Source organism: Pinus tabuliformis, chromosome 2_2, assembly GCF_031772625.1.
Source record: "Pinus tabuliformis cultivar Carrire ecotype Pingquan chromosome 2_2, CPIR1, whole genome shotgun sequence".
NCBI lineage: Eukaryota > Viridiplantae > Streptophyta > Pinopsida > Pinales > Pinaceae > Pinus > Pinus tabuliformis.
The window spans coordinates 292,473,497-292,545,585 of record NC_142300.1 but is presented as its reverse complement, the minus strand read 5'-3'; the positions used below and the strand labels follow the sequence as shown (position 1 = coordinate 292,545,585).

Sequence of the window (72,089 nt, the reverse complement as noted above, 5' to 3'; positions counted from 1 at the left end):
TATTGTCATGCTTGCAAGAACCTATCCTGTAATTTTGTCCCATAAGAGCTCATAGCTTCTATATGATTCACCTGTACCTTCCTGCTAAGGGCATCTATAACCCAGTTCTCTTTTCCCTTAATGTATCTGATCTTGAAGTCAAACTTACTAAGGGTAGCCAACCATCTATCTTGCCTGGAATTTAGATTTAGCTGGTCAAACAAGTACCTCAACCCACTATGATCACTCATCAATAAAATCTCCTGCCCAAAAGATAATGCCTCCACATCTTCAAGGCGTTAATAATAGCTTCCAACTCAATATCATGAGTCATTTAGTTTTTCTCGTGCTGATTCAACTTCTTGGACTCATAACACAACACATGTCCCTCCTTCATAAGGACTCCACCAAGTCCTCTTTTACATGCCTTTGTACACACTACAAATTCTTTATCTAGATTTGCAACCTTAAGGATTGGAGCATTGGTCAGCAACTACTTCATCTACTCAAAACTAGCTACACACTCGTATGTCCATTCGAACTTCTTACCTTTCCTCTACAAGGATGTCATAGGATATGCAATGCATGAGAAGTTCCTAATGAACCTCCTGTAGTAACTTGTCAATCCCATGAATGATCTCACCTCATACATATTCTTAGGAGCTTCCCACTCCATGATGGCCTTTATCTTTTCTGGATCTACTGTTATGCCTTCCTTGGAAACGACATGTCCCAAGTAATGCACCTCTGTCTGAAATAAGATTCACTTGATAAGCTTATCATACAACGGATGCTCTCTTATCAATCTCAACACTGCTGCTAAATGCTCGACATGCTCTTCCTCATTCTTGGAGTATATCAAGATGTCATCAATGAATACAATAACAAACTTGTCCAGATAAGGACGCAACACACTATTCATAAAACACATAAATGTAGTTGGGGCATTAGTCAAACTGAATGGAACTACAACAAACTCATAATGCCCATACCTAGTCCTGAAGGCAATCTTGTAGATCCTCTTCCTTGATGCGTACCTAAGATCTCAAGACAATATTTGAGAACAATGTTGCTCCCTTCAACTGATCAAACAAATTATAAATCCTTAGTAATGGGTACTTGTTCTTGATTGTTACCTTGTTCAGTTGTCTATAATCAGTGCACAATCTTATAGTACCATATTTCTTCTTTACGAATAGTATTGGCGCACCCCAAGGTGATACACTTGGCCTAATGTATCCCTTGTCAAGCATCTCCTTTGACTGCGATTTTAACTCTACTATCTCTGGAGTACTCATCTTGTAAGGTGCCTTTCATGTTGGTGCTACTCCTGGCACCAACTCAATAGAGAAATCTACTTCCATGTTAGGAGGTAACTCAGGAATCATTGCTAGAAACACATCCTGATACTGCTGCATTACAGGGTACCTCTTGAATATTTCTGCATCATCAACATCTTTACCCTTTTCACTAGATATATCCATTGCAAACATCACACAACCTTTTTTGCAACTATGCTTAGCCTACATAGCGGTAGCCATCCTCGGTGATGTAGGCTTCTTCTTTCCCTGCAAAATTTTATTTTCCCTATTATCATTCACACACTTAATGGCCTTGTTAAAGAAACCCACTTTGGTCCTATGAAGGTACAACCAATTCATACCCAAAATCATGTTATGCAATCCCAATGGTAGTACATTCAAATGTGTTACTGTAGGGATACCATTTAACTCAAATGCACGAGATCTTACCCAATGGTGAACTCTCTTCTTTGTACATGTATCCAACTATACCAATCAAGATTTTGCATGCACTTCTTTTCTCAAACCACACTTAACCAGTAGGTCAGGATTAATATAACTATAATTAGATCCAAGATCAATCAAAATAGAAACAACTTGATCACAAAGCTTACCTTCCATCTCAATTATAGATGCTTAATGACCCACCTTCCTGTTGTCCATAGCTGCATAAATCCGAGGAATGCTATGACCAATATCCCGAACTATATGTGCCTCTTGAGCACTATATATCTAGGGTCTACCACCCTAGCACTGCGAACAATCCCTCTTACGATGATCTTTACCTCATATCCAACATTGCAACGATGCTCTATCGTTGCCTCTAGTTTGTTGCTCTCCACATTAGGGGAATTTTGAGGTCTAAAATGGATCTCCTAAGGAAATTATAAAATAATAGTGGAAATAATCAAATAATATTATATTACATCATCAAATTTTAGAGAGAAAAAAGAAAAACTATTTTTTCAACTCATATTTTCAACTTATCTCCTTATGGGTTTACTCAAATTTCATGCAGAAACACTTATTGGATGCAAAATTTGATTCCTCATCCAAGGAGTACCCATGTTTCATACTTTTGATGGAACCTGCTACACAGAAAATGAAAAATACATGAAAAACGTCATTGCTATTACATTTTTCATATATTTCTCATTTTTCGTGTAGTAGGGTCCATCAAAAGTATGTGACATGGGTATTCCTTTGATGAGGAATTAAATTTTTCATCCAACGAGTAATCCCGCTCGAAATTTGAGTAAAACCATAGGAAGATAAGTTGAAAATGTAGGTTTATTATTTTATTTTATTTTTATATTTTTACTTTTTTACTTCAAAAATGGTGAATCGTCCCCCATGGTTGACATCATCATCTTGAATCATATTGGTTATTATAAAGTTTATTTTGGTTGTACATTTTTCTTAGGAGGCCCATTTTAGACCTCAAAATTCCCCTAATGTGTCCCTTCTCAATTGTATTGAACTTTTTGTAAGGGACTACATTTTTTTCTCACTTTCATCTTGAGGTCTTCCTCGCTTTAGTGGCCATTTTACTTTAACTTTCTCATTTCCTTTCAAGTTGTTATGCCCCTATACCAATAGGTGTCATATATCATGATTGACTTGGTTTAGCTTTGAAATATGTTCATACCTTTACTTGTTGCAAAGGTTTTCCATATTTGTGAAAAACTAAAAAAATTAAAAAATGTAAAGAGGGTATACCCTAGGAAAGAATAAAAGGGTAAAAAGAATAAAGAAAATGTCAAAAAAGGAAAGAAAATGAACCCCAACAAAAAGAAAAGACCATGAAAGTGTGCAAGTCTAAATGCCACTACTTTTTTACTTTTGTATAATAAAAAATTGTGTGCAGCTTGTCACCTATGCCACAATTCATGAATAGTCAAATAGTTTAAGCTTGACTAGTTCATATTTTCAATTTCATGTTTTAGAAGTAGAGAATAAAGATCTGACCAAATAGTGTAATCTTGGCAGATAAGTAGATAGGTAGAGTAAATAAAAGGAGCTCAACAGTGTAATCTGAGCCCTTGGATGTAATAAGGTTAGATTTAGATAGGTATCACTATGTAAAAGAAAAGAAAGTTTGAAAAGGGTTTGCCAGTTCAAGTGCACCCTAATAAAGAAGTAAAAATGCTAGGCTAAGTAGGTAGGGTAAGTAGATGATGGTTGCAGAATAAATGTGTGGTGAATGGTTAAGTTAAAAGCTTAAATATTTTTTCTTTCATCACTTGGACAAAGCATGAATAACAATGAAGACAACATATCAAGAAACAAAGTCAAATGAATTAACTCCCCCATTCATTTTCCCTAAAAAATTTACTAATTTCCCCTAAGTGTTAAAGGTATCTACAAACAAGTTAGAGGGGCTCAGAGCATTTCTCTGACTTTTGGAGGGACCGGACCCTCAGCCCAATAATTTGAAATACCTAAAGCACTTAAATCCCCTTCATCAATATTCACCCCTTCATAAAGTCACTCATTCCCTTTATAAATCTTTTCCTAAGTAAAATCCTATTTTACTTAGGAAAATTAAAAACATTCTATCTACATGAAACCCTCATATATCATTAGCCTAAGGTATAAGTGTTGTATGATGAAATACATTTTCAGAGACATTTAACTTAGCGCACTTCATATTTCAAAGTCATATTAACTTTTAACTTGTATTATTATTTAATTCCCAAAAAGAATTACCCCTTACCCATATTATTGTTAATAAATCCCAATAAACTATATATCCTGCCCCCGGTTACGAAATAACCTTAATAACACTCATAAACAGGATTAATTAGTCAATCTGTGATTAATTAAGAACCCCGACCCCCACCATACTAATAAAAGAATTAATTAATCCTCGCAATTAATTAATAACTTCAACCAATCACATCGCCCTTGATGTAATTAAAAGCTTTTAATTACCGTCGGGCCCCCGCCATTAAACACCAGTCACTTCCCAATCCCTGATCACCGTTCGATCCAGATCTCCCAGATCCAATGGCTATCACACATATCGCGTGGGCCTTTTGGTTGGACGATAATGTGCGATATGAGCGGTTTCCAAAATAGTGCTGATGCTATGTGTCAAATGACTAGTGGAATCGCACGGCCCTCCCTCAATACCACTCACCTCCCAAAAGCGGTGTGATAGAGTCCACTTACGGTCCCCGCTTCCCACTCTCCGCATATGACAAATTGTCCACTATTCATTCAAATCTTACCCGCCAATATCAACCGTTTACCCGTTTAAACACAAAAACACCAGTTTTGCCCATTTTCACCTGATTGTGCAGGCAAACCCTATGTAACCCATATGTTCCACCTGAAGCCTCTGTTAACCGATTCAAACATGGTTTACCTCCCAAAAAGCATTCTGGACTCACTCTACAGACCTTTCAAGCTCAAATGAAACCTTTTCAACCTCCCCTGCAAGCCAATGCTTTCTTAACAATTTGTTTTGTTGTACAGGTGATCAGAAGACCACAACCTTGGATAAACAGTCTTAATACTAGTCATAAGACCTATTTACTCCAATATTTTTATCAAATCTATTCAAACAAAGATGGAAGATAAAACATACAGTAAAAAGACAAGCAAAGGAAACAGGAAATTAAACAATTTACTGTTGAAACAGAGAGTAAAAACCTAAACTACACATTGAAGGTAAAAGGACATAGTAAAGAACAATCAAAGTGTATCAGGATTAAAGAGTATCATATTGAAGACCAATTCAATTAAATCAGCTAGCATGAAGATAAATAGCAGGGAAGACAGTTACAAAACAGAGTATACAAATTCATGTCAAAGTGAAGACAGATGAAAAAACAGAGCGGTAAAAGTAAAAAGTAAACAGTAAACAGTAAAAGTAAACATGAAGACATTAAGGGTTAAACAAATATGAAAACACTTTCACCAGCTACAATGAATTTTATCCAAAGTAAAAGTGAAAAACAGTTGAAAGGAATTTAAGGTTAAAAGATGAAATCAGAGCAGAAATGGTACATTCTTCAAAAATTTCTTGTTTAAGTCATAGTTTTGCAGAAACTATTGTGGCCAATCCAAGAAGTATTTCGAGAAACTGGAGGAGGTTTTTGTTCCTAACAGACTAATCTACAAAAACCTATCTCATGTTTTACACAGGTATTACCAAGAGGGAGATAAGTGCATGTCTTCATAGCCTATTTTTCAGTTTGTGCAAAGTCCTGTTTTTGACATCATTTTGCAGAGAATATTGTGAACAACTGGAGCTGAATTTTGGGAAACTGAGAGAGGTTTATCTCAAAAACATTCCTATCTACAAAAACCTCTTTCACTTTTTACATATCTATTACGGATTGAGATATACAAGCGTATCATTGGACCCTAAGTTTGCAGAATTTCTGGGGCAGAATGCACAAAGGAAGGATGCAGTTAGTGACTGGGATGCCTCATCATCAACTAAGAGTTGCTATCAAATTCGACTTTCTCTTCTTTTTCACCATAAATCCATAGAAATAGTGCCAAATAGATTCATTAGTTTTGAATGTCCTTTATTTAAGTTCTATTAATGTAAACAGTTGGAGATATTTGTGAAACTAATCTTGATATTTTTTCAAGATATTTCAGTTTACAATTAGTATAAATACTTCTTCATTTGAAGTATTTTGTGTGGATTCTTAGAAATTTATATAGACACTTTATTTTGGAATAGAAGTGTCATTGAACAACTATTGTATGGCTGGCTGGACAAAGTAATAAAACAAAGGACTTTTACAGGATTCCTCTGTCAAACGAGAAACAAATAAGTATTCTATATCTTATGTTTTTACAGTTTTCTTGTTTAAATATTCATATGTGTTTCATATCTGAATGATTAACGAAAAATTATATTTCAGAAAGATATTTACTGCATTCTGTCTTTAAAATCGTTTATATTCTTAATGTTTTCTTCCAAGCTATCATAGGTAGGGAATTCTTAATTGCTCCCTGTTTTTTAGTTTGCCATTGTGATCATTTAAAAAAGAATTCTTAATTGCTTTTTGTTAATGAGCACCCACTTTCCCTCATCTTGAAATTTGCTCAAGGATTCTTAATTTCCCTTCCTCCTTTTCAAGCCCATTTCACCCTTTTAAGCTATTATTTGTCTTTTGTTTAGCTATCTTGCCCTATGAAACCCTCCTTTGTTAAATCAACCTGATCTAGTTAAGCCATCCTCAGTTGACTCCATAGCCCAATGGCCTAAAATACCTTGTTCTATCCATCTGCTCTCGAATTCCACCACCAAACAAAATCAAAACTCCCAAGCCTTCATAACTAGCCTAATATCCTATAAACAAAGCTAAATCATAAAGAGAGAGCCCTCTCTAAGTACAGACTGGCTAGATTCTGTACTTAAAAGGTTGGTTTGTGGTTACCTCGGACCCCTTTCCTTCTTCTAACAACTTCAAGGAAAATCTGAGTGATAACACAAGTTACGTTTATGCTCAACTTTGCACTTCGACGGTTTATAACAATGTTTCAGCTTTCGGATGGCCTTCTCCAACGATCTAGGCTCATTAAACTCAATATGATCATTGTATGCTACTGGGAGTCCACTGATGAATCTCTGAAACTTGGCCTTCTCCTCCTTGAGGTAAGGCACACATCTCAACAACTCCAAGAACCTGCTAGTATACTCATCATTTGTCATAGAACTCGTCTACAACTCATAAAAGTCCTTAGATTTGTCATCATAGTACCTTTTCGACAAGTACTTTTTCTTGAAGAGCCTCTCAAACTCATTCCAAGTCAATTAATCTTCCCTAATACCTTTAACATTCTTAACATCCTCCCACCAGATATCTACTTTCCCTTTAAGACTGAAAGTGGCTATCTTTACTTTCATGTTCTCTAAATAATCATGCAATCTGAAGAACTTCCTCATACCAAGCAACCATGCATCTCCATCCTGTGATTTCTTCATCTCTCCAATAAATGTAGGTGGCTTTTCTTTCTTAAACCCATATGGAAATTACCCTTTCTTACTCCTCCTAGAAGGATGATAACGATGACGATCACAATGCCTATATGAACTAGAACTAGAACAGTACATGTGTCTATCACCCCTCCTATCGGGAGTATCCAAGTACCTTCCATCTCTAATTGTGTCCTCTCCATCCAACCTATACTCACTCTGAGACCTATTGCCATACACCCCATTAGTTATGTCCTCCTACTCATGGCTGATCTGAAGTGGTCCTTGTCGTTGCAACCCTGACAAACTCTAAAGTATCACTGCATTTACCTTTGCTTTTTTCTCCTGTGCATGTATGATTTTGTGATTATCTGCCTTGCAACTCCTTATTTCTACCTTTAAGCTTCTCAGTGTGTTTGCCAAATCAAAAGAGTGCCCAATACCACATTGCTCATCTGATCCATAGGGAGATTCTTGAGAACTATAGTCTACCATCTTCTTATTCATCTTTGATATTCTTCCTGCAAGGTATATCATGTCAGCTAAACGAAATCACAATAAACCAACATACCTTAGCACAACTTGGGGAGGATACCTTGTCTGCAAGATCAACAAATCAGCGTGATACATGTATAGCATAATCATAACAACATATAGAAATATAACACATAAGCACGTAACCATATATCTATCATTCTAACTAGAGTCCAATCATCAATGCATGCCCATATCAACTACATATACCATGACCTCATGTATGACAAGAACCACCACATCATTGTACACTCGACCACATGTGAACACTAACGTGCATAAACAACATGTAACTAATCATACACTCATGACGACACACTCCACAACAACAACAACCTTCTTCACATGGCGACATCACTACAACCATGACTGACACCATGCATATGCAATAAGCATATATACCACAAGCATGATTAACACATTTGCAACTCACATGAATGCATGACCAACACATAGCCATCCAGTCTAAGAGGTGAACTATTCTCTGATACCACTCTTTGGTATCAAATATGACCCAAAGAGATTGCAACCCACTCTAATACCACTTTGTAACGTCCTCCTCCCACATCTACCCAAGTAACTAGCCAACCAAGGTAATCATGTGATGAGAAGTTACTATGATATGATTTGACCTCGTAGCTCACCTTAAGGAAGTGGAACCAATGGAAACACACCATATGTACCTTCCATATTAGCAATGTGACTCTTAGGGAACCATCCCAACCACTCAAGTAACAAGTCCTTGGGTCCCACTAAGTTTTAAGACCATTAAAGCCTCAGACCCTCCCTTGATATGGAAAAGCATGCGTCCAGAAGGCTCCAGACGCTCCCACAGCATGGGTATGCATGCGTCCAAGGAATTTTATTCCTAGTGTTGTGCTGGCTTCTTTGAAATTTGAGAAACTTTTTCGGGCCCGGAGCCCAAGTCACTACCCAGAACTCAATAATACTTTTACAATCCATAAATTACATCATGACAAGACTTACAAATCAAAAACTAACTCCAAGATTAGGCTTGACCATCCCCAACCGGGACTGACATTCTTTCAAACACTTAGCATCAATGCAATCTACAGAAAATGAATACAAGATAGAGCATAAAATTTTGATAACTCATATGATACTTGACAAGAAGGTTCACCACCCTCTTCCCTTAACTTTTTTGACATCAATTAGGTTTTATATCAATTATCCTTTTAGTTACAACTAAATACATGAAATAACCATGACAATAACCAGTCATATAACCATGCTTATAACCAGCATTAAACCATGAAAATATAAATGAGATAAATTCCATTAAAGCCACATATTAACAAGTACAAACCCAAGAGAACTTAGCTTCTATTAAACATAGGCAAAGCAGACCAAGTTGGGGACATCCACATCCCACCTGACCATAGACATGGTTGAACCAAATCTTTCTTTCATCCAATCACCCCTGTGCCATATTCCAAACATGAATGTGAGATCTCATGGAAAACCAATCCAAAAGCAACCAAGGGAATCCAAAGGTTAAACCACCTCCACCCTCACCAAACCATGATCTCACCAAAACCGGCACCGAGATCACAAAACAAAACCAAGTTTGGAATGCCTCCAGACTCCATCATTATCCTTGAGTAATTTTCTGTCTCCTTGTCTCTTAGGATTTACCACAATTCACACCAGATCACTAAGCCCTACACTAAGACACTATTCTTTTGGGCTTTAACGCAATCCACACCAGATCACTAAGCCCTAAACCGAGACTCCACCCTCAGGCTTTACCATGTATCCCACCAAGACTGGTCAAGGGATTCCTAGGCCTTTGGGAATTTTCCTAAGACCACCTTTGTCCTAGATTCTGAAACCATCCACAATTACAAAGCTTAAAACCGAGAAAACAATCCCATCACACAATGGTTATCCAGAAAAGGAAAGGCTAGGCTGAAAACCATTGTCATGATCCAGCAAAACCATGCCACCAATAGCAAGAGAACCATATACGAACATGCAAAGCCATGCATGTCAAGACCAGCTAGGAAATCACACATGCAATATGTTACCTGCCAGTATTCCTGTTGAAGTTGCTTGATCATGCTCTTCCTTCCTTGATCTTTTCTTTCCTTCCTTTCCTTTGTTTTTGTTTTCCTTCCTTGCTCCAAAGCTAGAGTGCTCCAAGAAAACTCTAAACATCCAAGAGTGTGAGAGAGAGAGAGAATAATGAGATAGCTCCAAATCTGAACTGACCAGAAGCCATGAATTGATGCTCATAAGCCTTTAGGCCTCTATTTTCTTCATTTTCCATTATTTTCCTTCAATTTCCTCCTCACATGAAACATGTGACCTTTCACCTCCCTTTTCTCCTATTTTCGTTTATTTCATAAATAAATGTGCCAAAAATACCTTTTTGCCTTTTTAATTCCTTGGTCATTGCCTTCTCCAATTTCCTTAGCCATAAACACATCAAGTGGTTCCCACTAGGATATTTTTTCCCAACATTCAGCTTGGAATAAGTGTCCCTTAGCCTGATCTTATTTTTCCTTTATTAACCTTTATTACATGAACTTTTAACCAAGGGTTGTTATAAGAAATTTGATGCATTGAAACTACAGCATAGTAAGGAGACACAAATGAAAGATATTCATATTGAAGAAATGTAGAGGAAGATAGAGAAATCACATGTCAATACTCAGCTAACAGAGTTTAATAAAGAAGCTAAAGAGTTGAGTGCTCTTCTCAAACACTAGTAGAAGATATTTTGCAATAAACTCATATTGATTCAAGACCAATGTAAAATAGGAAGTTCTCTTGCAGATCAATTGTCTGATATGACATTATTGTGATGAAGTGAATGAGCAATTAACTGATTTTCTAAATTGGCAGGAAAGTGAAGAAGGTAGAAAAGAAAATCTACTTAAGACTAATGAATCTCATGAAATAATAATCTTCTGAGAGTGGGTGATCAGAATGAAACAAGTCGAATCTACTGTGAATGAGGTCTAAGCTCTTTCTAATTCTATCATTGAACCAGTCAATGATATGTTGTTACAATCAAATGTGATTTCTAACTTCCTAGAAGATTCACTTCCAGATGTTAAGGCATTCTCGAAAACTTGGTTGGAACATAGCATAACAATGGTTTAGAGAATTGAGAAAATGTCTAAAATTGATCTTGAGCATCATTGGCAATTTCTGGTCAAGCCTCATAGCCTATGGCTAGTAGTTTGTTGTCTATCCAATGTTACTATGAAAATATTACCACCATTGAAGACTATTATTTTTACCAGTCATATAAGGATCAAGCCTAAGCAGCCTCCAGAGCTCACCAGTCTCCTAGAAATACACAGATTACAACAACTCACTATTGGGAAGTCCTCGTCATGAGTTCAACGACTGTTGTAACAATTTCCTTGATTAATATTTTATTGTTTGTTTCTATTGAGAAATTATTGGAGGATTTTGTTTTATCATTTTTGTAATGAGACTATAAATTTACCTCTCCAAGATGAAGATGGGGGTTCTGTATTTTGAAAAGAAAAGACTTAAATTGCACTATTGTATTTGAGTTTTTCTTAATATAAATCTTAAACACTTATAGTTCCAGAATGAGTAGATTTACCGTTTCTCAGGTACTATTAGCCATTGTTTCTATTTATTTGATTTGAAAGGAATTGTTTATTAATATTGTTTACATATATGTATTTATTTCAGTCTTTCATGATCACTACTGACATGTTTGGTTGAAAATTAACTTATATTGTGAACAACGAGATTTTTATCATATGTGATGCTTTAATTAAATTAATTTAATTAACTATTTAATTAAATTAATTTCCTTTCGATTGAATTAATATCGTAATTTCATAATAATCTACATTATTATGTTTATTATGACATCTTTCTAGCACATATGTTTTCAGCTTACTTGGGTACCATAATAGATTATAGTAATGAGTAATCTAATGTTATATAGAATATATTAGTAGATCCATTGTCACCAACATCCATCCCACTTCACACATTTTAGAGAAACTGGTCTCATAATTACAGTCAGAGCCACTATCCCAAACAGAAAAGGGCCTAATTGGGGTCCTGACCAAGTAGTTTTCCCCCAATGTTGATAAGGTCAATCTAGACCATCCACAGGTGGTTAGCTCAGTGTGTTGTATGAGTTATCCCCCACCTAACACCTTCATAAACCAACAGTAGGCACGTTGGCCCACCCCTTGTAGTCATCACCTTTTTTATTTCATTTTTTTCACATGGATGATGGGAAAAGAAGACAATCCGAGTTAATTGTTGTGGGTGGTTGAGATTGTTGGACCATACTTAGCTTATAAAACCTCATCTCTCATGCATCAATAACAAATTTTTAACCATAATATGCTCAAGAGGAGAGGTGAAGAATAGTGCATACTTGTGCCTACTTGGAGGCTACTTACTAATGGTGTTGATCCTGTGGTGCTCGCATGGAATTTTGGACATAGATGAAATTATTCTTGAGCGTATTATGAGAGATTATTGCCTTTACATGTTTCTTTAGGAATAATGGTTGATATGTTGGCTCCTTGAGGTGTCATCTTCCCATGCTTGTTTCTCTCTGTATTGGCTATGTTTTGGATTTTTTTTTCTTTGACATGTACTTGACTGATAGAGGTTCATCAACACAGGTTTTGTTGATGGTGGATTAAATGATACTATGGGAGACGAACAGTGACCTTGTAGCACCTCCTCAAGAGTTATCTTCCTTCCCAAGATCACAAATATGATCCTTCAATGCTTCGGGATGGCTAAGTCTTCACTTTGGTGCTGTCAAGTGTCTCCAATTGTGGTTCTGTAGGGTTTGTGCAGGCTACTATAGATTGGATTCTTTCATGTAGCATTCACACAGACCCCTCCAAGATCACAATAATATTCAAGAAATGCATTCATCCTTATTCATCTCTCTATTAAAAATCTTGGCCAATGGATGCACGAATCTCGAGAAAAATAGAAAATCATTGTAGGTGATGGAAGCCAATTTCTCAAATAGTATGTATTGGAATTTGCTGAAATTTCTTGAAAATGTTACCATTATCTTTATGCATCTCCCCATGAAATAACTCAGAAAAAATGTGCATTTTTTTTTATATATGGTCAAAACATTTTTTTCCCTTTGTATTTTTTCAATCCTATAGCAACACAAAGCTTTCAAATAAGGTGAGAAGCCCAAGTTTGACATTTGTTGACTTTATGCTTGCCTCACTTCTCATTTGTTTCTTTTCCTCTTTTTGTGGTGTTGACCTGTTTCTTTTCCTTATGCAGGTGGAAGAGCACCTGCATGCAAACACGTAGATGCAATTGGAACCAAAAAAAACATTTTATTTTATTTTTTCCTTTTTTTATTTTCTTTAGGCCTACTAGCTGCCTCAATGAGGTTTTCAACTAGCAGGTCTGCCTAGGCGCCTCAAAGGAGGTTTTCATCTAAGATCTTTTTTCCTTTTTCTCTTTTTCTCTTTTTTTCAACCCATTGATTGCCTCATGGAGGTTTTCAATCATTGTTCCGATTTTTTTTTCCTCTTATTTTTTCTCTTTTTCCTTTTTTTTATTGCTCTGTCCTACTTTACTTAAAAAAATAAAATATATTTCAAGTATAGGAATACTTACAATGGAGCCATGTGCTTAACAATATGACAGATAAACTCATGTGTAGGCTCGAAATATATGCTTTGACATGTACCTGAATATGAGAGACCAATTGCTTTGACTTTGATGATATTAAGCATTGTTCGATAAGAGAGTGATGCTCCATTTGTTTATTTTCTGGAACCAAATCTCAATATAGCTTTGATGCCCCTAGTTCACTTGTTCATCTGGATCATTCTTCATGACTTCTTCTTCCATGTCATTCAAATCTTCTACTATTTTTTGGTTGGTCTCTTGAAGGCATAGTATAAATTCCTTGATCTCAGGTTCCAATGGATGCTCTCCGTCAAATTTAGTACATGATTCTTTATTCTCCTCTAGATATTCTTCTTCTTATTGTTGTTCTTTAATAGGATCAAGATATTCTCTTCTTAATATTCTTTTCGATCCAAGATGAATATCATTTGGATCAAGAGGATTTGTTTGCATATTTTGTATCTTAGCATTGTAAGTGGGCTTAGTTACTTTATTTCTTGGGTTTGGAAATGGTTTTGCATGTAGTTGAGTGGGAGTAGGTCTTTGAAATGGTTGTGGTTGAGGGTGTGTCACTGTGTTTATGGTGGAGGTGGATGGGATAGAAATAATTGAGTTTGGTATCGAGGATATTGAGGGAAATATGAGTCACCCCATTGAGGAGGTTGGTGTTGATATGGATGAAAAGGAGGAATGACATATTGAGGAGGATAAGACCATGAATATGGATCACCCCATTAGGAAGGATAAGACCATGGATACCAAGGTGAGGTGTTAGGTGGATACCAAGGTTGAAATTTTTCATTATAGCTTGTATTGAAAGAGGAGGGGTAGTTCATATCTTTCTAATATAAGTTGACAAAGTATGGTTGTTCCATGCCTGCTTCTAAATTCTCTGCCACATATTCTTCTTCTATCTGCACATGATCAAGTGGGGGGGTTTGTGATGTTGAAGAAATATTTTTTTGTTCTTATAAATATTTTTTTGAATGAGAATGCTAATGCAATGCAATGAAAGATGCCTGATGCAATTTTTTGTTTTTGCAAGAAAAAAAAGAGGAGGGAATCATTCCAAGAATAAGAGAGTGCTTGCTTTGATACCATCCCCATAAATGGTGCCAAAAAGTGATGAGCCCCAGTATTGCAACAAGAATGATGCAACCCCTGAGGCTACCAACTTAAATTATCAACCTGAGGTTCGTAAAAACTTAAGAGGGGTCAACATTGTATGTGCAATAGACACCTTCTTCTTTTATTCTGACTCACTTTGATGCAAGTGAAAGAAGGCAATGAAGAAACTTCAAAGGAGCAAAGATCTAGGTAAGCCGCCAATCCTAAGTTGTAAAAGGTAAATAACCATAAGAAAACCTATTCTACTTTTGCTCAAAAATAAATGGCAGAAAAGAAATCTATTATATTTGCAAAAATGTAAAGCATAATGACAAATACGTAAATCTAATCTATTTTGTTGGAAGGGAAATGATATTAAGGAATTCTATTCTATTTTGCAGGAAAGGAAAGTCCTAGATTACTCTTACAAGAAGGAAATCACAGTTTGCATAAAGTAAATTGCAGAAAGGAAATCTAAACTAATTGCAGAAGTCAACATTCAAGAAGCAAGCAATGTAAGATATAAATAGCGACCTAACTAAGCCTCATCTCAAAAAAATTGATCTCAAAGCATTCATAGGCTATAAATCTACTTCTACCATGAATTTGGAGTGAATTTGGGCAAAGGAAGATCTCGAAAACAAATTACTACAAGATGTTTATTGCTCTATCAGGCATCTCGACTCCAAAGGAATTTATTTCCTCAATCAGATAAAGAAACATGGTCACTCAACAATATGGGGCCAAGCGTGGCTTTCAGGAGAGGAGTTGGATCTTCTGCCCCAATGGTGGAATGATTGGAAGGCCTATACCCTAGAACTTTCCAGGTCAAATGTGAGATTGAGAGATAGACCGGATCAACTGGTGTGGGCCCATGCAGAATCTGGGTCCTATTCCCCAAAATTTGGGTATAAATTCCTTATGTCAAAGAAAGGATGGGGGAATCTAGAATGGTGGGCCAGCACTTGTGGAAGCTAAAATGCCCTGCTAAAGCCAGACTTTTCTTCTGGTGTATTCTCAAGCGAAAGGTTCCAACATGGGACATCCTTCAAGCCAAATATAATTCAGGACCGGGGAGATGCCCGCTTTGTAAAAATGATTCTGAAACAATTAGGCATCTATTTATAGATTGTCCTGTTGTTAAAAGAGTGTGGCAGGAGGTTGGGAAGCTCATCCAGAAGAATGTAGTCTGGGAAGGGGAAATATTTTCAGATGTTTGGCATAATTGGTGGCATCTATACCCGAAGGGGAACTTGCAGAATTTACCTCCCATCATCGCATGGGGCATCTGGATAGCCAGGAATAGGAGCATTTTTTTGGATAAGGACACCCCTTTTGAGGCTATTGCAATTCAATGTACTTCTATTTACACAAATATTCCCGAACCTGTTGCTGAGAAGATGCCCAGACAAGTTAGTGAGGAACAAATTAAGGACGGTATTCCATGGGCTTACTTCGATGGGGCATCCCAAAACAACAGAATAGGAGCAGGGCTGGTTATTCATATAAACCAAAACCAGTGCCTGAAAGCCTCTGTGGGTCTAGGCACTGGTACAAATAATTTTTCTGAGTTGTCTGCTCTAAAATTGCTTTTATGCTGGCTTATTCACAGGAACATCTTCATAGTTCAGATCTTTGGGGACTCTATGAATGTTATTAAATGGTTCAATGGGCAAAGCAGATGTCAAAACTATATCTTATTACCTTTATTAGAAGAGACACAACAGTTAAAGCATTCCTTTAATGTCTTTTCTCTCTGCCACATCTACAGGGAACGCAATGATACAGCAGACAGGCTTTCTAAAGAGGGTCTGCAACAAGATATGGGCTGTTGGAGAATAGTGGAGGAGGACCAAGGAGAGATCCATGTGTCGGATCAGCCTCCTTACTCATAGTCAGTTTTCACTTTGGACTCTTCAGGCTCTGCAAAGCCTAATTTTGTTTACAGCTGTTATCATGATGTTTATCTTTTTGTAGCTGTTTATTATATTAACTGTTCTCAGTTGTTGCTTGACTTATGTTTCTACTTCCTGTTTGGGTTGTTTTCCTCGATGAGGAGACCCGGAAGTAGATGCATTATTTTTACCTTTCCATGGAGACGCTCAAACTTTATGTTAAAACTATTATAAACTGTTTTGCTTGAGCTGGAGACGGGGGTTGTTTTCCTCGATACGAGGAGGTCCACGTTTTCAGAACAGTGGGCTATCTTTTTACTCATGGTTTTGGACAGGATGGGTAGTCACTTCCTATAGAGCTCTATGATTTTCAAATCATACAGCAAACTGAATGCTTCAGCATATACTATCTAACTTTTTATTTTGTTATAAAAAGTTCAATTTTTTCTTTGGAAAAAAAAAAAAGATGTTTATTGCTCGTGTTAACTTGCGAAATGACCAAGAAAATCAAATGAAAATTATATGGGGTGGTAAAATGTATTAATTATGATGTCCTAAGACTCCAATACAATTGGAATCATTCAAAAATACCCTTGTTAATATGTGCTAAAAAATAGTAGAAAATTACTACTCTAAAAATAGAAATTCTAGAACTAGTGGGCTAGTTAACCTACCAAATGCCTAACCTGATCAAGTGAAAATGCTATCGGGTAAAAAAAATTATTAAGTAGAATTTTTTTAGTAATCAATCCAAGTGGAATAAACTCAAAAAATATTCGTTAACACATGCTAAAAAATAGTAGAAATTTACTATTGTTTTGCTACGGGATACTTCCAGAAATTCCGAAATTGTGAACTAGTAAACCAATCCAAGTAGGTCAATCATGGATATGACTTTGAAATTTTGTTCTAAAGATGAATCATTCTTGAAACTTCATAAATAACCTTAAAAAAAACTCACTTCAACCATTTAACCAATATAACCTACATCAAATGAAGCATGGATACCAAGTGCAGGAAAATGTAAGAATAAGAAAGGCAAGTGAACAAGACATTCAAAGAAGATAAAGAGATTACACAACAGGGATTTGGGGCTCTTGCAATGGTAAAGCCCAAGGATAATAGATTCCTATGAAGGAAACCAAGCCTTAGAATCTGAAAATGACACTAAACTTCATTATATGATTCAATCCAAGTACATCCCTGCCAGAAATGAAAGTAAAGCTACTAAATAACAAGTTTTCTCCACAATAAGACTAAGTAATACATGCCACTAGAGAAAAAATTGAATTTGTACTTATACAAATAGATGGGGAAGCATCCTTCTTGAAAGGAGGCAGATTTCCCCTCCAACATCCCTGAAAAAGTGGATATGGTTCCTAGCACTAGGAATCTTCATTAAATGGCAAGGAGCACATTCCTAGATTTTCTCAATCACTGGAGCTCCATAATCTATTCAATAATTTCATAATATATTGTCCTTTTATTATCCAATCTTGGTCCATCTTGTAGCAGGGAGCAAGTCCCTAAATTATGTGATCCTCCGAATCTTCATAATTTGTCCAATATTCTCACAATATTTTACAAAAATAAATAATATTACGCACATAATATGAAATTAACTTTAAACCTTCCTAATGAACATATTAAAGCTAAAAATATGTCATTCAATGAAAAAAGATAAGTTTAATGTGCTTAAGGATGGTCATATGGGCCTTAATTTGTATCTAATTTGGAGGCCCATCACAAACATATGGTGAGAAAATTTGAAGAATGTCAAGGGCATAATTGAAGAGGGATTGTACTGGAATGAGCTTGAAAAACTCTTTTGAGAAAAATTTATCAAATAGTTATTGCGACAGTAAGGAAAATAATTCTACGAGCTCAAAATGGGATAAATGTCAGATGAAGAATATGTCACCAAGTTCCTAGAGTTGCCAAGATTTGTGTTGTATCTTAAAGATGAGAAGGCAAAAGTTCAGAGGTTTATCGGTAGCTTACCTCTATAATTCAAAGATCAAATCGAGATCCATGAGCCTCAAACAATGAATGACGCCATCAAAAAGATAAAACACTACTATACCCATTTGAACCGCAAGCCAAAATTTAAATTCAAATGGAAGTCAAAGAGTAGTGCTAAATTTAAACGAAAAAGGGAAAAATTGATTAAGGGGTCGCCTACAGTCGCTGCTACCCAAGAAGGTCAATGAAGACCCAATGTTGAAGGAAAAATTCATTCAGCTCAAGAAGGAGCCAAGAGTTACGAAAAGGTTCCATACAAGTGCTGGTCTTGTGGACAAAATCACTTAAGGAAGGACTACCCACAACACAAGCACGTTGGTCTAAAATTGTACAATGCAGAGGAAGCAGAGACTATGAGAGATGAAGCACATGGCATGCTTAGGATCTACAAGATATTGGACAATAAGAAGGAAGATTATCAAGCCTTCATAATAGAAATGGAAGGTAATATTTTCAATCAAACCATCTCTGTTTTGATTGACCCTAGTTCTAATTATAGCTATGTTAGCCATGAGCTTGTAAGATGATGTCAATTAAACCAAGAGCCACATGAGGAGTCCTAGCTAGTTCAATTAGCCATGGGAACAAAGAAGAAGTTTGAATACTAGGTGAAGGCTTTCCCAATTGAATTAAATGGAATTCCAATAGTGACAAATATCAACATGTTATCATTGGGTGCGTACAACATGTTGTTGGGCATGGATTGGTTGTATGCATACAAAACCAAGGTTGAATGCTTTGAGAAAGCCATTGAGTGCCAGTATGAACATGGAAAAACGATAATATTACAAGGGAAGCATAGGCCTACATCAGTAAGGCTGGTCACAACCATGCAAGCTAAGGGAAGTTGCAGGAAAGGATGCCATATGTTTGTTGTACACGTTTCCATCAATGAGAAAGCCACTAGCGGTGTTGAATATACGAAGAGTGAACTGCTGAAACAATATTTTTTGTTGTAGTAGTACATAGATGTATTTCTAGTGGAAGTTCTTGGATTAACTCCTCACAGACAGGTAGACTTCTCTATCAAATTGACGCGAGGAGTAGCTCTAGCATCCAAGGCACCATAGAGAATGAGTACATCAGATTTGCCTGAGTTGAAATTTCAACTTAAGAAAATGTTGGAAAAAGGCTACATAAGGCCAAGTGTGTCTCGTTGGGGAGCACCAATACTATTCGTGAATAAAAAGGATGGTACATTCAGATTATGCATAGACTACAAGCAAATAAATAAAGTGACTATCAAGAACAGATATCCATTTCCATGGATAAATGATTTATTTGACCAACTGAGAGGAGCAATAGTCTTCTCCAATATTTCCTTAAGATACGAGTATCATCAAGTTTGTATAATAGAAGAGGACATCCATAAACAACCTTTAGGATGAGGTATGGACATTATGAATTTGTGGTAGTGCCCTTTGGGCTTACCAATGCACGTACAACCTTTATGTGCCTTATGAACTACATATTGCGTCCTTATTTGGATAAGTTTGTCATAGTCTTTGTGGGTGACATTTTCGTTTATTCAAGGACCAAGGAGGATCACGAAGAGCATTTGGTACTAGTATTGCAATTTCTAAGAGAGCGTAAGATTATGCAAATCTTAGTAAATGAAATTTCTTCCAATCATAAATTTACTACTTGGGACACGTTGTCTCAAGGGAAGGAGTAGCATTTGACCTAGAAAATATTAAAGGTATCATGGAATGGCCAACACCAAAGAACGTGGTTGATGTTAGATGATTCATGGGTTTGGAAGTATATTCCAATAGATTCATCAAAAACTTCTCTAGAATAGGCCACCCAATCACTTCCTTGTAGAGGAAGAGAAATAAATTTGCATGGACAATTGATTATGTAGCAAGCTTTGATCAATTAAAGCAGTTGTTGACCAAATCTCTAGTGTTAAGGAAAACAGATCCTAAAAGGGGTTTTATTGTGTGCATGGATGCTTGCAAGGAAGGACTCAGCGGAGTGTTGATACAAGAATCCCAAGTGGTATGTTATGGGTCCCGCAAGCTAAATGAACATAACAAGAATTATGTGACTCAAGATCTAGAAGTAGTTGACATCATCCATGAGCTGAAACTGTGGAGACACTACCTTATTAGTAGAAAATTCACCCTAATGATTTATCACAGAGGGATGAAGTATTTATTTTTAAAACCCAAGTTAAATGCAAGGGGAGCACGATGGCTAGCCACACTCAGTGAGATTTTGAAATTAGATATATAAAGGGGAATGAGAACAGAGTAGAAGATGCACTCAGCAGGAGGGTGCAATTGAATCATTTAGCAAACATAACTTCTTATGGGACCAGACTTGTAGAGAAAATCAAAAGCGCTAGACAACTTGATGAGAAATATCAACAAAAAAAATGAAGGCTATGACAAGATAGCGAGGGTGATAAGGATGAAGAATATCACCTCACAAATGACGATGTGATTAGATTCAAAAATAGCACCTATGTGACAACTAAGACTTAAAGAGGCTTATCATGAGAGAGTGCCATGCTAAACCATATATCTGCTACCCAAGATACTAAAAGACTCTCACTGCCATAAAAAAGTTTTATTATTGGCCTAATTTGAAGAAGGAAGTGATTGATTTTATCACCAGATGCATAGAATGCTAGCAAGTGAAAGTTGAATGCAAACATCCAACTGGCTTGTTGCAACCCATTCCCATTTCAAAATGGAAGTGGGAAGTGATCTTAATGGAATTCACTACTAAATTTCCAAGAAATTCCAAACAAAATGAAGCCATTATGGTGGTGATTGAAAAGTTAAGCAAGGTGGATCATTTTGTAGTAGTCAAATCCACATATTAAACCAGTGAAGTGGCACAAATATTCATAAAGGAAATCATAAGATTGCATGGAGTTCCCAAGAATATTATCTCAAGTAGGGATGCCAAGTTCACTTCAAAGTTTTGTGATGCAGCAAAGCTGCATCACGAAATCAAAGCATGAACCTATGGGTTATGGGCCCACACTTACATTGGAAGCCTTTACATTGGTGGATTTTAACAAAAACCCGACCAATCACCAAACAACGGAATAACACATAACTCGCCAATGAACGTCGATTCCACTTCGAATGCACAAGACCAGACCCTAAATAAAATAAACCCACGTCCATAAACTTCTCAGGTCCGCTCAGGCCATTAACCATCATGCACTTCTCCACGTGATCACTTTCTGATCACGAACCAATGAACGGTCCCGATCGCTGGAATTCAACGAGGGTTTAAGCCCATTGAATAAACCTTCATCAAGTTTGATTTTGAATTAAGTATCGTGCACTTAAACCACATGATATGTGTCTGATCACTTTTAAACGGATGACATGATCATCTCCGGACTTCAACTAAAATAATATTTATTCATAACTTCATCAGGTCTGTTTTTTGGAAACCGCTTCCAGTTTTAAGGCTACACGAGAATTCACTTACCACCCTTGGGAAACCGCTCTTCCATTTAACGCCTGCACTTTTTAACCACGCGATGACTATAGATCTATGGATCTATCAGTTAGACAATCCAGATCTATTCCTCCGCCATTAATATTCATCAATATAAACTGATCTGATGGTTCCCGTCGTCCTATTCAGTCGACTTACCTCTATTGACCTATTTCGTGTATTTGTGAAATTGCGTTAAACACAGAGTTATCTTTGCCATACAACAACTCACTCATGATATCGTATATCAGTGGATCGCCATCGATCCTAATAGTGATCGATGGTCGATCAATAAACCTGCAACACTGAATTTCACTCTTTCAACACAGACATCTAAACTATAGGTAAACAGACACATGAAATCCACATAACACACATATTTATATTATACAGAATTAGATTACACTCTAAGGCATTTCAGCCTTAGGTAACAAGTTCTCCTTCGACTACATTGTATCCAATCTCCCTCTTTCTCACAACATAGACTCTCTTTATATAAGAAATTACAAAAGTCATGGATCATCTAAGATCCACAATTTCCTCCCACAATCGCTCAATCAAATCCCTAAACCTCTCTATACGCTTACATGGCAGATAATTACATTAAATTAAGTCTTCTAGAGACTTATCAATTCCATCAAATTAGCTCTGTTTTAACAGAATTTGCCCCATTTTACAATGATGGTCCACGTTTCCTCTTTCATAGCTCAAAATTTGAATTTTGGTTAAAGGTGGTCAGATGCTCCTGCATCAGACTTCTGAGGTACAAAAATTTATGACCTCCTGGTCATATGCTTCTCCTTCATCCCTTAGCAATTCTACCCACCTCCTTAGTGGAACTACCTTCATGATCTTTTTGTGAGCTGCAACAAAACCTCTGCAGTAACAATCTTCTCTACTACACGATACCTCACCAAGCTTCTCTCTTGGCTTAGTCTTTCGGCATCTCTCTAGTTCTCTCTTTTGTGAACCATTGGAGCACTCCATGCTCTAGGTTGCTGCAATCTTCTCACCTTCTTCTAAAGACCACAAGCTCACCGGTCTTCAACATAATTGTACCTCCTTCTTTCGCACACAAAATATTCTTTCTTCTCGCAAGAAACCTTTCCTTGCTCTAATACCACTTTGATGCAGCCTTAGTTGCATCCCGAAATCAAAGCGTAGACCTGTGGGTTATGGGCCCACACTTACATCGGAAGCCTTTACATTGGTGGATTTTAACAAAAACCCAACCAATCACCAAATAGTGGAATAACACATAACCCGCCAACGAACATCGGTTCCACTTCGAACGCACAAGACTGGACCCAAAATAAAATAAACCCACGTCCATAAACTTTTCAGGTCCGCTCAGGCCATTAACTAGAATGCACTTCTCCACGCGATCACCGTCTGATCATGAACCAATGAACGGTCCCAATCGCCAGAATTCAACAAGGGTTTAAGCCCATTGAATAAACCTTCATTTCGTCTGATTTTAAATTAAGTATCGTGAACTTAAACCACGCGATATGCAGCTGATCACTTTTAAACGGACGACATGATCATCTCCAGACTTCAACTCAATTAAATCTCGGTTCATAACTTCATCGGGTCTATTTTCTGGAAACCGCTTCCAGTTTTGAGGCTACGCGAGAATCCACTTACCACCCTTGGGAAATCGCTCTTCCCTTTTACACCTATGCTTTTTAACCATGCGATGACTGTAGATCATGGATCTATCAATTAGATGATCCAGATCTATTCCTCTACCATTCTTCTTCCGCCATTAATATTCATCGATATAAACTGATTTGACGGTTCCCGTCGTCCTATTCAGTCGACTCACCTCTATTGACCTATTTTGTTTATTTGTGAAATTGTGTTAAACACAAAGTTATCTCTGCCATACAACAGCTCACTCATGATATCGTATATTAGTGGATCGCCATCGATCCTGATAGTGATCGATGGTCGATCAATAAACCTGCAACACTGAATTTCACTCTTTCAACACAGACATCTAAACTATAGGTAAACAGACACACGAAATCCACATAACACACATATTTATATTATACATAATTAGATTACACTCTAAGGCATTTCAGCCTTAGGTAACAAGTTCTCCTTCGACTACATTGTATCCAATCTCCCCCTTTCTCACAACACAGACTCTCTTTATATAAGAAATTACAAAAGTCGTGGATCATCTAAGATCCACGATTTCCTCCCACAATCGCTCAATCAAATCCCTAAACCTCTCTATACGCTTACATGGTAGATAATTACATTAAATTAAGTCTTCTAGAGACTTATCAATTCCATCAAATTAACTCTGTTTTAACAGAATTTGCCCCATTTTACAATGATGGTCCACGTTTCCTCTTTCATAGCTCAAAATTTGAATTTTGGTTAAAGGTGGTTAGATTCTCCTGCATCAGAATCCCGAGGTACAAAAATTTATGACCTCTTGGCCATATGCTTCTCCTTCATCCCTTAGCAATTCTACCCACCTCCTTAGTGAAATTGCCTTCATGATCTTTCTGTGAGCTGCAACAAAACCTTTGCAGTAACAGTCTTCTGTGCTACACGATACCTCACCAAGCTTCTCTCTTGGCTTAGTCTTTTGGCATCTCTCTGGTTCTCTCTTTTTTGAACCATTGGAGCACTCCATGCTCTAGGTTACTACAATCTTCTCACCTTCTTCTAAAGACCACAAAATCACTAGTCTTCAACATAACTGTACCTCCTTCTTTCGCACACAAAATCTTCTTTCTTCTCGTAGGAAACCTTTCCTTACTCTGATACCACTTTGATGCAGCCTTAGTTGCATCCTGAAATCAAAGTGTGGACCTGTGGGTTATGGGCCCACGCTTACATCGGAAGCCTTTACATTGGTGGATTTCAATAAAAACCTGACTAATCACCAAACAACGAAATAACACATAACCTGCCAACGAACGTCAGTTCCACTTTGAATGCATAAGACCAGGCCGCAAATAAAATAAACCCATGTCCATAAACTTCTCAGGTCCACTCAGGCCATTAACCAGCATGCACATCTCCATGCGATCATCATCTGATCATGAACCAATGAACAGTCATGATTTCCGAAATTCAACGAGGGTTTAATCCAATTGAATAAACCTTCATCGCGTCCGATTTTGAATTAAGTATCGTGCACTTAAACCAAGTGTTATCTCAAAATCAGACCCTGATAGGCTGCTGGTCAGGTTGACTCTAAGTAACTATTTCAAACCTACTTTAGGCTGAGGCTTAGCCTCCTCAACCTGAGTGGGCTCTCTCTAGATGAGTTAATGATTTTGATTAAGATAAGATGGCTAACTCTTTGTGAAATAACTGTGACAAATATGGATGCTGGAAAAACATTAAACAAGTTTCCATTGGGCCTATGGAGTCAACAACACCTCAATAAACAATGATCTTGACTTTACATAGAAGTCAGGGCATTCAGCATTTGAATATTCAGAACATAACTCATAGGGAACCACAGTTTATAAATGCATACAGGAAATCAGAGCACAATCAGTGAATTCTGAGTGATTATACATCTATACAACTGTAAAAAACATTAAGGAAAGGATAAGATCACACATTCTGAACATAGAAATCCTTCATGAATCCTGAGAAGTAAAGCCAAATTATATTACTGAAACTGTGTCTTCACATAAGCCAAATACAATGCTCTGTCATAAAGTTTTCCAACCTCATTTACATTGTTGTTTCAGCTATATATAGAATTCTTATTCTAACTGATTGAGATTCCTCCTCCAGCATGAGGGGAATTTGATAACTACCTCTAATGACACCTATCAACTATTTAACTAACTAATAAATACAATAAAGTGCTGACTGGAGCTTTTTTAGAGTTCTAAATCTACTATGACTCTAACTCCATATTATATGTATGATGGCTTCTCCTCGTTCTTTGACACCTGGTCCTCTTTCAGTTTGGCTGAGATGGCTGAGATGTGTATTTAATGTCCCATGTTGACCTTGGATGTTGAAACTTTTTAACTGCTCAGAAATATTAGGAGGTTACCCTTGCTTCTCGACTTCAGTTTTTTCCAAAATCTTCGAATGCACAGAAGCATGTTCTTTAGCCTTTAATTACCCAAGATGTGGAGGACTATCACCTCCTTGATGCGTTGTAAGCTTTTTTGATGAACATGTGTACAGGCAAAAATTCCTTGCAGGCAAATCGTTTGATATATTTTGAACTGTGATAAAGGAGCTTTATGACAAAAATTCAAAATTGGATTTGAATATTCAACCCTTTTAAACATCAATCTGTCTTGACCTGATTGACTGTTGTTCGCTCCAGCTGATGTCTTGCACACCCTTTAGACGTTTCCCTTTCAAAATTCCCGCTTATAATTCAAACTACTTGACTTGCGTTAAAAACAACATCTTCAGCAGTTTCGTAGCGCGCTACGAAACTGCTGAGTTATTTGAAACAGTTTGCCTTTGACCCGAGATCTTTATCAACCGAGTATTTGATTGCCAAAAAAAAACTCCCTTCGACTTTCCACATGTTGAACAGGGATTATATTTCTTCAGAAAAATAAGATTAAGCAAATTTGTCAAAAATTTGAAACAAAACCTTTTTTGAAAAGAAAACTCATTTAGCAGGTAGCTGGCTTAGTTGTGTCTTCAAATCTTCAATTTGTTTCCTCATAGCTCTATTCCCAGCTCTCAGTTGCATATTAATCCTTCTGATATACCTGGCTTCTTTGATTGCTGGTACTGTCCAGGTGTGAAATTGTGCATGGCCATCGACCACTAAATTCAACTGAGCTTCTACAGCTTCATTCCCTTCCCATAGGGTTTTATAATATTTTGCATGTATGGCTGCATGTTTTCTAACATCCTTCTTCAATTTAGCAATCTCATACTTGGCTGACTCTAATTGGCTCTTCAAGGCTGCTATATTGTTTTCTTTAACTGTAATAAAGGTTCTGCCTGTGTCTTTTTGTGTTCCTTCCCCTGTTTCCTCTATTCTCGGCAGTGCTTCCTGTACTTGCTGGAATCTCCTTGTCATAGGTCTTCTAGGTTTTAAAATGAATTCTTCAGCTGGCTCATCAAATTTAAGCCTTTTTGAAGCCTTGGATTTCTTGGTACCTTCTTGCTCTGACTGCATCAATTCAATTTGGACTGTTAGAGACTGCTCGAATTCAATGGCCTGTAATAAATCATTCAAATTTGCCTTAGACACTGGGTCTTCAACTACTACAGCTTTACCTTTTTCCTTATTTATCTGGCTTCTTGTTCTTACCCTTGAGACTGCTTCAGATGTGCTTGTTTCAGGTATAATCTTCTTACCATGAGCTTTTTCCTTGGTTGATTACTGGGATTGATCTTGAATGATTAATGGCTTCACTGGTTTTCTTAGTTGTGGCTTTGGAACCCTTTTAGCTCTTGTTTCTTTTTGGAGCTCAGCTATTGTAAAATCTCTGGCCGGTTGTGGAGTGAGGCCAGTCTTGCTTTGGAATCCAGCCATAAAAATAAAAGAATTCCAGTCTCTGTCTATCTTTTGGAGGCCATCTAAAACCAGCAGCTTGATCAAACCATGATGAAACAAAGAGGTTTCAGAATCCTCTTTTCTCAGCTGAACTTTATCACACATCTTACTCAAACTACGGAAGAGATAAAACGGTAAGTCTATGGAGACCTTCCCGGTGAAATGCAAAAGTAGTTTGAAATGGTAAGAATAAACCTTGTTATACCTTCCTTCACAAGTCAAATATTTTTGTATGCAGGTGAGTAAGAGAGCATAATGTTCTTTGACATAATTCCTGGGCACTCCTCTACTTAAATCTTCATTTACATATGCGTCCTTCAAAAACTCCTTACAAGGATTCATGTCAAATTTGAAATTTTTGAACCATTCCTCTTGTCCCCTTGGGATCTCTGTCACAGCAGATATCACCTCTGGAGAAACCTGCACTTCTAACATAGCTACCTTTGAATTCAAACCAGTGAAGTTTAGCGCAAATTCTTTAGTTACCTGTGCATGTCCTCCTTGTAGCTTTTTGCAAAAGTTCCAGCACCCGGCGTTTTTAAACACTTTCTTCACCCCTTCATCTCTCAGCGTTATATCCAGGCCCTCGGGTTCAGTCCTTAGAGGTTTACCGGATCTATGCTCTTTTTTCTCCATGGATTCTTCCAAATCTTCGCACACAAAGACTACCAGCTCCGGTTGGAATTGTGATTCAGCTTCTTTTTGAATTCAGCCTCGCTTGATTATCAGCCTCGCTTGAATTTTGACTCTTTCCGCTTAAAACCTTTCAAGACATAATCTTGCAGATTTATCATTCATGCAAGACTTACAGCCACCATCAAGGCTTATGCACGGTGAAATTTCTTGGGAATGATAATACATGTGTATCAACAGATCTAATGGTGGTGATAATGGCAATGAGCGTTAAAACGTGATAGGAGAGATATATGAACTGACATGAGAAGACATGGCTGATGACTCACCTAACGGACTTGATATTTCGGGAAAGATTCGCTGCAGAAGTACGAATCCATGATTTCGCAGCGCTGTTAGTTTTAAATTTTAATGATGCGCTGCGAAACTGCCTAATCATGATGCACTGCGAAACTGCTTAATCATGATTGCGCTGCGAAACTGCTGCATTGGAATTGTGCTGCGAAATTACTAAAAGACACGGTGGCTACAAAACAATGATGGGTAGAGGAGGACCAATGGGAGTTGAGAATGACTTGAGTTAAAAACTCTTTAAAACTCCAAATTCTAAGGGAAGAAATTAAAACTAAATTAAACTAACACAGACCTTTGTCATCGGGCTAGGATAGAAAATTATATGCATCAAATTTTTAGTTCTAAGTGATAACAATGGCTCCACTTGGGATAGTGTGCTCCTGTAGTACACTAAGAACTCGCAGGTCCAGTGCTTTGTCCAACTTATGAAAACTTAAACAGAGTTGACAAGCATCCCTTTCTAGCTTTGTGAGCCTTCACCTCGGGCTTGAGCTTCCTGTTCAGCTTGTCATTTATTTGCAACAAAGAAAGACTAATAAAACGGTTATATACAATGTTTGTGAGATACTTGGCAGAAATTCAATCAATTGTAATGCTTTAGGAACCTGCCATTAACAGGTCCTCCAGCATATGGTGTTCCATCAATCTCTTGTAGAATGTAGGTGTTATTCCCATGGAAAGCAGAAATTTGATATGGCCCTTTCCACAAACTTTCAAATTTACCATGTTTACCTTTCTCCTCAATTCTAGCTTCCCATTTCAAGACTTTATCATGAATCTGGAATGTGACTTCTTTGATCTTTTTGTCAAATGCTCTCTTGATCCTGTTCTGGTTTTGTTGATGACTGTCAAACACCTCATTTCTTTTCTCTTGTAAAGCTATTAGCTGATTGATCCTTCGTTGTATAGCATTTGGTTCTTCTTCTAGTCCTTGAATCAGCTTCATTACTGGTACTCCGAGGGATGTTGGAAATATAGCCTCTGCTCCGTATACTAGCTCATATGGTGATGTTCCAATGGACCTCTTTGTGCAAATCTGGTCAGCCCACAAAGCATATTTCAGTTTCAAATGCCAAGCTTTTTTATTTTCTTGCAGCAGCTTCTTAATGATTCTCACAAGACTTTTGTTTGATGACTCAGCCAAACCATTTCCCTGTGGATAATAAGCAGTAGAATGTCCAAGGGAGATATGATACTGATGGCAAAAATTTATCATTCTTTTTGACTTGAAAGCTTGAGCATTGTCTGTAATGATCTTGATTGGGCAACCAAATCTTGATAATATATTGTTTTCTAAGAAAGAAATAATCACTGAATCATTTGCTTGCCTTGTGGGTATTGCCTCTATCCATTTTGTAAAGTAATCGGTGGCTGTGAGAATCCAGCGATGCTGTCCTGATGAAGGAGGATGTATTTCCCCTATAAAGTCTAATCCCCACTGCTGGAAAGGTGCTTCAACATAAATAGGAACCAAGGGCATTGGCATAAGCTTTCTCTTTCCTTCAAACACTTGACATTCATGGCATGTGGCTATCTTTTTATAGATATCTCTAAACATAGTTGGCCAAAAATAGCCAGCTCTCAAGATCTTGTTTGCAGTGGCTTTCCAATAGTGATGTCCTCCACAATCCCCTTTATGAAACTCATCAATTACCTTATCAGCTTCTTCTTCAATGAGGCAGTTTAACAATATTCCTCCTGCATCCTTCCAAAACAAATTTTGGTCGTACACAAAATATCTGAGAGATTTCAATTTGGTAAACCGAGCTTTGGATTTTGAAAGATTATCAGGAGCTCTATTATGCTGCAAAACAAATGCTATATCCTTGTACCATTCTGAGATCAAGAATTTTTCATTTATCTAGACCAATTCCTCTTCATTTTCAGAAATTTCTGAGATTTCTGTGCTTAAATTAATATCAATACAGTCCAGATTTGACTGGGTCAACAATTTGGCTAGGCCTTGACCCTTTACCAACTTGGTGGGTTTGATCTCAATATCATACTCCAATAGTTTTGCTATCCACTTTCCCCTTGTTCCATCTGGATCAGCTTGTGTAAGAATATCTTTAATAACAGCATTTGGGACGTATGCAACAATGTGAGAGTGCAAAACATAGATTCTGAAATCTTTAATTGCTTTCACCAATGCATAGGCTTGTTTCTCTAAGATATTATATTTCAATTCAACATTGGCCAATGTCTTGCTAAAGAAAGAAATGGGTTGTTCAGTACCTTGACTTCCTTTTTGCAATAAAACTCCAGCAATTGTGTCCTTAGAAGCGAATGTAAAGATAAGGAACTCCTTGGTAAAATCCGGGCTGATGAGTACTGGCGCTTGAGTAAGTGCCTTCTTGATTTCTTCAAATGATTTCTTTGCTTCAACTGTGCATTTAAAATCTGTTCCTTTCTTTAACATCTTTGTTATGTTCTTGACAACTTCAGCAAAATTAGGAATAAATCTTCTAACAAAGTTAACTTTCCCAAGAAAGGATTGAACCTCCTTCTTACTCCTTGGTAAATCCAATTTTTGAATTGCACTAACTCTATTAGGATCAATCCTAATTCCTTCTTCAGAGATAATATGACCAAGCAGTTTGCCAGAAGTTAGAGCAAAAATACTTTTGGTTGGGTTTAGAGAAATACCAAACCTCCTACACTTCATTAGGACCCTTTCAAGATGCTTTAAGTGGTCTTCTTCCTTTTTTGAAAAAACTGTGATATCATCAAGGTAAACCACCACTGATTTGTCCTTTTCTTCAGCAAAATCAATATCCATTGCTCTCTGGAAAGTGGCTCCTGCGTTCATGAGGCCAAAGGGCATCTTTGCATACATGAATGTTCCCCATGGTGTAGTGAAAGCTGTTTTCTCCTGATCATCTGGGTGAACAAGAATCTGATTGTACCCTGAGAAACCATCAAGCATGGACATCCTTTGTGAACCAACAATGTTTTGCATAATGAAATCCATTTTGGGGAGGGGGTAATTATCTTTCAATGAAGCCTTGTTTAAGTTCCTGAAGTCTATACAAATTCTGATCTCTCCATTCTTTTTCCTAACTGGTACCAAGTTGGCAAGCCAATTTGAAAATCTGATTGGGACAATAATTTTAGCATCAAAGAGCTTTTTCACTTCTTTTTCAATCAATGGCATTAGAAGAGGATTAATCCTTCTTAGCTTCTGCTTAAAAGGCTTTTCATTCTGCTTAATAGGAATGGTATGCTGTATGATTGAAGAGTCATATTGTTTCAAGTCAGCATAGCTCCATGAAAAAACATCAATGAATCTTTTCATCATCTCAACATATTTAGTCTTCATATCAGCTGAAAGGAATTTGGAAATCTTGACTATTTTAGGCACAACAGAGTCACCTAAATTGCAGTTTTCTACTTCTTCTTCATTAGCTTGTAATCTTGGTGCTTTGAACACATCATTTTGATCAAATAATTTTTCAAGGGGAATGAGGCCTTTAGGGATTAAGTTGTTTTGTAACTGTAAGACTTCAGAACTTTCCTTTGACTCTATTAACATATTCTGCTGATCTATCTGATTGTGCTCAAACTCTTCTTTTAATTCAATGAAGTTCCTTACTTGCTGATCATCTTCAAAAACTTGCCAATTTGTGATATTATCCGGTATGACTGGTCTATGGCGAACCTCCACTTCATAGCTTTCAGAAGAATGCTTAGGAATAATAAAGAGACTGGCTGAAACAGCAAGAGAATCTGCAATAGAGTTTTGATCTCTAGTTTTGATGCTAAAAGAATAGGTTTGAAATTTTTCCAACATCTCCAACACTAAATTTCTGTATGCTCTCATCCTTGCATCCTTAGTTTGATATGTACCTTCTACTTGTTTAATTACCAATTCAGAATCTCCACAAACAGCAATATTTTTAGCTTTCAACTTTATCAAGGCTTCCAAACCTAAAACTAGAGATTCGTACTCAGCCATATTGTTGGTACAATCAAAGTTTAATTTGTATGAGAGAAACTTACTTTCTTCAGTTGGACTAGTGATCCAAATCCCAGCTCCTGCCCCTTCTTTTCCTGCTGATCCATCAAAGTATAATGACCAGCAGCCCATGATGTCCCTTTCATCTCCTTGCTGCCCTTCTTGACACTGATTTTCTGCAGGTTTATCCTGTGACTCTCTTCCAACTGATTCATTGAAAAGGATAGCTGATCCAAGACCAGTATCACATGAGTAAATAGGAAAATTCTGAGGCTTTTCTTTGCTGCTTACCATGTAGGCCATCCTTGTTTCGCGATACAACCTCCTTTGTTCACCAAACACTGGGATGGTAGCATATGTAAGATCCATCTGCATTGTGCCCTTGATTTTTGCTGCCCATGACCTTGAAAGAAGCATCCCAAACTTTGGTGGAATGTCTGCAACAACAATGTCCATAACAGTTGTTTTTGCTGGAATTTGTGTGAGCCCCACAACAACATCTTTTATCAAACCAATGCAATGGACTCTTTTTGAATCAAAGGAAAATAAATCCTTATATGGCCTAGTTACCTCTAACCCCAGTCTTTCCATGATTACCTTAGGCATGAGATTATGTGATGCCCCCGAGTCTAACATAGCATTATGTAGAGTCATATCATGAATAGTAATGCTTATGTAGAAAGGGGGAAACTCTTCATTTTGTTCATCCTCAAGTCTTGGACCCAAACAGATAACAGGATTATCTTCTTGTACATTTAGGATATCAGCCACTCCTGGTTGTGAATTAAGCATTTCAACAATTTTGCTTCTGTATTTGTCTACCTTGAGAATTTCATTAAAAGGGACTGATATCTTAATTTTTGCAATTTCATTCTCAATATTAAAAACAGAAGTGGTCTTGTCAATTTCTTTAGGAGGAGAAGGAATTTGAATATCCTTTTTAACAAGAGGAGGGTCATCCTTACCTTCAATCACCTTTGATTTTTCCTTTTTATCTTCAGCTGTCTTTGAGATATTCTTCTTGGGCTGTGCTTTATTTGCTGTAATAGGAACATCTCTATTCCTAAGATTGTACTGCTTTTGCATCTCAAAGATAGCGTGCTGATATCCCTTTAAAAAATCTGAAGGCTCTTCTTCTGATGTTATCATACTAGACTCATCATGTTCCTCCTTAGTCAAGAAAATCCCTGACACTTCTTCATCAAAACAATGGATTGATTCCTCAGGGACTTCGGGTTCATCTTCTTCATCTACCAAATTTTGTTGGAAGGGAGGTCTTACTGGAGGATCTGCCTGCTGATTTCTGTTGTCTCTTGGCCTTTGCTGATTCTGAGGTCTTCTGAACTGAGGGTTCCTGAATTGAGGTTCTTGCTGTGCTGGAGGAGCAGAAGCATTCCCAAGAGCTAGTCGGTCCATCAATTTCTCCATGGTTTTCATCATTGTTTCAAACTTGTCTTCCTGAGTATAGGTAGAAGGCTTCTCTTCTTCCTTCAGCTTAGTCTTTGCCATCTTTGATTTCTTAGCAGCAAGCATATTCACCTCTACCTTAATTGCATCATTTTGCATGTCAGCAAGAGTGGCAGACTCTCTTTCTCTGAGTAAAAGAGAGAAATCTGAATCAAATGATTCAGCATATCTCAACTGTGCCAAAGCTCCAGGAGGTTTCAAATGAGCTGGAATAGAATTGTATATTTTATTAAACCTCTTAGAGAAGTTTTGGACAGTTTCCTCTGGAGCTCTCCTAAGATTGTTGTATTTAGTAAGGGCTTGGACAGGGTTGGTTCTGTTTCCCCATTTCCTTAGAAAGCTGTCTTCAAATTCAACCCAACTATGAATGCTTCCAGCTCTAAGGGCTTTAAACCATTTTCGGACTTCCCCAATGAAATTTTGAGCAAACAATCTTAGTTTTACATCTTCATCATCCACTTCTTCCCTGTCAACAAAATCATTGAACCTATCCACGTGTTCCTCTGCTGTAATATCTTCATCTCCTCCCTATGTTGGAATTCTGGCAGCATATTTGCTAGGAAGATCATGTAAAACAGCAGGGAGAGTTAGGGGAGCATACCTAGCAGGTATAGCCATAATGAATGGAGGAGCAGTAACAACAGGTATTGTATGACCGGTGGAACCAGAACTAGTATGAGATAGTGTCTGAGGACTATTAGGACTAGCAGAGGCAGAAGATAAAGTATTGGTCCGAAAAGGACTATTTGGACTTTGCAAACCACTGACAAAGGAACTCCAATTTGGGAGAGGTAAACCAGTTTTGGACTTGAGCAAAACCTCAAAAGGATCAAGTTCTTTGAGTTGATTCAAATCTTCTTCCTCTAATAACAATTCTGAAGTAACAACCTCCCAAAACTCTTCCTTGTCCTTTTGTGACACTAAAGATGAAGTATCAATGCCTCTTTTTTGTAAATCTAAAATAATTCCAATAAGCTCTTCTTCGTTTTCAGACCTCAACAATACCTCATGAATTTTATCATCAACAATTTTATCTTCAGGACTTCTAGAAAATTCAGGGAACAGAGATTTTGATACAGATGAAGTACCTGGTATATCAGGAAATCTTTGCCTGCTCCTTGAGATGGTGTTCGGATTATCCACAGGAGTAGGTGGATTTGGGTCAGGATTACTCCTTGTATATCTTCCTCTCGAAGCCACCTTTTTAACTTTAAGATTGTATGGAGTCACCAAGGTAGAATGCAGCCTCGAAAACCCTCTGAGCTCCTGCTACCTTCAGAAGTTCAGCTTCATAATTTCGGGAATGAGTAATCTTCAGACTCCCGGCAGACGCACCAAAATGTTATCTCAAAATCAGACCCTGATAGGCTGCTGGTCAGGTTGACTCTAAGTAACTATTTCAAACCTACTTTAGGCTGAGGCTTAGCCTCCTCAACCTGAGAGGGCTCTCTCTAGATGAGTTAATGATTTTGATTAAGATAAGATGGCTAACTCTTTGTGAAATAACTGTGACAAATATGGATGCTGGAAAAACATTAAACAAGTTTCCATTGGGCCTATGGAGTCAACAACACCTCAATAAACAATGATCTTGACTTTACATAGAAGTCAGGGCATTCAGCATTTGAATATTCAGAACATAACTCATAGGGAACCACAGTTTATAAATGCATACAGGAAATTAGAGCACAATCAGTGAATTCTGAGTGATTATACATCTATACAACTGTAAAAAACATTAAGGAAAGGATAAGATCACACATTCTGAACATAGAAATCCTTCATGAATCCTGAGAAGTAAAGCCAAATTATATTACTGAAACTGTGTCTTCACATAAGCCAAATACAATGCTCTGTCATAAAGTTTTCCAACCTCATTTACATTGTTGTTTCAGCTATATATAGAATTCTTATTCTAACTGATTGAGATTCCTCCTCCAGCATGAGGGGAATTCGATAACTACCTCTAATGACACCTATCAACTATTTAACTAACTAATAAATACAATAAAGTGCTGACTGGAGCTTTTTTAGAGTTCTAAATCTACTATGACTCTAACTCCATATTATGTGTATGATGGCTTCTCCTCGTTCTTTGACACCTGGTCCTCTTTCAGTTTGGCTGAGATGGCTGAGATGTGTATTTAATGTCCCATGTTGACCTTGGATGTTGAAACTTTTTAACTGCTCAGAAATATTAGGAGGTTACCCTTGCTTCTCGGCTTCAGTTTTTTCCAAAATCTTCGAATGCACAGAAGCATGTTCTTTAGCCTTTAATTACCCAAGATGTGGAGGACTGTCACCTCCTTGATGCGTTGTAAGCTTTTTTAATGAACATGTGTACAGGCAAAAATTCCTTGCAGGCAAATCGTTTGATATATTTTGAACTGTGATAAAGGAGCTTTATGACAAAAATTCAAAATTGGATTTGAATATTCAACCCTTTTAAACATCCATCTGTCTTGACCTGATTGACTGTTGTTCACTCCAGCTGATGTCTTGCACACCCTTTAGACGTTTCCCTTTCAAAATTCCCGCTTATAATTCAAACTACTTGACTTGCGTTAAAAACAACGTCTTCAGCAGTTTCGTAGCGCGCTACGAAACTGCTGAGTTATTTGAAACAGTTTGCCTTTGACCCGAGATCTTTATCAACCGAGTATTTGATTGCCAAAAAAAAACTCCCTTCGACTTTCCACATGTTGAACAAGGATTATATTTCTTCAGAAAAATAAGATTAAGAAAATTTGTCAAAAATTTGAAACAAAACCTTCTTTTTTGAAAAGAAAACTCATTTAGCAGGTAGCTGGCTTAGTTATGTCTTCAAATCTTCAATTTGTTTCCTCATAGCTCTATTCCCAGCTCTCAGTTGCATATTAATCCTTCTGATATACCTGGCTTCTTTGATTGCTGGTACTGTCCAGGTGTGAAATTGTGCATGGCCATCGACCACTGAATTCAACTGAGCTTCTACAGCTTCATTCCCTTCCCATAGGGTTTTATAATATTTTGCATGTATGGCTGCATGTTTTCTAATAGCCTTCTTCAATTTAGCAATCTCATACTTGGCTGACTCTAATTGGCTCTTCAAGGCTGCTATATTATTTTCTTTAACTGTAATAAAGGTTCTGCCTGTGTCTTTTTGTGTTCCTTCCCCTGTTTCCTCTGTTCTCGACAGTGCTTCCTGTACTTGCTGGAATCTCCTTGTCATAGGTCTTCTAGATTTTAAAATGAATTCTTCAGCTGGCTCATCAAATTTAAGCCTTTTTGAAGCCTTGGATTTCTTGGTACCTTCTTGCTCTGACTGCATCAATTCAATTTGGACTGGTAGAGACTGCTCAAATTCAATGGCCTGTAATAAATCATTCAAATTTGCCTTAGACACTGGGTCTTCAACTGCTACAACTTTACCTTTTTCCTTATTTATCTGGCTTCTTGTTCTTACCCTTGAGACTGCTTCAGATGTGCTTGTTTCAGGTATAATCTTCTTACCATGAGATTTTTCCTTGGTTGATTGCTGGGGTTGATCTTGAATGATTAGTGGCTTCACTGGTTTTCTTAGTTGTGGCTTTGGAACCCTTTTAGCTCTTGTTTCTTTTTGGAGCTCAGCTATTGTAAAATCTCTAGCCGATTGTGGAGTGAGGCCAGTCTTGCTTTGGAATCCAGCCATAAAAATAAAAGAATTCCAGTCTCTGTCTATCTTTTGGAGGCCATCTAAAACCAGCAGCTTGATCAAACCATGATGAAACAAAGAGGTTTCAGAATCCTCTTTTCTCAGCTGAACTTTATCACACATCTTACTCAAACTACGGAAGAGATAAAACGGTAAGTCTATGGAGACCTTCCCGGTGAAATGCAAAATTAGTTTGAAATGGTAAGAATAAACCTTGTTATACCTTCCTTCACAAGTCAAATATTTTTGTATGCAGGTGAGTAAGAGAGCATAATGTTCTTTGACATAATTCCTGGGCACTCCTCTACTTAAATCTTCATTTACATATGCGTCCTTCAAAAACTCCTTACAAGGATTCATGTCAAATTTGAAATTTTTGAACCATTCCTCTTGTCCCCTTGGGATCTCTGTCACAGCAGATATCACCTCTGGAGAAACCTGCACTTCTAACATAGCTACCTTTGAATTCAAACCAGTGAAGTTTAGTGCAAATTCTTTAGTTACCTGTGCATGTCCTCCTTGTAGCTTTTTGCAAAAGTTCCAGCACCCGGCGTTTTTAAACGCTTTCTTCACCCCTTCATCTCTCAGCGTTATATCCAGGCCCTCGGGTTCAGTCCTTAGAGGTTTACCGGATCTGTGCTCTTTTTTCTCCATGGATTCTTCCAAATCTTCGCACACAAAGACTACCAGCTCCGGTTGGAATTGTGATTCAGCTTCTTTTTGAATTCAGCCTCGCTTGATTATCAGCCTCGCTTGAATTTTGAATCTTTCCGCTTAAAACCTTTCAAGACATAATCTTGCAGATTTATCATTCATGCAAGACTTACGGCCATCATTAAGGCTTATGCACGGTGAAATTTCTTGGGAATGATAATACATGCGTATCAACAGATCTAATGGTGGTGATAATGGCAATGAGCGTTAAAACGTGATAGGAGAGATATATGAACTGACATGAGAAGACATGGCTGATGACTCACCTAACGGACTTGATATTTCGGGAAAGATTCGCTGCAGAAGTACGAATCCATGATTTCGCAGCGCTGTTAGTTTTAAATTTTAATGATGCGCTGCGAAACTGCCTAATCATGATGCGCTGCGAAACTGCTTAATCATGATTGCGCTGCGAAACTGCTGCATTGGAATTGTGCTGCGAAATTACTAAAAGACACGGTGGCTACAAAACAATGATGGGTAGAGGAGGACCAATGGGAGTTGAGAATGACTTGAGTTAAAAACTCTTTAAAACTCCAAATTCTAAGGGAAGAAATTAAACTAAATTAAACTAACACAGACCTTTGTCATCGGGCTAGGATAGAAAATTATATGCATCAAATTTTTAGTTCTAAGTGATAACACCAAGTAATATGCATCTGATCACTTTTAAATGGACGGCCTGATCATCTCTAGACTTCAACTCAAATAATCTCGGTTCATAACTTCATCGGGTCTGTTTTCTGGAAACCGCTTCCAGTTTTGAGGCTATGCGAGAATCCACTTACCAACCTTGGGAAAACGCTCTTCCATTTAACACATGTGCTTTTTAACCACGTGATGACTGTAGATATAAGGATCTATCAGTTGGATGATCCATATCTATTCCTCCACCATTCTTCTTCCGCCATTAATATTCATCGATCTAAACTTATCTGACAGTTCCCATCATCCTATTCATTCGACTCACCTCTGTTGACCTATTTCATTTATTTGTGAAATTGCGTTAAACACAGAGTTATCTCTGCATACAATAGCTTACTCATGATATTGTATATCAGTGAATCGCCATTGATCCTGATAGTGATCGATGGTTGATCAATAAACCTGCAGCACTGAATTTCACTCTTTCAACACAGACATCTAAACTATAGGTAAACATACACACGAAATCCACATAACACATATATTTATATTATACAGAATTAGATTACACTCTAAGGAATTTCAACCTTAGGTAACAAGTTCTCCTTCGGCTACATTGTATCTAATCTCCCCGTTTCTCACAACACAGACTCTCTTTATATAAGAAATTACAAAAGTCGTGGATCATCTAAGATCCACAATTTCCTCCCACAATCACTCAATCAAATCCATAAACCTCTTTATACGCTTACATGGTAGATAATTACATTAAATTAAGTCTTCTACAGACTTATCAATTCCATCAAATTAGCTCTGTTTTAACAAAATTTGCCCTGTTTTACAATGATGGTCCACGTTTCCTCTTTCATAGCTCAAAACTTGAATTTTGGTTAAAGGTGGTCAGATGCTCCTGCATCATTTTGGAAGAAGCTATTTGCAGGTTTGGGGACCGAATTAGCATTTAGTACAATGTATCATCTGTTAACAGATGGAAAAATAGAGAGGAAAAATAGAATCCTTGAATACATGTTGAGAATGTATGTGATGCACTAGTCAAAGAAGTGAGAAAAGTATCTTCCACTTGTAGACTTTGCAGACAATAATGGACACAAAAAATATTTAAATATGAGGTTATTTGAGGTGCTTTATGGAAGGAGTTACAATATTCCTATCAATTGTAGTGATTTGGAGAACAAGGTCTTCATTGGGCTTGATATGTTGAAAGAGATGGAGAAACAAATGCATATTATAAGGCAAAATTTGAAGGTGGAAAAGGATGGGAAGAAAAGTTATGTGGATCAGCATATGGTACACAAAGAGTTCCAAGTTGTGGAACATGTCTATTTTCAGATTAAACCCAAGAAAAATTCCTTAGAGATTGGTTCATGTGCCAAGTTGGCACCACGGTTTTGTGGGAACTTCAAAGCACTTGAAAGGATGGAGCTTGTAGCCTATAGATTGGTCTTGCCACCATCGGTGAAAGTTCATTATGTTTTCCATGTTTCATTGCTTAAAACATATGTACAGGGCGCTGATCATGTAATTGATTAGTTTTTGTTATAGGTGGAACTAGAGGGAGAGTTCCAGCTGGAACCTCTATGCATCATGGATTAGAGACAACTCATGCTAGGAAACTGAGCAATAGAGAAATTCAAAGTGTAGTGGAGGAACTTTGGGCCCGAGGAAGCCACGTGGGAAATATATGACCAAATGAGAGCAACATATCCCTTCCTATTGGCCGAGTAAAGCAAATTGTAAATGAAATGCAAATGTTGTTCAGTTTTGTGTTTATAAAGCTCCATATAAGTTGTGGTTTTTTTGTTTAAGGCTATTGCACACCGAGGACGGTGTTCCCCCTCAAGGGGGAGGGGACTGTGATATCCCCTTGTTAACATTTTCCCCACTTGTAAATCATTGTAATTATTTTAAATAACTAAGAAAGGGACACAAATTCCATTGCTTGAGGTAGGGGGTTTCTTGAGGAAATGGTTGTTCTTTAATAACAAACCTTGTTGGTTGAAAACAATTTCATGTGTTGATTGTACATTAAATCCAACTGAAATGGAAGGATTGGATGAAGTGTTATTTAGCTCTACCTAAAAAAAAGAAAAGGATAGAAAAATTAAGAGTAACAATGGGGGAAATTAATTGATTTTAGAAAGAAAAAAAAAAGGAGGGACATTCATTCGGGTCTCATCTCAGACATGCGAATAGAGAGAGGTGAACATCAGAAAATAAGGCAACATAGGGCTCACTATGTGGAAAACATAGAGAGAGCTGAAAAGGAAGAATGATCTTGACGATGGATTGAGCCCTGAAAAAAGGGAGCACCAGATTGGTGATTGGTTCTAGAGAGCAAGGCTTGCATGTAAGGCAGAAGGATCCACTAGAAGCTTGTGGTTTGTGAACCTGTCAAACTAGGGAAAATTATATAGGTGCTTGTGAGGATTACTGAACCACCAGGAGTGCCTTGGAGTTGAAATTTTGCTGCTTGAATCACTATGAAACCATCTAGAAAAGTGATTTCCCACCCATAGACAGCTTGACCACTGTTAAACCTTCTTGATAATGGGCTCTCTTCTCTTAAAAGTGAGTTGAAGTTCTCTACATAGTGAAGTGCTGACATGATAGTCGTTCTGCCTAAATTGTATGAATTATAAAGAGTTTCTCTAGTGGATGAAGGTTGTGAGGCTCTTGTGACATCTCATTTAGCTGTGTTGTTTAACTAAAAATTACTTAGAAGCACCCCACCTCAATATTTGGAATCTGTATCGAGGGTGATAGTTGCAAGTAAGGCTTGGTTGCAACTGTCTATAGTTAGGTGGAGAGTCATAGTCCTGATCTCAGTTTCCCAACTTCAGGGTTAAATTAAGATAAGTGTTTATATGATTTCCTTATTACTAAGTTCTCATTGAACTATTGAAATGGATGTGGCACTTGTGGCATGACTGTGTATGGATTCCAGTAATGAAAAGGAAATGGTGTTTGATACATGTCATTATGTGTTGTAATTTTGCGTTGATATTTCCATCCAAGGAATCTTAGTGTTGTTGCCTTACAATAATGCCTTCATACATGGGTTTATATAAATGCCTAACTTAATGTTGACTTCATGAGGGATGAATGGTTCCCTAAGCTCTGAGACTTTAAAGTTCGGGTGAATAACTCTGCAGATATGCATTTGTACATGTGCTTTAATGCAAGGATTTTCAGATGCTAATACACCCTTGAGAGTGTAGGATGTGCTTGTCATGAATATTGTTCCCTTTTAAATGCTTAGCTTCTCATATGTTGTCACTGGAATTGTTGAATTCCTTTTGTTATGAAGACATGGGATGTAATGATTTCATGAGCAAAAGGGATAAGTTAAACTTTGTGTACGTTCGTGGAAAGGGTAATTAACGTGCTTTGTTTTCGTCCTTGTGAGTGAGTTGTAAGTATGACTATCAGTAGCATGGAAGCACACTTGAGTCATTGCTAATGTGGTTTACAAAATATCCTAAACCTAGTGATGCCACTGAGGCACTTCCTTCCTTCTATTGTGATGTTAATTCCCATAGAATATCTGCCATAAAACCACTGGATTCAAGTTTGAGTATACCTCTCATGGAACAAATTTTAGGCAGGACCATTACAGTCAAGCCAGTTAGGCTTTATTCCAATGACTTGAAGCATCTTGGATGGCATACAACCTCCTTGCCTCACTTAAAACTACCGTGGTCGAGCCAGGATCAAATCCCCTTCGCAAATGGCACAAGCTGGAGCCTCATCTCTTTTCACTAGCATTAAAACCTTATCTAAGGTTGTGGAGGGGATTATCAGGCCAAGTAACAGTTGGCTTCAAGGCCATATCACTAGCCATAATATTGCAAGGCTTAACCCATTGCAAGGCCTATGTAACGAGCGTACAATATTGAACAAGGCAATCAATGGCTAGGCAAGGAATCAAGATGACACCTAGAGGGGTTGCATCTTGGAAGCGCATAAAATGTTACGCAAGAGGAATGCCTAGGATGATGTGGGGTCGAGCTAGTGTGGTAAGAGTGAGACCAATTACAAGAAAATTACATGGTGGGAGGAGTGGCCCATGTACACCTCAGCCCAGAAGTTATTTCCCAAATCCATAAACAGGTTGACAACCCAATAAATAAATTCCAAGTCCAACTAGGAGATTAGCCAAGTGGGTATAGCCACATGGTATCCACGCAGTAAGAATGATGATGTGGCATGTTTTGATTCGTATGAACTTAAATGGTAACATGTCTTGATCTAAAGGTTGGATTGAGCAAAAGATTTATATCACCATAATCATCTTGACGAGATGAACATAAGGGTGATGTCTAACTAAGGTTTTAATTAAGTCAAAAAGATCAAAAAATTTAGGCCCATTTTCCATAACGACACCTTGGATATTGGCTTAGCATAGTAATTAACCTCCTCCTAACCTATGTTTTGTAGGGGATTAGTGAGAAGGTGTGTTACAACATATATGACAAATCCCCCCCCAAATAAAGTTCATATAGTTAGGGAGGCTCCCTAAATGACTTCTTTTTTATTGGATTAGGTTGGATCATGGGATCACTTAGCATGCTTTGAGAAGTAGATGGTTGTTTACGCACTTTGGGAAATGTCATCAGGAATTTGGTGGTCTAGTGTTGTAAGCATCATGCACCTTAGCTTAGTGCTTGAATCTGTATTCAATGGGAAAAGTAGTCAAGGCTCTGGCTTGGTCATGGCTTTATGTGGACAGAACCTATCCCACTTTTCCAATTATCTAGGTCTCCAGTTGTAGAGCGAGATAGAGTGTTGAATATTAAGCCCATATTTGAGTACAAGTGAATTAAGGAAGTCATATTTCCATTGAGTTAAGTTTCTATATAAAGTGGAGAAAGTATGTGAGGGTTAGCCCATATAATAATGTCGATTAGTGATAAGAGCTAGATTTCTAGATACAATTGAAAATTGTTGCTATAAGGTCATGGTATCACCAGTTGGTCGTATGTAATAATATTGAAGCCCTAAAGGAGCCAAGGAACCATTGAAATAAGTTTTATTCAACTAATCCAGATCACATTTCTGGCAAGAAAAATAAATGAATAATCCATATTTTCTATATGGTCGTCCATGGAGTGCCAACCCTACCATTAATTATGGATCTAATCAAGTATAAATAAGGCAAAGCAATTTGGAATTGATGTGCCGATGAGTGCGTTGAATGTGTGGTGCTTTTGTAGTGAGCAATCGTCATTCTGGCTTGGTGGTGTGAATAGTAAGAAAGATAGAGAATCAAAAGAGAAGGTCTACGTGACTCATAGAAGAATAAACGTGAGAAATGAAGTCCACAAAAGATGTGTGATCACAGAAGAGGTCATAGGATAAATCCAAGCAAGACGTGTGACGCTAGAATAGGTTGTGAAATTTGTAAGTATGATATAATATTGTTTGAACTATGAGTTGTAAAGAAGAGGATTAGAGTATGACCTTCAAGGAATCAGAGTCTATCGATACAAAGTAGAGGTGTAGCATTTAATGATTGTGGATAGAGAAGGGATTGATGTGTAAAATAAAAGGAGAACTTGAGGAGAGATAAATTGAAACAGAAATGAAGAAAGTTGTATAAACAAGAACACTTGTGGATCTGATTTTGAAATTGTTATGAAAAAGGATCTAATAGGGAACTCATGTTATTGCTTGTATTTCTTTGGGGGTTGGTGCCTCCTTCTAGTAGGTTCCAGTAAAACATTTTAGGGGGTTGGTGCCTCCTTTTGGTTAGTTCTAGTAAAACATTTTAGGGGGTTGGTGCGAGTAAATCAATGTAACAATAGGTTGGTGCTTACAATATCATTCAATGATAAAAGAAGTTTCTTATATATATTTGGTGTATGTTTATGTTGTTGATGTGATTGATATAATATATGTATTGAAGTGTTTTAATTGGTTAATATTGTCCATTATATTGATTCACGATGCCCCCTCTCGATATAATTATATTTCGAACAATTAGTATTAGAGCGGGTTCCTTCAGGATCAATTTAACAACTAGAAGGAAGATTCCAAGGGACCATGGTTGAACAATATGTATGTACACCATATCAACCACCACTATTGGATGGATCAAATTATGCAATCTAGAAGGTAATAATAAAATGTCATTTAATGGCTCTTGACTTGGATGTATGGTAATATCTAGCAGATGGAAAGAAGACTAGTATAATATAGAAGCCTTGAAGGCAATCTTGAGTGTACTATCAAAATTAGATTCTAACAAGGTAATTCATTGTGAAACTATGAAATAAATATGGGATAAGTTGTGGGAAATCTATGAAGGAGGTAACAATAAAGAAACAAAAGATAAGGACAAGAATAATAAGAGGAACGAAAATAAGAAGTGATCCCATAAACAAAAAGCTCAAAGAATCAAAGAGAATCGAATACCATGGCTACTTAAGTGATGAACCAGATGATGACGAAGATTCTCTATTTATGAATGCTAAATCTATTGATCCTCAAATAACAATTCACGTTCAGAGGATGAAATTGGAGATGAAGAAGATGTTAATGAGGTGTAATCCACATGAGATGAAATATGCAAATCTAGTAGTGATAAAAAAGGGATTCTACTTGTGTCTATGAAGGAGACATTGGATTCATATAAAGAAGAATACCTTGATGAGAAGATACATTTTAGAATAAAACTTATCTTTGCTCTAGAAAAGATTAAGAGGCTCGTAGTAACAACAAAAGACAAAAGAAGTTATAGGAAAAATATGAAAACCATTATCATGATGAAGCAGAAAAAGTAGTTTGAAGACCCAACTAGAAGAAACAAAAAGGATGGAAGAAGTGATGAAGAGACAACTGAAATAAAGAGAAGGTCACCATGAGGAACTAGACGCTGATATTATTTCTTTGCAAAATAAGATAGAAGAAATTAGTGATCAACTAATGAAGTATGGAAAGAAAGAGAACGAGTCTAATGAATCATTGATTATTCTTCTAAAAATTGAATTGGAAGAAGCTAATAGGATTAAGAAAATACTTCTAGGACAACTGAAAGAAAATTCAAAGGAATGTAAAAAAATAGAAGAACAAATTGTTTCTACAAAGAAGCAAGTAGAGAAAACAAATCAGAATTTGAAGTAGGCTAAAGGAACTAAAATTCTGGACAAAATTCTTAGCAAGCAAAGATATCCCCTCATTAAGAAAAGCCTTGGTTATAAGGAAGATCACAAAAAATCCAAAGGAAAATCAAGTTCAACAATATGCAAGGAAGATCTTGAGAGTTATGTTAAAGTACTTAATAAGTCAATCAAAGAAAGCAACAACAAAAAATAAAGTGAGGACCAAAAGGAAAATGATCAAATAACCCCATATGTAGACATGGAATAAGAAAGTAGCATAAATTTGAACTTCCTCAAGCAATCAATCAAAGCAAGTGATCTCCCTCAAAAGGATCAACTCCTTCAAGAAGAACCACCACAACAAATTACTCAAATTTCTTTAATGGATATTGTTTTATTTGCCATAACTTTTTTCATGAGGTAGTTGATTGTAGAGTTTATGTGAGAAAGAATATAGAAGAAGAAAATATTTCAAAGTTACCATGAACAACTATGTAATAAGCAAACCTAGAAGTATATATGAAAATGGAATTAGTAAAAGTAATTCAATTGCCCCCTTATTTAAGTACAATATAGAATGCTACAAATGCCACAATTATGGGCATATTGCAAATCACTTTAGAAGCAGTATGAGGTAGTATCTCAAACAAATCAAGGAAGAAGATACCTTTACCAGGCATAAAGAGAAATACACCAAGATGTGGAGAAGAAAACAAGAAGAATCCAAAATGAAGGAAGGTGAAACAAAGGCTTGTGTTTGCTTCAAGGAAAAAAATAGATGATGACTAGGAAGCATGCATATTGAAGACAAGCACCTTGCAGCTAGTCAATTGGAATAACATCATTGACACATATGAATTAGTAGCTAACGCTCAATTCGAAAAGGGAATTAAAAGAAGGAAAAGAACAAATTAGGATAAGCATCATCTCAAGGGGAGTAACCCTTTGATGTTATAAAAGATAAGTTGTATGGAAGCACAAGCACAAGAGGAGTAGTCTCAAGAACAAAGTTACAAAAGAGAAAATGTTGCATGTAGGACATATATACATGGCCTTGACAAGGGAAACCTAGTTGCAAATAAAATATAAGTGAGTAAGTTTTTAATATCTCATGGGGAGTGGTCCTCTGATTTCAGTTAAGAAGCATCCTAATGGCAGGGGGAGTTCAAAGAATATGGTATGCACAAGCACATCGGGGTATAGTCCCTTTTACATTGATTTTAAAGGGGGAGAATAAGCATACATCAATGGATCACTAAACAACCAATGAGAAGATAGGGGGTGTACAGTCACAAAGTAGATTGTGGGAGTCTGGCCCGAGATCATCAATGACTAGGTAAATGTTTGGTAGCGTTTCCATCAATTCCAAAGGGGGAGCTTGTTGTGCTTATGTTTTCATTCATGCTAACTGCAGTGCCATTGATGTGAAAGCCCAACAACATGAGAGGTTGTTGAATGTGTTGCAGTCATATTTCCTTCACTCATCCTGATTTGATTAACATGTAAAATATTTGGTTAGATAGTCCTATCAAGGGACTTTCCAAGGATATATGGGACTTATTCTAACTCCCTAGGGAAGAGGAGAAAAAGGATTTGAAGCTCAAACAGGGTTCCAAAGGCTCATGGTTCTGAGAGGGACCCACCTTATCGGACCAATGAAATAGGCAGAAGATCTTATTCTGATGGCCAAAAAACCAGTGGGTGGTGGAGCGGAAAATCCATTGGTCCATTAGGGGATTTTTGAGGTCTAAAATGGGCCTCCTAAGGAAATTATAAAATAATAGTGGAAATAATAAAATAATATTAGATTACATCATCAAATTTTAAAGGGAAAAAGACAAAATTATTTTTTCAACTCGTATTTTCAACTTATCTCCATATGGGTTTACTCAAATTTCGAGTGGAAACACTTGTTGGATGCATAATTTGATTCCTCATCTAAGGAGTACCCATGTTGCATACTTTTGATGGACCCTGCTACACGAAAAATGAGAAATACATGAAAAACGTGATTGAAATCACGTTTTTTCATGTATTTCTCATTTTTCGTGTAGCAGGGTCCATCGAAAGTATGCAACATGGGTACTCCTTTGATGAGGAATTAAATTTTTCATCCAACGAGTACTCCCGCTCGAAATTTGAGTAAAAAATTAGGGAGATAAGTTGAAAATATGAGTTGAAAAAGTTATTTTATTATTTTATTATTTTTTAATCTTTGTACTTTTTTACTCCAAAAATGGTGAATCATCCCCCATGGTTGACATCACAATCTTGAATCCTATTGGTTCTTATAAATTTTATTTTGGTTGTGCATTTTTCTTAGGAGGCCCATTTTAGACCTCAAAAATCCCCTAATGATAGTGCCTAGTCACATGGGGTCAGCAGCCAACTCCAAGGTGCTTATCAGATCACTCGATTGGAATTTTTATTTCAATGAGAAATAGTTGACAGAGCGATGAGCAGTGGAGCGACGAGTCCACTAGTCACAACCCCTGACCACAGGGAGATGAGTATATGCACCAAGGTGCTTATAGAACTGCCAAGTCAAATTAAGTGCACACAATAGATTTGAGTGGTAAGAAATGAGTGGCACGCTGACATTTCATGGCCCAATGAGATGATGACACATGGCAGTGGCATGGCACTTTGCGAATGTGACACTTGTCATGTGGTTTTGGACTTTTTAAGTGGCCAAGTGAACCTTTTATGAGTGACACTTGGCAACGATGGGGTATGACGCATGGGAGAAAACCGATGTGACAATGACCTGATTAGTGAAGTGGTAAATCCTTAATTTATGCCGAGGAGTGGTTTTACAAACTTCGTAGTGTTAGGAAATTTGGTTGATAGGAGGTGAGAAGTAAACAGAAATATTGAACATCAAATATCATATATTGTAAGTGGTAGATTGTGGACACCCACCCCGCGGCCGTTAAATTCAGGATAGTCAGGTGGGGGTGTACTGAATTATTTCCAGTTGGATCTAATATGCTTGTGAGATCTCATGGAGCAAATTGAAAAGACGGTTGTTGTTTAACACGCATATATGGAAAATCACACCCCCCACCTTTGTTAAATTTTAGACAATCAGGGGGCGCTTGAAGTGACTTCTCTGTCATTAGATTTGGCTGAATCGTGGAATCGCTTGGGGTGATATGAGAAGTATATGGCTGTTTAAGTGCATTGGGAAATGTCATGCAAGCATCTAATGGTTTAGGGATGTTAGCCTAGATTTGGATTTAATGGGAAAAGTACTCAAGGTTCTGACTTGGTCATGGTTCCATGTGGAGATAATCTATATGGCGTATCTGGTTATGTCGAGTGAACCAAGGATGTCAGATTTGCATTGATTTAAGTTTCATATTTAGTGGAGAAAGTATTCGACCATTCGGGGGTTAGCCCATACAATGGCGTCAGTCAATGCTAAGAGTCATATTTCCAAATACAATTGAAAATCACCATTATAATGTCGTGGCCCCACCAGTTGGTCATAAGAAATAATATTGAAGCCCTTGAGGAGACAAGGAGCATTTGAAATAAGTTTTATCTGGGTCATTAGAACCAGATTTCTAGCCAAAAAAATAAATGAATAGTCTAATTTTTTTTATGATGGTCTACTATGTAGTGTCGGCCCTACCATAAATTATGGATCTAATAAAGTATAAATATAATCCGAATCTAAACAAGAACACAACAAATTGAAAATATAACCATAAATAAGAGATGCAACATAAATAACATTATCTTTCATTAATATCAAATAATGAAATATGCTTACAAACAGAATGGAAATGAGACTAGCTCGGGCAATGGTAGCTTATCTCTGAGAAGAGATGTGGCGGCTACATGCCTCTGAACTGAGTTACAATGAGGCTCAAGGGAATTTTTATTATTGAACAATAATAGAAAACCCTAAACAACCAAAACCCTAACCCGAGGAGATGTAACACTAAGAGTTTATGGGCCCCATTGGGGTTAGTTGGGCAGCCAACTTCCCAAGGTCGTAACTTGGTCATATTATCTTCATTTGACACGCATGATACCTCATTGGAAAGATATCTCCAAGGAATACAACTTAAAACATGATTTCAACACAATTTCTTGGAGGAATATTGCCAAAAAAACGTCATTTAGGACCTCAAAACGGCTCCAGAAGTTCAAGACCCGAAAAACTACAAAAAATAGAAAATTGTGCTACAATTAAGGAAACTGAAAAATTGAAAAAAAACAATGGTGGGGGTCCACGTGGAATAGGCAGGTGGCCTCCAATATCCACCTAGATCATTCCTCCCCCCTAGGAAGCAATGGTCTCCATTGCGTTGAGTTCCTCCATGAGATGAGGAAACTTCTGTTGAACTTGGTCCCTAGTGAGCCATTTTCCTTGGTGCGGGAGTTGGTCGGCTTTGAAAAATCGATACAGTTGGATATTCTGCTGGTGAGTGTTCTTGATCTGCGTGTCCATGGTCCAGTTAGTTTCATCTTGTTCCATGCAGTCTGGATTTAACTTTGTTGGTGTGAGTTGTTCTGCAGTGTCGGATGTGTCCAATAATGGTGGAAAGTATGGTCGAAGGTGATCCACATTGAACATTGGGTGCAAGCCAAGGAATGGGGGAATTTTGAGCTCAAAAGAATTATCTCCCACAGCCTTGGTGATGGTGTAGGGCCCATATCGAAGCAGATGAATCTTGCGGTGGGCCTAGTGAGGTGCTCCTTCTGCAAATGTGGCCAAACTTTGTCGCCCACCTAGAACTTGTGTGGAACTTGATGTTGATCATGTCGTTGCTTATACTTAGCATTGGCTTTGTCCAATATGTCATGGACCTGTTGGCAGATGTATTGAATGTGCTCAATGAAGCTATTTTCCTTTTCGTCTTTGGATTGGACATGAGTCGAATTTGCCTTAGTCGCTACAAATGGTATGGCCACATCAATGGGGCATAGTGGTTGGAATCCCAAGCCCACTTTGGTTGGAATCAAATGGTTGTGGCCAATCGAGCTATGGAGACCCGATTGTAGCTTTGCTGGACATAGGGGAGGCTCTCATCCCATGTGCATGGATGCTTTGTGTTGTACACGCGTAGAATGTGTACGATTATCCTGTTGACGACATCTGTCTGGCCATCAGTTTCAGGATGGAAAGTTGTGGACTTAGTGAGCTTGGTGTCTAGCATCGACCAAAGATTGGACCAAAATTTACTAAGAAACCTGTTGTCTCGATCTAAGATGATATATTGTGGGATCCCAAAGTGTACCCACACTCGTTCAAAGAAGCGTTTAGCAGTGGCTTCTGTTGTGATACTCTTCTTGCTAGCCACCATAATGGCCATCTTCGAGAATTTATCAATGACCACAAAAACACAGTCGTTGCCATGCTCAGTAAAAGGAACGCCTGACATGTAATACATGGAGATGGATTCCCAAGGTTGACTAGGGGTAGGCAGTGAAGTATAGAAACCTTGCTTCTTGATGGTCAGTTTGGAAATGGAGCAGGCAGTTCAAGATCTGATGTACTTCCCAACATCCTGTCGAAGATTCATCCAATAGAAATACTTCTACACTACAGCTACCATTTTCTCGACCCCAAAATGCCCAGTGACCTGACTATAGTGTGCTTCTCAAATAGTCTTCGCACACTCGCTTGAAGGAACACAAAGGTGTCCGAGGTGGCATAATAGAGCATCCTAGAGGTGAAAATATGGAACTTGTTGAGCCTCCAAGAGCGTGTGGTATATGTGGCTGAATTCTAGGTCACTTTTGTAGAGAAGTGGCCAATCAAAAGTCTTATGCCCACAGGAATTGAGCACGGTGGTTAACTCGGTGATCAGTGGTCAGCTAAGGCAGCCTGCAATATTATTTGTGTTTCCCTTCTTGTACTTAATATTCAAATGGAAATGTTGTAGGTATGTGGGCCACTTTTGATGGCGATCATTCTACACCTTCCCTTGTGTCTGTATGAACTACAGGGGCCAATGGTCTGTGTGGATGACCGTTTCCTTCCCTAAAATGTAATGCTCCCATTGTCGGTAGGCTTGCACAATGGAATACATCTATTTGTGATAAGTGGGATATCTGAAAGTGTCTCACTATGATATGCCATTGGATGCCCCTATTGAGTAAGGGCTACCCCAATAGCATAGTCAGAGGCATCTGGAAGTCTGGTAATGTGAGCACTAGTGCAGAGTAGAGGTGATGTTTTAACTCTACGAATGCCTTTTGTTGAGATTCAGACCAAAATAATTATTTTTTCTCTTCTCCTTTGGTGACTTGACTCAAGGGCCAAGTGATATGAGAGAACCCCAACATGAACCTACGGTAGAAATTGGCAACACCCAGAAAGCTACGGAGCTCTGTCAGAGTGGTTGGGGCTAGCAAATCCCGAATGACTTGGATCCTAGCTAGATCCACATGCACCCCCCATTCATCAATTATGTATCCCAAATACTGAACCTGGGTCATGCCAAAAGTGCATTTCTCCAAATTGGCACACATCTTGTGTTGCCACAGTGTTTGGAGAACCTGTCGGATGTGGTGCAGGTGCTCTTCCAAACTATGGCTGAAGATCAGGATGTCATCCAAGTATACCACTACAAATGAGTTGGTGAATGGCCGCAATATGTCATCCATAAGCCTCATGAAGGTTACAGGAGCATTCGTCAACCTGAAAGGCATAACCAACCATTCGAAAAGGCCCTCCTTGGCTTTGAAGGAAGTATTCCACACATCGAAGGGTTCGATTGGTATCTGGTGATATCCGGACTTCAAGTCGATCTTGCTGAAATATTTTCCCCCCTTGAGTTGGTCCAAAAGGTCATCAATCCATGGGATCAAGTACCTATTCTAGACAGTGATTTTGTTCAGTGCCTGATAGTCAATGCAGAGTCTCCAATTCCCATCCTTCTTCTGTACCAACATGGTCAGGCTCCAACAGGGCGATGAACTTGGCCGAATGTGACCTTTCTGTAGAAACTCCTGAATTTGCCTCTTGATTTCATTATTCTCTAGAATGAAGCACCAATAGATTGGTCCATTGGGTAATGGCACACCTGGGGTCAGATCGATGGAGTGCTTGACCTGAAAGTGCAGAGGAACCCATGCGAGGGAGATGAAGATGTCCTCGTACTCCTACACGACCTTGTCCATCTATTTTTGTCATGTAGAGGAGCCCTATCTAGAGGTCGTGGCCACCATATTCTTCCTTCCTTGAGGGTGTATCATCAGGAAAACAAATTTCCTGGTTTTTGAAATGAGCTTACTGGATTGTTTTGTAGTAACCAAAGAGATGGCGGTAGGCAGTGCTACCTTTGGTATCCTATACAACTTATTTACCAATGTAACAATAATAGCGTGAGGCCTTGACTCATACACAACATGTTGCTTCCACAAGTATGGTTGGCCTAATAATACATCACTAACATCAGGGGGAGAAACATCACATAATACCTCATCCGGGAAGGGCTTGATGTTGTATGGAAGGCGGCATTGTTGGCTCATGCGCAGATCTTGTCCTTGCTGAAGCCACCCGATGGTGTATGGTTGTGGGTGTGTTGTGGTTGGTAAACTCATCTACTTCATGAACTCTGCTACAATGAGGTCCTTTTGGCTCCCGCTATCGACAATGAACTATAGCGGGGAACACTTTACCCACATCTAGGAGTGGAAGAGATGCTCCTCCTCCTCTAAATCTTTAGGTTCCTCCTTCTGGATGATTTTGGTGGCAACGGTGGCGTTGGGCTCTGCATCAATAATCTACTTCCCTTTGTCATTCCCTTTATCAGTTTCTGACTTAGAGTCGGAACATGCATCTGATTCTAAAGCCTTCAGCTTGGCTACGAGTGACTGTTTGGCCCAACACTCACTTTTATTGTGGGTGGAACTCTTATGGAACTCACACCACTTTCTCGTATCCTTCTTCGGCTTCACAGTTTTTTCCTTTGCTTGTGGCCTTGGTGGGTTGTCCTGGGCAGTCCCACCTTAGCTTTGTCCTTTGTTTTGTAGTTTAGGGGAACCTTTCCCTTGCTTCGGATTCGCAGATCCAAAGTCTCACTTATTCTATCTAAACCTCTGCTCGATCTTGATGGCGTATTGGTACACCGTGCTGAGCAAGGAGATGTCCAAGAACTCCATCTCATCCTGGATGTATCTATGTAGGAAGCCACGATACTTGAGTACCAAATGTTTCTTAGAATCCTTGATACCCAATTTTGTGTGAAGGGTATGAAAAACATTGGTAAACTTCGAAACATCTTGGTCCCTTCCTTGTCATAGCGTGGTCCACTTTATGTATTTTTCCTTGTAGCTCCCGACAGGGTAGTACTACTCCTTGATGGTGTCTCGGAATTAATTCCAAGTGGGAGAGGCTGAAAACAGTGAGGTCGTACTTTCATCCTTCTTCTCACAATAGGTTTCCCACTAGTCCTTGATGTGGGGGTCAGCGTTGAGAAGAACAAAAGTAATCTTTTCTCGCTAGAAAAATCATGAACAGAAAAATATCCTTCTAGTAGATTCAACCATTTATCTATTGTGTCTACATCTATTTGGCCCTCAAATATGGGAATGTCAAAGTTTACTTGTACCTTAAAAGGCGTGGAGCCTCTAGAGTGGTTGTTGGATGTGGATGTGCCACCAGTGAGCAACCGTTGAAGGATCTAGGCAAAGTTATCCATCATCGTGTTCCTTTGTTTCTCGAGGGCCTCCTAGAGAAATATTTTGATAGGATATCCTTCTCCCTCGTCTTTATTTTCTTCCCCCACGGGAGGCCGTCGAGATTTCTGAGGCTGGTATTACAAAGGTTCGACCAGTTCGAGCCCTAACTCCTTATATCCTGACCTCGTTGGGGACATGTAAAGAAAAATAGAGAAAGAGCAGACTGCTCTGATACCACTGATCCGAATTTAAATGGGAAGGCAACAAATTATAGATATAACCATAAATGCAGAGATGCAACATAAATAACACTATCTTTCATTAATATCAAATAATGAAATATGCTTACAAACAGAATCGAAATGAGACTAGCTCGGGCGATGGTAGTTTATATTTGAGAAGAGATGTGGTGGCTACATGCCTCTGAACTAAGTTACAAGGAGGCTCAAGGGCCTTTTTATTATTGAACAATAAGAGAAAACCATAAACAACCAAAACCCTAACCCAAGGAGATGTAACACCAAGAGTTTATGGGCCTTGTTGGGGTTATTTGGGCAGCCAACTTCCCGAGGTCATAAATTGGTCATATTATCTTCTTTCGACGCGCATGATACCTCATTGGAAATATCCCTCTGAGGACTACAATTGAAAATGCGATTTCATATAAATATATTGGAGGAATATTGCCAAAAAAAATCATTTAGGGCCTCAAAACAGCTCCGAAAGTTTAGGACCCAAAAAAGTGCCTAAAATAGAAAATTGTGCTATAATTAAAGAAACTAAAAAAATGAAAGAAACAATGGTGGGGGTCCACGTGGAATAGGTGTGTGGCCACCAATATCCACCTAGATCAAAGCCACCAATATCCACCTGGATCAAAATAAGATAGAACAATTTTGAATCGATGTGTTGAATAGTGTGTTGAGTGTGTAGTGCTTATGTAGTGAAAAATTGTCAGTCTGGATTAGTGGCGCAAGTAGTAATAAAGACAGAGAAGCGAAAAAAGAACATTTGCATGAATCGGAGTAGAATCAACCTAAGAAATGAAGTCCATGGAAGACTTGTGATCCCAAAAGAGGTCATAGGATAAATCCAAGAAAGACATGTGGAGCTGGACTAGGCCATGAAATATGCAAGTATGATATAATGTTGTTTGAATTTTGAGTTGTAAAGAAGACGATTAGAGTATGGCCTTCAAGGAATTATATTCTTTTGATACATAGCAGAGGGGAAGTAGTAAGGATTGTAGACGTGACTAGAGAGATAGAGTAGGGATTGATGTGCAGAAGCAAAGGAGAACTTGAGGAGAGACAAATTAAATTAGAAATCAAGAAAGTTGTATAAAGGAGAACACCTATGGATTTGAGTTTGAAAACATTATGAAAGCGAGATCTAACATGAATCTTAGGTTGGTGCCTATATTTCTCAAGGTGTTGGTGCCAATAAAAAATTTCAGGGGGTTGGTGCCTCCTTCTGTTTGGTGCCACTAAAATATTTTAGGGGGTTGGTGCCTCATTTTGGTCGGTGCTAGTAAACATTTTTAAGGGTTTGTTTCCTTCTTTTTGTTGGTGCCAATAAAACAATGTAATAATGGGTTGGTTCCTACAAGATCATTCAATAATAAAATAATTTTCTTATATATATCTAGTGTATGTTTATGTTGTTGATGTGATCGATATAATGTATGTATCGAAGTGTTTTAATTAGTTAGGATTGGCCATTATATTGATTCAAACCCCTCCCCCCTTACTATAATTATATTTCCAATAGATAATGATAGGGATTCTAGAGATTTACGAAGATTTAGGGGTTTATGAGCTCTAATGAGGCTTGTAATTTATACATATCATTATAATTACAATAATGGTAAAGGTACATATAAATATATTTCATATCATATGTATTTTTTCTAATAGTAACTATAAGCTTTGTGTTGTCAAAAAAAGTGAATGAAGCACACAATGTTACATCAAAAGTGTGGAGCATAATTCCCTTTAGTAGTTCATTAAGATCCTAAATCTATTTTCTCTCCTATGCCATAAGTCTATTACATACATCCAGAGGATTCAATATGTATATTTCCTATAGTAAATGTCTAATAAATTATAATATTTGACAAGAATATCAATAATTAGGATTAAAACTTGAGATTGGACATTAATAACAATTATGTTATCAATAGGAATTGTAGGTTTTATCCATGTAAAATTAATTGTTGAAAACAAATTCTTAATAAAATAGAAAATATGCAATGACAAACACACACATTAACACATAGATTTTATCCTAGAAACTCAAACTGTGAAAACCAACAAGATTTTTCAATACATTCTTTTGTACAATATTACAATATATGTCCCACGACATCCATAAAGCACAAATTTATTTACCATGGATTAGAATACAATTGTAACTCCTTAACCAAACCTACAAAACCATGAGAAAAACCACCATGTGTCACAACACTGATAAAGGTGAAAACTGGCAAAAACATATGCAAAAAACTACCCTTTTTTAGGGGGCGTTGCCTCCCCCTTATGCCCCCCCTCCCCCCATGCACCTAACACAATATACAACGTGTGAGGGCAGTCATGAAAATAATACAACAAATACCCAACATTCTCTTTCTTGTTGGTTTCTTTGCACATATGGGGTCACAGGAGTACATGATCAACAATCCAAGGCAATAATGCTCATTGTTTCTCTACAAGAAGAGAACTTCTCAGTTCATAGACTATCTTAATGAATCTACAACATTGTTCAAAGTGTCCAGCCTCACCAAAAACACTTTCTTTTCTTTGAGCATAGCCACAATAGGGTGTGGGTAGTAATGTACAACCGTAAGGAAGCCACAATAGGGTGCATGTAGTAGTGTACTATTGCTAAGCAGCCAAAACAGGGTGTGGCTAGTAGTATAAAATCATAAGACAACCACAATAGGTTATGGGTAGCCTAGAAATAATCATGAGTAGACGTAAAACCACACAATCAACTATATAGGTCCACATGTATATGTACAACCACGTAGCCATCCTGAAATAGGTTGTGGGTAAATTGTACAACCATGTAGGTAGTAGGTGGGGTAGGAAAAAAAAAAATTTCTTCAAAGACAATTTGCCCAAGTTTATTGTAGCTTGTAATTTTCTTTGTGGGTAGATTTTTGCACATATTGGGAAGCCCTTGTATGGTGTAAATAATTATTAATGAACAATGTATTTGAAGGGAAAATGTTTCTATGGTGCACATGTGTGAAACTAGCTAATTTTTACTACCATTGATTTATTTTTTATTGACTATTAAAATCCTAGCAGTGTGGAGTGATGGGGAGTGGAAAAGGGTTTGGAGGCTAGGGTTTGCAGATGGATCAGGCTGCTAGTAGTCTTGGGAAGGAGCAACGAAATGGTTGGAAGTTCTTAGGGTGCAGAGGGTGATGGGTCATGTTTTCTGTTTGCCAAGGAACGAGAAACATTTTACTCTTTTACGGAGTTGTTTTTACTGTAAATGTATCGGCGTCTTCCTAGCAAATGTTCTTGGTTGAGGTGTCACTCTGCAGTTAAATTTGTTTTCTAATGGACTTGGTCAACTGTGGAACGGAAAGCCCTGTCAGAGGGTCCATTTTTACCTCTTTAGTTCATTTCGGGTTACGAGAGCATAAAGGGATGATAGTCAATGTTGTGGTTAGAATCTTTGGTCTCAACTAGAAGAAAATGCCAGATCTAGCATGCATATCATCGAATACCTAGTGGATGTGGTAGCAAACCCAAAAAGGAAAGAAAGGACCTCGAACCCAAATTGTAGCAGAGATTATGTTTTATTGGTCTTCCAGATCATCTGATACACACATCTATCCTATAGGGACATAATTATGGTTTTGAAAAGACCAGGAATGAGAGGGATGAGTGGTTAGGTTCTCACCTAAGTTTAAGGCCTTTTGAGACTTCAAGGGGAGGATATCTCACTAATATTTTTTCGCCTAATGGAACAACTTGGGAGGCGGAGGTTACAGATGTTGTAGGGGGAAAGGCAGAGGAGGTTATTAGTCTAAATTTCAATTTGGGGAAACCTAATGTAAATGCCCTTAATACCCAAGAACAAAATACAAGAAAAGCTATGGAGAATCAAGTAGGGAACACTTCTAGGGTCATTTCTTAGCCCATACAAGATCAAGAAAAACTGGAATAGGGAGGAGATAAGGATGCTTATAAGGAAGGGGATAATAGAGTCGAGCAGGCACAGGGGAGCTGAAAGAAAAACCTAAGGAAAAGAAGAAGGAAATGGTGTTAAAAAGTGAAATTGGGTCAATTAAATATAATCTTTGTGTCAGGGACAACATAGAGGTGAAAAAGGTTGCAACATTAGTCGAGAAGTCGATAGTTATCATCACAATAAGAAGGGTTTTTGGTATAGGAACCCTGAAGGCCTTAATAGATGCAAACATAAATGACAAGGTCTCGTCCCCTCCTGAGGTAGGGTGAATGGAAAAAGGGTGGATATGCCTAATCTTCAAAAATCGTGAGGATGCAGACCTGATAGTCAAAGAGGTATGGTTTATCAACTCAACTACATTGGTGTTTAAGAATTGGACCCCTATTTTTTATGCCCGTCGAAAAGAAATGGACATGATTCCAACCTGGGTTCGATTGTCGAGACTGACAACATTGATCCAGGGGATCAAAAATATGCTCAAATATCAAAATGCTCAAAATCTCTCAAAACTAGTTCCAAATCATAGATCTCATTGTTATGATTCCAACGACACTTGAATCGCCTCAATCTAACACTGTATGTGAAAGTTATCGTGTTTTGAATTTTTTTGCAAACAACTAAAAAGTCAACTTGCTTGATTGACTGGTAAGGTCATATAATGACGTCAGCAGATGATTGTGTAGTACGATTGTCAGAATGGGCCAATCTGAGCAAGAAAAGTGGCAAAAAAGTGGCAAAGTCTTGTTGGTTATTTTGTTTTTGGATTGGCCAACCACAGGCCACCATGTGGCCCAATGGGAGGTCACCACATGGCTTGGTGTTATTGATCAAAATTTTGTTAAGGGTCAACCCAACCTCGGCGAAAGTCGGCCCCGCGACCACCAGTAGAATAGCAAAATGACTTATTGTTAGCCCACGTGGTTAGTTCTTAACCATAGTGGAAATTTCTTTGTATTATGGTGTAACAGACCGATGGGGGGTTGGGCTGACGAGGTCGCCCACCAACCCTGGCCCCGATTTATATGTTGACTGTGACCACATCATGGAGGCGGAAGTGGAGGTGGCATGCGATTAGCCTAGCGCTTGGTCCTATTTATTGCAAACAACCACCGGCGGATAAAACAGAGAGGTGGGGCACATGGAACCCTACCCGCGCCCTTGCTTGTGGCCATATCGGTGTATCATATGACTAAGTGCAAGGAGTCAGTGGGAGCATGGCCTCTAGCCCACACCCCTAGCCACATTACATGCCACGTGACTGTAAAAAAATGTGAAACTTAGGGCGTAGGTGCCTAACTAATAGTTCGAAAAATTGCACTGATTTCGGTGGAATTTTCATCGCTCATGCGCCAAGTTGTCACTTGGAGGTTCCACAAAAGGTAGATTCATTGCCAGTTTTTCTAGTTTGTTCATTTTTCAAGACAACTAGCAGACAAATTAACAAGGAGTCCTAACTTAACTCTTTTTCATGCTTTTTGAGCCCAAGAAGAGCCTACACAGGGGTTTTTGGGTGTTCTGGACACAATGGCAACATTATTTTTGTGATTTGAGCATTGTATGTTGATGTAATTGACATTTTGAGCATATAATTTAAAGGGCCAACATTGGAAGCTGGATTGAGAGATGTAGCCTAGGAGGGGTGAACTCCATCATCAAATTGTTGTTTTGTGATGTTGCATGTTGTCTATTTTTCTCTAGTTAAATCTGCAAAACTTAACTAAAATTACTAAGTTTATGTGTTTTTGCAATTTCGATCCATTTCCCATAAGACATAAACTAGCTTGCAAAATTTTTCAAGAAACATTCAATTTTTAATTTCAGAACATTGTGGTATCAAAGCGTGATTGTTTTGAAGTTTTGACAGTTTTTGTAAGTGTTTCTTGAATGATTAAAAGCTCTAAGTCTAGAAAAAGAGTGCTTGAAGAACCAAACCCTAAAATTGGTTCAAGGAGGTCACAAACTCCAAAAAGTCCACCAGTCATGGCACATGAAGAAGGACATGAGCTACTATTTGAGGATGAGAGAGCTTTCAGAAAGCCTTTCTATGATATCTTCGAGTTGGTGAAAGTATTTTACAATGAGAGGACAACACTTATGTTGCAAGGAGAGATTTTTAATCAACAAAAAGGTAATGGTAGTGATGGGAGAAAGCCTCCACCTCCATCTCATCCTTCACCTCCATCTTCACTTCCATCCTCACCTCCTTCTTCACCTCCTTCAACACCTATACATACTCCTCCTAGATCTCCAAAATGACATGTTTAGTCTCCTTTGATTAAGCTTGATGTCAAGTTTGAATTGCCTATGTACAATGGGGAAGTAAATGCTGAAAACTTGGATAATTGGGTTTGTCAAATTGAATTCTATTGCAAGATTCAAAATATTAAGGATGATGTTACAAAGATCAAGCTTGATTCTGTTCATTTAGAAAGTGCAGCCCTCATCTGGTGGGAGGCCAGAACTCAAGAATATTTGAAGAAATTTGGTAAAATTATCTCTTTTTGAAATTATTTTATAGTTGCATTAAGAAGGAAATTTTATCCATTAGCTTACATGCAAAAATAAGTTATGGATTGGAAAAAAATTAAACAAGCTAAACGTCAGAGTGTCCAAAGTTACACACAAGAATTTAGAAGAAGAGCTTTAATCTTGGGTGTTAATTTTTCTTCACAAGACACTCTCCTTAAATACATAGGTGGGTTACATAGTTATTTGAGACATATTATACTTATGTTTAATCCCACCATATATGAAGTATGTGTTCAAACAACTCATATAGAATCAAGAGGCAAGAATGTTCCTCAAGAGACTAGCAAGAAGCCATCCAAATCTGGAGACAAAGGAAAGGGGAAGTTTAAAGGAAAAGGGAAAAAGAATGCTACAGTCAAGAAAGAGGGAGAGAAACTTACCTATAAACATTGCTCAAAATAAGGCCATGATGAAGACCATTGTTGGAAATTAGATCTATAAATGAGACCAAAGAAGTTCAATAACAAGGGGTAACTAAAGACTATTGCTACAATTTAACGAGATCTAGGATCTTATTCAGGTGATGAAACCAAAATCACATCCATGGGAATGAAAGGTAAAGCTTCTAATGCAAGTACTATCTCTTCTAGTAAGCCTATTAAATCTCAAGATGATAAATAAAGAATTGATCTTTTCCATATCAAGGTCATTACAAAACATACAAAAGTTGATACATTGTTTGATAGTAGATTCCAAGTCAATCTTATTTCTGAAACAATTATCAAGAAACTAAATCTAGAAACTACACCTCATACTAAACTTTACCCTTTTGGTATGTGAATATGCCAAATTGCAAGTGACACAAAAATGTAAACTCAAATTTGCCATCACTGCAAATTTTACAGATGAGGTAGAGCTTGATGTTATACGACTTGACATATGTGGAATTGTTTTACGGAGTCCATACTTGTATGAACGGAAAGCCATATTTTATCATCATGAGAAAAAATATCATATTTTTAAAGACGGAGTTTAGTATATTGTTAGAGCACATCGCAAGAAGATGAACTTATCTCTTATAAGTGTTGGTCATATGAAAAGGCTTGTAAATGATAGTAAGAATTTTGTGTTGTTGATGATTAAAGCTAAAGATATTGTTGAATCTAAATCTTTCACATGATTTGATTCTAAACTCAAGCATGATTTGGTTGAAGTTGTTAACACTTATGACAAGATGTTTCAGGAACCTGAAGGGTTTCCTCCTAAAAGAGGAATCCAACATGAGATTCACTTGCAATAAGATGCACCACTTCCAAATATTTGCATGTACAGAATGTCAATTTTGGAGAATTCATAAATCAAGAAACAAATTCAATAACTGCTTGAAAAAGGGGTCATCAAGCCTAACACATCTCCTTGTGGGTCTCCCATTGTCTTGGTTCCAAAGAAAGATGGTACAATATGGTGCATGTGTGTGGATTTTAGAGCTTTGAACAAAATGACGGTAAAGAACTGTTATCCTCTTCCTCACATTGATGATTTGCTAGGTTAGTTAAAGGATGTTATTTACTTTACTAAGTTAGATTTAAAAAGCGGTTATCATCAAACAAGGATTGTTGAAGATGATATTTGGAAAATTGATTTCAAGACAAAACAAGGTTTGTTTGAATGGTTACTTATGTCATTTAGGCTTTTCAATGCACCTACAACATTTATGAGAGTTATGAATGATGTATTGAGACCATTCCCTGATGATTTTGTCTTAGTCTACTCAGATGATATTATGATTTTCAATAAGACTCGTGAAGAGTATGTTAAGCATGTGAAACAAGTTTTAGATGTCTTGAAAATATAAAATTTGTATTTGAAGATGTCTAAGTGTGAATTTGGGAAAACCTCTTTGGTTTATTTGGGTCATATTGTAGGAAGGGATGAATTGAAGATTGATCTCTCAAAAGTTGAAGTCATTATGAATTGGCCCAAACCCAACATTGTAACAAAATTTAGGAGATTTTTGGGAGCAACCCAATATTAGATAAATTTATAGCTAACTTATCACTCATTGCAACACCATTACATGATTTGACAAGTGTGAAACAGGTCTTTCAATGGGGAGGCAAACAGTAGAGCCTTCAACACATTGAAAGAAAAAATCAGTACAACACCAATTCTAGCACTTCCAGATCTTAAGCAGCCATTTGAGATTCAAACTGATGCAAGTGATTATGCCATGGGAGTAGTTTTGATGCAACATGGTAAGCCTATTTGTTAACATATTGAAACCTTTACCAATGTAGTAATTAACTATCCAACTTATGATAAAGGGTTGTACACTTTGGTAAAAAGCGTGGAGAAGTGGAAGAATTATTTGATGGGTAATGAAATGATTATTCATACTGACCATCAACCTTTGAAATATTTACAATCGCAAGCCAAGCCACAGCAAGCTAGACATTTTAGGTGAATGGGATTCCTACAACATATTCATTTGGTAATCAGGTACAAGAGTGAAATAATATCTAGAGAAAAGCAAAGCAAAGTACAAAGAAAGGAATGACAAGCATCAAGTTGATCAAGATTTCCAAGTGGGAGTTCAAGTTTGGTTGTATATCATCAAGGAAAGACTTTAAGGAGAAGGTAAAAAGCTCAAGCCAATCAAATATGGTCCTTTCAAAATCTTGGAGAAGATTGGTAACAATGCTTTCCGATTAGATTTTCCACCTTACATGTGAATGTGGAAAACTTGAGATTGTATGAGCCTCCAATGATTGATGATCATGAAGAGAATGTTTAGATTCCATCTATAGAAGATTTTTCTCTTGAATATTTAAATGAGTTGTAGGAAGACTCAATTCTTGACAGGAGAATCAAGACTTCATGCAGAGGCAATGTGGAGTATCTTCGAGTGGGGCTCAAAGGTACCAATCCAAGTAAAGCAAGGTGGATTGAGATCAAGAAAGTGAGGGAGTTGTACCCTCACTTACTTGCTAAGTAAAAACATACTTTTGGTGGTCCAAAAGCTTCTAGTGGGGAGGAATGATCCAGGGGATCAAAAATATGCTAAAAAATCAAAGTGCTCAAAATATCTCAAAACGAATGTGAAATCGTAGATCTCGTTGTCCTTATTCCAACGACACTTGAATCGCCTCAATCTAACATCGTATGTGAAAGTCATCCCATTTTAAATTTTGTGGCAAATAACTAAAAAGTCAATTTGTAGGGTTGACTGGGCAAGCCATATGATGACATATGTAGCTGACTATGTAGTACAGTTGTCAGAACAGGCCAATCTGAGTAGGGCAAGTGGTGAATTATAGTTGGTTATTGTGTTTGTGGATTGGCCAACCACAAGCCACCACGTGTCCCAATGGGAGGTCGTCATATGGCCCTATGGGACACTGCCGCGTGGTTTTGTGTTATTGGACAAAATTTTGTTAAGGGTCTAACCGACCTTGGAGGGAGTCGACCCTACGACCACAAGAAGAATAACAGAATGACTTATAATTAACCCACATGGTTAGTTATTAACTATAATAGATAGCGCTTTGTATTATGGTGTAATGGATAGGTAGTATGGGGGGGTGGGGGGATGGGTAGGTCAGCGGGCTCACGCAACCATCCCTAGCCACGGGTTATATGTTGACATGTGACCATAGTGGGAAGGCGAAATCAGAGGGGGAGGGTGGTTAGCCTAGCCCCTGGTCCTATTTATTACATACAACCATCAGCAGATGAAACGAAGGAGTAGGGCATGTGGCACCATGCCCACACCCAAGCCTATGGCTATATCGGTGTATCATATGACTGGGTGTAGGAAGTCAGTGGGCATGTGGCCTCTGGTCCATTCCCTAGGCCACGTGACTGTTAAAAAGGGTGAAACTTAGGGTGCATGTGCCTAACTAACAATCCGACAAATTTCAATGATTTCGATAGAATTTTTGTTGCTCCTGCTGTATTTTTTCACCTATAGGTTCCACTAAAGGTAGATTCATTTCCATTTTTGCTAGTTTTGTCATTTTTCAGGATAGATAACAAAGAAATGAACAAGGAGGCCTAACTTGGCCATTTTTTAGTCTTTTTGAGCCCAAGAAGAGCCTACACAGGGGTTTTTGGGTGTTCTAGACACAATGGAAGCATTATTTTTGTGATTTGAGCATTGTATGTTGATGTAATTGACATTTTTAGCATATAATTTAAAGGGCCAACATTGGAAGTTGGACCCGGAGACGTAGCCCAAGAGGGGTGAACTCCATCAAATTTTTGTTTTGTGATGTTGCATGTTGTCTATTTTTCTCTGGTTAAATCTACAAAACTTAACTAAAATTACTAAGTTTATGTGCTTTTGCAATTTCGATCCATTTCCCACAAGACATAAACTAGCTTGCAAACTTTTTCAAGAAATCTTCAATTTTCAATTTTAGATCAAACGCACATGTGGAACACACAAAACTTCACAAACATATGAAACACTCTGGGGAAATTTATTGGGGTAGACTACTCTTTCAAGGAGACCAAGTAGTGGTCAGTGGCTAGAATTTTGGTTAGCTTGGACCTGAGGGAAAAACTTTACCATTTCATGAACATCAAGAAGGGGAAGTAATCGTTGGTGAACCTGGATTATGAAGCAGTCCCCTTCAGGTGCAATAGATTCCATAAGTATGGTCATCTTTTGGGAAATTTTTGATTGTCCTTTAATCCAAATAATTTTCAATCAAGCCCTAATAAGAAGTAGAGGAATAATGGTGGGTTGGGGAATTTTGGGACAAGAGGACAAATAAAGGAGATAGTGGGTGGGGTTTCGGCGAAGAAAAGTGTAGGGATTCAGACCGAAGAGGGGATGAAAACTAGTGAATAGGTACAAGATGTTCAAATCCCAATTGCATAGGAGATGTTGTTATCACCCAATTTGAACCAGAGGATAATGGAGCAGATGTGGATGCAGACACTAATCTATAGGTATTTGTGGACATGGCCATGGACATGCACTTGGAAAATAGTGCTAAAACGAAGGGTACCCCTCTTTTTCCTCCTTCTGGTTCTTTACTCTCTTGTCTTGTTTCTGATGTGAGAAATAATTAGGATAAGTTACAAAATGAACAGAAGGGATCAAATATCCAATCATTGGTCACCTCTCCATCTCTGGATAAAGTGCCTTGTTCTCTTCTAAGTACCTCTATGGAATGCCCATCCCCAATTACTTCTCTAGACTCTGAAGGATTAGAAGAGAAATGTTTAAACCCAATTCGATACAACTTAAGATCTAGATAGATTGGGCCATCATAGGGGGTCTTATAGGGAGTTTTAGGCCATACCCCTATTCCTACTAGCCCAAGGAAAGGGAGAGGAAGGAAATCAAATATCTCTCTGGTGCAAGCTAGAGTAAGGGAGGAGTTAGCGGCTAGAAAACAATCCTCAATGGATAGGGCCCTTAGAGATTTGAAGGCCCAATGTGTAGTGACCAAATGATAGTCCTATATTTCAATTGCAGAGGGTTAGCAAGTAATTCCAAAAACTTACCTTTAAAATACTTGTACAGACTAAAGGACCTGAGGTTATCTTTCTTCAAGAGACGTTGGGGGAGGGACTCATATTTCAACTAATTTACAACGGATTCCTCCTTATTGGAGGTTTGTATGTATGGATGTAAGGGGCATATCAGGGGGTATGGAATTAGGATTTGATACCTATAATATACATATGCAGTGTGTGTGGAGTATTCCCTCGAGTCTGGAGATGGAAGGACTCTCATAGGAACTGGAAGTGATTTTTACCTTTTTAAATATGTATGGTCTAAATGAATATCAGGTTGGAATCTGGACAAACCTTCTAAGGAAGTTAGTAATAAGGACAGAACATAAATTGGGAGGGGTTATTAATTTCTCAATGGGAGTTGTTGAATCACGGGGCGGGTGGGAGAGCTCAGCCAAATGTCCTCTTTGATTTCTTCTCCCACCACCTAGCTAGTTCCAATAATAATGATCAATTTGAAACTTATAAAAATCAAGCTCACCTAGAGAAATCATAGAGTGGGAGAAGACATAGTGGCAAAACACATAGATAGGTTTCTCTTGGCAGAGGCCTTGGTCCAAAGACACAGTCTTCTCTTCCAATGGATTGGGGTAGGAGATGAGTCAGATCATTCCCCAATTCTGCAAGAAATCGAAGGACGAACATGGAAGCCAGCATGCCCTTTCAAAATGAATGTCGGGTGGTTGCAAGACGAAGGTTTTAGTAACCTTGTTAATATAAACTAGAGACATTTTTATGGAATCTTAGAGAGGACAGTAGCTCAACAATTTGAAGATAATCTTAAAAATATTAAACATTTGACAAAAGAATGGGCAACACAAATATGATCTAGGGAGGAGGAGGATTTTCTAAACGTCGAAAGACAACTGGAAGAGTTAGAAAATTCAAATGATGAAGGTTTTTGGGACCATTCCTCTAGGGAGGATCTGGGAAGACTAATCTCAAGGAGATAGAAAATATTGGTAGGCAGGGAAGCCGAATGGAGGCTAAAGAGCAAGGCCATCTGGATAGAAGAAGGAGATGAAAATATAATATATTTTTTTCAGGCCTACACTGAGAGTTGTAAGTTGGCAAACCCAAGCTAGAAAATGAAATATCATTTGGGGAGGGAGATCATAGAATTTGAAGGATTGGCTGCAATGGGAAGAAACCACTTCAAAAGCCTTTTCAAAAAACCTAAAGGTACTTCAACTGTGAAAATTATAAGGGTTGCAAACTTCTTCCCTTGTTTTGTGGATCTAGAAGAAAGTAATGCTCTAATGGAGGAAATTTCAAAATAAGAGCTTAAATTGGTCTTGGCTAGCTTCCAGAAATATAAAAGCCTAGGATCATACGGGTGGAGCATTGAATTTTTCATCGTGCTCTATGACCTTATAGGGGGAGATCTATTGGGGGTGGTTAATGAATCAAGAGAGGGTCATATTCTTCTGGCCTTTAATTCAAACTTCATAGCATTAATCCCTAAAATGGATGAACCCTCCTCATTTGAAGACTTTTGACCCATCTGTTTGTGTAATTGTGTATACAAAATTATATACAAGGTGATAGCCCAGAGGATTAAGCCCATCCTTTCTAAATCCACTTCCAGTGAATAATTTGGGTTTTTGGATGCGAAGTAGATACATGAGGTGATAGGAGTATCCCAAGAAGGCCTACCAGTATAAAGACAAAAAAAATAAAGGGGGGAGTACTCGTCAAACTTGATATATCAAAGGCATACAATCGAGTCAACTAGTTGTTTATATGTCTCCTACTTACTCATGTGGGGTTTTAGATACCTTTCATTAATTGGATAATGAGATGCATGATGAGTGTCTCTTTTATTGTTCTCATTAATGGATCTTCCTTGTTCTTTTTTAGAATGGAAAGGGTCCTTAGACAAGGATGCTCCTTGTACCCCCTCCTTTTCCTAATTGTTGCAAAAGGCTTATGTAGAATGGTGGATACATCCAAGAGGAGAGGTGAATTTCAAGGTGTAAGTGTAGCTCACACTCTGACCATTACTCATCTACCCTTTTTAGATGAAATCTTAATTTTCCATAATGGTGCATTAAGAGATATCTAATGTTTACATGAAATTTTGGAATTATTCAATAGAGCCATATGAATGATTATCAATGCCTAAAAATATACTATAATGATCCACAATTTGGAGGCACAGGACATCAGCAATTTGAGAAGGTTCTTTCCATATGATATTTTGACCTTTCAGCCAAGCCTAAAGTATTTATTCTTTCATCTAAAACAAAATTGTTCAAGAATTGAAGACTAGTTTTGGCTGCTGGAAAAATTACAAAGGAGACTCTCTTGCTAGAGTCATAGATGGCTCTTGAGAGATGGGAGACTGGTTTTTGAAAAATCTGTCTTGAAAGCATTTCCTTTTTATGGGATGGCATTGGCATGGATACCCAGTGGAATCCTAGAAAAGGTGAGAATAATATGTTTCAAAATCCTTTGGGAAGGAATACAGGAAATGTTGTCATGGATCAAATGGTCCAAAATAGTGAACCCTAAAATCTTAGGGGATGGGGTCTAAAAAAAAATATTTGTGTTTTCTAAGGCTCTTGCAGCAAAATTGGGATGAAGGCTTCTCTCCTCTAAAATCCTTTGGACAAATGTAGTCTACCAAAAATACATTAGACCCCTTTCTTCAGAAAATTTGATCAAAATCCCCAACAAAGAAAGAGGTAATATCTCTATTATATGGAGGTGAATTTTTAACTCTTTTGACTTGATAGCATATGGATTAGCCTGGAAGATTGGAAATGGCCAGGGAGTGTACTTGGGAAGTGATCCATGGGCGGGGAGCGATGTGTATCAAATTCTTCCACACAATTTGATAGTTCATTTATGTGATGAAGGATATACTAGGATACATCAAATTACAAATCCAAATTCCACTACTCTATGGAAACAGGGGTGGCACTCAATAGAGGAAATGAATATAGCGGAGGAATTCTAGGAGGACTGGAGGCACTATTTGGAATATTTATCCAGTGTGCACATCAAGCTAAACAACCAAGAGGATGAAATAATTTGGGCTTCTATGCCTCAGAGTATCTATACCCCCAAAATGGGTTACATCTACTTAATGATTCAGAACCAATTGGAGGCCCCTACATGGTAGTGGAGTCCTGTGTGGAAGTAAAAGTTCCCACCAAAGTCCAAACTATTAACTTGGTGCATAGTGGCAAAAAAGGCTCCTACCTAGGAGGTCATGCAACGAAGCATGTAATTGAACCTGGGTGGTGTGCCCTATGTAGGGGAGCAAATGAGACCTTAGACCACATATTTGTAACATGCTCATTTACCCAACAGGTATGGAGGGAATGCAGGTAGATTATGGGTGCGTAGTTTTCAAGGAATGGGCCACTCTTTGCAGACTCTTGTAAATCCTGAGTACATGATTGAGCAAATAGACCCATAAATGCACTCCCCATCATATTCAATTAGGGGATATGGATAGTGAGGAATAAGGAGATATTTTAGGGAATTTACTCCTACCTGGGAATAATAGCAGCTGAGAGTGTAGCTATCCTCAATCACTTTTCACAGACCAAAGAACATCATCCTATTAAAATCATCAGAGAGGAGGTTATAGACAAGTCAATTCCATGGGGTTTGACGGGAGACCTCAGGAAGATGGAAACCAAGGAGGGGGTTTTTTTCTCTACCTATCTAAAATTCATTTTTATCGTGTAAAAATTGGTCTTGGAAATGGTTCAAACACTAGTAAAAATGGGGCAAAAATCTGACGTACATTTGCCAGCTATTTGACTCATTGTCATCAGTTATCCAACACACTGGAGTCATAATTTCCGTTGGTGGGATTGTGTCGAATATTTGACCGTTTATTAAGCGTTGGATAATCAATGGGACTAACATTGAATATTCAATGCCCAAGATGTGAAAAAATGATTTTAATCAACCGACACTTTGTGGTTAGTCTTGCAACACTTTGCAATTAGTCTTGAGATTGAAGCATACAATTAGCCATTTCCTTTAAGGTGTGATTTTTCCTTTCAGCTACACCATTTTGCTATGGAGTATATGGAACTGTATGTTGTAATTGAATTCCATGCTCAGTGCAAAATTTGATGAGTTTGTTGTTAACATATTCTCCACCATTATCAGATATTAGCTTAAGAATTTGATGTCCAGATTGTTTCTCAACAAAGGCCTTAAAGTCCAAGAACATGTTAAATACTTCACTCTTGAGTTTTAAGAAGTATACCCAAGTGCGTCTAGACAAATCATCAATGAAAGTTAAGAAATACTTGTAACCAGAGAATGAAACAACTAGAAATGGACCACATAAATCACTATGCACAAGCTGTAAGGGGGTTGAGGCATGCCATAAGGCACGTTTTTCAAAACTATCCTGATGATGTTTTCCAAGTACACATCTAGAACGAACACCATCTCTGCAAGATACCATAGGAAGACCTGTCACCATATTTTCTTTACATAGATTTTGAAGGGAGCGATAGTTTAAGTGACCAAATCGCTCATGCCAAAGTTTTCTCACTTCATCATTATGAGCAACAAATACCGAGGGAAGAGTTGATGACCCAAAGTTGTTAAACTTATACAACCTTGTAGAATCATCAGCAATTCCAATAGCTAAAATCTGTCTAGGATCTCTTCGATCTTTAATTACAACATCATAAGGTGAAAATTCAACAGTTTTACCTTCACCTGAATGAGCTATTGGATATATAGATAGAAGGTTGCGGGATAAGGTAGGAACACATAATACATCATTAAATTGACCATTTTATAGATGAATAGTTCCAGTACCTACAACACTAAGAGATCTATCATCGCCAACATATATATTTTTGGTGTTACAATCATTTAAAGAAGAAAACATGGCTTTGTTTTTTGCCATGTGATAAGAAGCTCTAGAATCAATGAACCACTCATGAGAATGAGTAGAAGAAGATACGTTTAGTGCATAACCAGACCGAGATGCTTGAAAACCACATGTACAAAGTTTTATTCCTAAAGATGAAGTTGAAGTTGAAGAGTGCTCCAAATGGATGTTATGCTTCTTCATTGTTGTTCCCAAGGCTTCCATATTCTTAAAGCAATTGGATTCTAAGTGGCCATCACGATTACAAAAGTTGAAATGTCTATCAGTCTTCTTCCCTTTGTTTTTATTTTCCTTATCATTTTGTTGAGTTGATTTTTCATTTTGAGACTGAAATTGCTTAGGACCCTTGTTTGGTTTAGGACCATTCTTTTTAGGATGCTGCTTCTT

The 72,089-nt window shown here is 37.7% G+C and overlaps 2 protein-coding genes across 2 annotated transcripts; both read left to right on the top strand.

Moving 5' to 3' along the window:
• Positions 1 to 15,446: 15,446 nt before the first annotated feature.
• LOC149192472 (uncharacterized) lies at positions 15,447 to 16,406 on the top strand. The gene has a single exon (XM_089406936.1). The coding sequence runs from the start codon at positions 15,447 to 15,449 to the stop codon at positions 16,404 to 16,406; it is 960 nt and encodes a 319-aa protein (XP_089263062.1).
• Positions 16,407 to 39,983: 23,577 nt separating this feature from the next.
• LOC149192471 (uncharacterized) lies at positions 39,984 to 40,409 on the top strand. The gene has a single exon (XM_089406935.1). The coding sequence runs from the start codon at positions 39,984 to 39,986 to the stop codon at positions 40,407 to 40,409; it is 426 nt and encodes a 141-aa protein (XP_089263061.1).
• Positions 40,410 to 72,089: the final 31,680 nt, after the last annotated feature.

Excerpts from the sequence above, each read along its gene's own strand:
- LOC149192472 (XM_089406936.1), top strand. The coding sequence starts at position 15,447 with ATGGGGGAATCTAGAATGGTGGGCCAGCACTTGTGGAAGCTAAAATGC.
- LOC149192471 (XM_089406935.1), top strand. The coding sequence starts at position 39,984 with ATGAGGTTATTTGAGGTGCTTTATGGAAGGAGTTACAATATTCCTATC.